At 41.7% G+C, this 72,089-nt stretch overlaps 1 protein-coding gene across 1 annotated transcript; it reads left to right on the forward strand.

The window, feature by feature from the left end:
• Positions 1-14,370: 14,370 nt before the first annotated feature.
• LOC145395511 (uncharacterized) lies at positions 14,371-52,702 on the forward strand. The gene is made up of 4 exons (XM_080269121.1): positions 14,371-14,482; positions 28,505-28,572; positions 43,575-43,701; positions 52,554-52,702. Exons 1-4 carry the CDS (start codon positions 14,371-14,373, stop codon positions 52,700-52,702), a joined length of 456 nt encoding a protein of 151 aa, XP_080125247.1.
• The last annotated feature ends 19,387 nt before the right edge of the window (positions 52,703-72,089 follow it).

Here is a 72,089-nt window from a genome sequence, read left to right on the forward strand (position 1 = left end):
TCGCATCATTCTTCTCAAAAACCATAACTCAACTGCTTGTAATCTCTCTCATTTTCTTCTTTACTGTCCACGTTTCACAGCCGTATAATAGCGTTGACCAGACAAAACATTTCAACACTCTTCTGATTTTTTTCTACATTGTTTGGCTCCATGGTTATACTAGGGTAGACAAGTGGTAAGGGCCCCACTCCTCTTCCACTGGTTTTATATCAGAGTTTTCCTTCTCCTAGCCTTTGTCTATAAGGACTTATCCTGCAAGACAGCAGGAGGCAGTTGGTCCACGACAGCTTATACACTAGGAGGGTGTGCATCACCCCCCAGGTTTATTTGCTGCCTAAGATATCAATTGTAGTGGATATGGGAATATTGACATCATTTAAAATTGTGTGGGAGTTGTTTTTTTTTTATATGTCCGACTCCGGCCATAGGCTTTACAGCGTGCACCCAAGGCCCAGTAGTCCCCCTTCATACTATACACCTCTTCATGTCACCACTGCCCCAGAGGGGATTTGAACCTGGGTCCGGTATGACTGCAAGCCACCTCTCTACCGACTGAGCTACCGCCACTCCCTATTGAGGGATTCTTTCTGTTGAAGAAATTAACATATTTAGTTTACTGAGCATTAAATGAGATCAGATTTGTTTGTCCCCACTGATTAATCTTAGAAAGGTCCTGGTTCAGAGAAATTTCTGTGTTTGTTTGGGAATTCATATCAGACTGTGTAAAGGAGGTACTAAATGTGAAAGAACTATGAAGTGTCGAGACATCAGCATAAGAGTGTATTGGCTTGTGAGTGACAGAGAGGAGGTCATTTAAATGAATGAGAAAGAGGGGTGGGGCCAAAACTGATCCCTGAAGTATGCCAGCATTTATGGAATGAAACTGGGAATCAATTCCATCTACAGTACCATGAACCGTAATTTTCTGTTATGAAGGTAAGAAGAAATTAGGGGAACCAGTGATACAAGGCCATAGTGTGACATCTTAAACAATATGGCCTGGTGCCATACTCTGTCACATGCTTTTGAAAAATCAAGAGCTATTGTGTGTGTTTCACCGTGTTGGTCTATTGCTAATCTGATGGGAAAGAAGACAAAGAATGTCTACAGTTGCAAGTTCTTGTCGAAATCCATACTGCCGATCATTGATTAATTTGTTGATTTCCAGGTACTTGACTATGTGCTAGTTTATCAGTGTCTCAAAAGGATGGACATTTGCTTCTTTCCAAGAGGCTGGAAAACTTGAGCTTCAGATGCATAAACGGAAAAAGTTGGCCAATATAGGAGCCAACACTGAGGAGCAATATTCAAGTACTATTGAAGGAATTTCATCTGCACCAGTAGCTTTGTCTACTGAGATATTTTGTAACGCAGCTTGAACATATCTTGTGTGAATCTTGAAAGGGGTTATTTGAGAAGAATTGAGTACAGGAATATTGTGATTTTCTGTATTTAGGTTTGAGTTTGTTAAATATATATATATATATTGTTACGAAACAGAGAGAGATAATGAACACTTTAAGTGAGAATACTAAAAATCACTACTGTCCCGTAAATTTCCAGGTTCAAAACAAAAGAGTTAGGTAAAATTACAAGTTAAAGTTTAATGCTCAAACTAACAACTAAACATTCAGGACTCATAAGGATAATGTAATGGCAAAAAACAGGTTAAATATATGGTTAACTGCAATAGCCTCTATTAACACGAAATTAGCAAGAGTAAATTTATCTAAGTCAGCCCTGATAAAATGAGAAAACCGGATAATGCTCAGTTAATGCAAGATATATTATTACAGATACAAAATATTATTACTACTGGCTGACAGTAAAACTTTACATTAATCACAAAAACCTCACCAGGCCCACGAATTAACACCTTATGCTATACAGTACAAGAAAAAATGTAATAACACTTATACTCAAATTACACAGCTGCTAGATGGTTGGAGACTTCCTGAGCACTCACAAAAATAATAGCAACTGTATAGGGGAGGACAGAGATGTGAACAAAATGAGGAGTAGATCTAAGTGGCAATTAATGCAAAGACTGAGCTCATTATATAGGAGCCGGCAGAGCTTGATACAACTTGTAAGAAGGACGCGCAAATGAAGCCATAGGGGACAAAGAGTTGACACTCCTGCTCTGAACAACAGAAAGAACGACTTACTCTACTATAAGGGGAGAAGGGGGGAGTGAGGTAGAACACGCTCGTGATCAAACATGCAGCATATTGTACGTTAGAATTATACAAAGGATGATGAAATCATAGGCTTTGTAACACCTCCCCACAAAGAAAAACAAATTTACAAAGGAAATTTCTTATTACTCTAAAACAATCTGTCTAAAGTCTAGATAAGCAATCTGCAATAACATTTTCTTTCCCCTTGATAAGTTGTACGTCTAATGAATACTCCTGAAGAAGTAGACTCCCTTGTCAATCTCTGATTTTTATCTTTAAACTTACTAAGGAATTTCAGTGGGTTATGATCGGTATAAATGACTATAGGGTCAAAACCAGAACACAAATAAAATGAAAAATGCTGTAAACCCAAAATCAAGGCCAAAAGCTCTTTCTCAATAGTTGAGTAGTTCTTTTGAGGTGGAGTGAACTTCTTACTGTAATAAGATACAGGGTGTTCAATACCCTTTTCATCCTCTTGCAGCAAAACAGCCCCAGCTCCTGTATCACTTGCGTCAACAGCCGTCTTAAAAGGCTTAGCAAAATTTGGAGTAGCGAGCACTGGCTGACTTAATAGGATACCTTTAAGTTTGCTGAAAGAGGATTCACAGTCATCGGTCCAGACAAATTTAACTCCCTTTTTCAGTAGGTCTGTAAGTGGTGATACAAGAATTGAAAAGTTAAGAACAAATCTCCTGTAATAACCTACTATTCCCAAAAATCTTTGTAGCTCTTTCCTACTTTTAGGTCTGGGAAGATCACTTATAACCTGAACCTTAGCTCCTGGTGGTGCATCATGTCCATCACCAATTACGTACCCAAGGTACTGAACTTTAGCTTGACCAAACTCACACTTTGATAAATTAGCTACAAGATTAGCCTGAACCAAACGCTCAAGAAATTTACTGACATGGCATAGGTGATCTTTCCAGTTGTCACTGAAGATTATTACATCATCAATATAAACAACACACACTGCCAAACCCTCTGTTACAATATTCATGACCTTCTGAAATGTGGCTGGTGCATTCTTCATACCATATGGCATTACAGAACATGCAAAGGTCTTTCCTAGTGTTACAAAACATGAGATCTCCCTAGCACGTTCAGTCATAGGTACTTCCCAGTATCCTTTTAACAAATCAAACTTACTTATGTACCTAGCCTTTCCGATCTTGTCTATGCAATCTTCCACGGAAGGGAGAGGGTAAGTGTCTGTTTTGGTTATCTGATTAACACGTCTGTAGTCGATGCAAAGCCGCTGTGACCCACCTGGCTTAGGGACTAGAGTGACAGGAGAACTCCACTCGCTCTGACAGGGCTCAATCATCTTGTGGTCCAACAGGTAGCCAAGCTCCTTCTGGATGAGAGGAACTTTCACTGGGTTCACACGGTAAGGAGGCAGTTTAATTGGCTTTGCGTCTCCAACATCGACATCATGCATCAACACAGTGGTTCTTCCTGGAGTGGCACGGAACACTTGCGGGTACTCCTGCAGTAATGCCGAAAACTCCTGCCTTTCCTCGGGAGGTAGATGAGAAAGCTTAGTCTGGAGATCATTCATGATATCAGGATTCTTCCCCAAACTATCACTCAGGCTCATGCTCCATGGAAGAACTTCACTTGCAGACTCGGGTGGAACAGCTACAGTGCAGACTGGGTTATTTTCGTCCCGCCTGTGATATAACTTTAGCATGTTGATGTGACAAAGTTGCTTGTTCTTTCTACGATCTGGTGTGGCGATGACATAGTTGACATCACTGAGTTTCTTCTCCACGAAGTAAGGACCACTAAACTTGGCTTGAAGAGGTTGCCCATGCACTGGTAGCAGAATCAAAACCTGATCTCCTGGCTGAAAGTGGCGTAACCTGGACTTCTTATCATACCAAGTCTTCATCTTCTCCTGAGCAGTTCCTAAATTCTCTCTCGCCAGCTGTAAAGCAGTGGACAGCCGTTCTTTGAACTTCATCACATACTCCAGCAGGTTGACGTCATCTTCCTCCAACAGCCAGCATTCCTTGAGTAGCTTAAGGGGTCCTCTTACTTCATGGCCAAACAGTAATTCAAAGGGTGAGAAGCCCAGTGATTCATTTGGAGATTCTCTTGCGGCAAATACAACGAATGGAAGACCTTTATCCCAGTCTTTCTGATGTTCCAAACAGTATTTCTTGAGCATCGATTTGAGTGTTTGATGATATCTCTCCAACGCTCCTTGGGTCTGGGAATGGTAAGCTGAAGACGTGATCTGGGTGATGTCCAGCTCTTTCAGAGACTGCTTGAAAACATTTGACATGAAATTACTTCCCCGGTCTGACTGTACCTCCTTGGGCAGACCAAACTTTGTGAAGAGCCCTAGCATTTCCTTAACCACGTTCTTTGCTGAGATATTTCTAAGTGGAATGGCTTCAGGATAACGAGTAGCCATATCAATCAGGGTCAACACATAAGAAAATCCTGAAGAAGTCTTAGGAAGAGGGCCCACAATATCCACCAACACACAGGTGAATGGCACCTCAAAAGGAGGAATGGGAACTAGAGATGCAACCTTTTCAGTCTGATTACACTTCCTCACAACTTGACAGGTGTGACAAGACTTACAATACCAGGAAACATCTCTGAAGATACCTGGCCAGTAGAAGTGTTTCAAAATGCGTGCCACAGTCTTCCTCTCTCCAAGGTGTCCTGCCAAACTGGAATCATGAGCCACTCTAATGATATCCTGCCTACAAACACGAGGGGTGACAACTTGATGCAGAACCTCCCATTCACAGTCGGCTGATGCTGTTGGGGGTCTCCACTTCCTCATAAGTACTCCTGACTTTATATAATAACAAGTAGAAGCACCAGTTGACTCTTCCTCACTGCAAGCAGAGTTAGCAAGACCTTTCAACTCAGGGTCAGCAACCTGCAACTCAACCAACTCTTGACGAGACAAATTATCAACACTACGGGGTACTGCCTCATCTGGTGAGTGGTCCAGATTAGCAAGAAAAGTGTCAGCTAGGATAACATCATCATCATCATTATCCTCTAAGTCACCAGTAACTTTAGACTTAGCCCTAGTGACAGCACATGCAGAGAACACATCAGGGATATCACAATCCCGGGTCACAGCCACTGGCTCACTAGACAACTAAGGAGCTGGACACACTTGACTTCCACCTATATCATTTCCAAGTAAGAAAGTTACACCTGACAATGGGAGTGTCTCAACCAACCCAACCATAACGGAACCATTAACAAAACCAGACTCTAAATTCACTCTGCACAGAGGGACAGAGAAGTAATTATTCCCTACACCTTGTAAGATTACAGTTTCATCAGAGGAATTAACATTAGAGCCTAGAACCCTGGTCATCATAAGGGATTGGTAAGCACCTGTATCACGATATATTTGAACTGATTTCCTGTCATTACTGTCCAGAGGACTGACAAAACCATTAGACAGGAAATTAGCACATGAACTCTTGAGAGTGTCACCCACGTTACTGCTCAAAAGAGGAGCTTCATCATGAGAATTTAATTTACCCCTCAAAGCAGGTTCAGTTAACTCGGTTAAAGAATTCTTGGAACTCTCAAGGGTGGACACTAGACCAATTGACTGAATATTTAAAGACTCCTTTTTCTTCACATCACGCTGTCTCCTGAAACATTTCTCCGTAGTATGACCAGGCTTACTACAATAAGCACATTTACTTTTCTGAAATCTAGAGGTGGAGCTGGTATTTACTTCCTGAGAAACATCATCTTTATTCTCTTTCCTGTTACCTGTACTCTGAGTAGAGGCAACGTACTTACTCTCAGCTTTCCTTTTTTCTTTAGAATATCTCTTGTGAGTGAGAACATATTCATCAGCTAAAACTGCAGCATCAGACAAATTATCTATTCTTTTCTCATCAAGATATAGGCTTACATCTTTATTAATACACCTTTTGAAGTCCTCCAGCAAAATCATCTGCTTAAATATATCAAAATCAGAATTTACATTCTTAGAATTTAACCACTGCTCTAACAGATCTTTGATTTTTGAATACTCAACATGGGATTGCTTATCTTGCTTATAAGTTGTCCTAAATTTTACTCTATAGGCTTCAGGAACAAGCTCATAGGCCTTATGAATCAAGCTTTTAACTACATCATAATTATCAGATTGATCCTGAGGCAAAGATGCATAAGTTACTTGAGCTTTACCGGTGAGAACACTCTGTAGGAGTACTGGCCAATACTTTTTGGGCCAATTAAAACCTGTAGCTACCCTCTCAAACAACTGAAAATACTTTGTTAAATCAGATTCATTAAAAGGAGGGACAAGTTTAACATTTTTTGCAACATCAAAATCATCAGAGCTAGATGATCCAGTTCCACCTTGTTTCATGCGATACTCATGGTCTGCCTGAATCCTAGCAAGTTCAACTTGTGCCTCAGCCTCCTTAACACGAGCCTCCAGCAGGGCTAGCTGTAACTTATGTAATTCAATCTGCGTTTGCTCATCTGAAGGAGTTACATTGAACAAGCTTTCATTAATCATGTCAACAATTTGATCTTTAGAATGATGAGAGCGAATTGCAATTCCCAATTGTTGAGCAACAAGCTTAAGTTCATTCTTTGTTCTGTTTTCTACATCACACACTGTTTGCACATTTGACAAAAAATCTTTGGCTTCATCAAGAGTACTAATCATGAATAAATCACAGTCACAAAATATCAAGCAATACCCTTATGATAATATCCTGAATATCCTGGCGAGGTCGCCAAATTTATATTACGAAACAGAGAGAGATAATGAACACTTTAAGTGAGAATACTAAAAATCACTACTGTCCCGCAAATTTCCATGTTCAAAACAAAAGAGTTAGGTAAAATTAGAAGTTAAAGTTTAATGCTCAAACTAACAACTAAACATTCAGGACTCATAAGGATAATGTAATGGCAAAAAACAGGTTAAATATATGGTTAACTGCAATAGCCTCTATTAACACGAAAATAGCAAGAGTAAATTTATCTAAGTCAGCTCTGATAAAATGAGAAAATCGGATAATGCTCAGTTAATGCAAGATATATTATTACAGATACAAATATTATTACTACTGGCTGACAGTAAAACTTTACATTAATCACAAAAACCTCACCAGGCCCACGAATTAACACCTTATGCTATACAGTACAAGGAAAAATGTAATAACAGTTATACTCAAATTACACAGCTGCTAGATGGTTGGAGACTTCCTGAGCACTCACAAAAATAATAACAACTGTACAGGGGAGGACAGAGATGTGAACAAAATGAGGAGTAGATCTAAGTGGCAATTAATGCAGAGACTGAGCTCATTATATAGGGGCCGGCAGAGCTTGATACAACTTGTAAGAAGGACGCGCAAATGAAGCCATAGGGGACAAAGAGTTGACACTCCTGCTCTGAACAACAGAAAGAACGACTTACTCTAATATAAGGGGAGAAGGGGGGAGTGAGGTAGAACACTCTCGTGATCAAACATGCAGCATACTGTACATTAGAATTATACAAAGGATGACGAAATCATAGGCTATGAAACAAAATATATATATATATATATATATATATATATATATATATATATATATATATATATATATATATATATATATATAAACTACATTGTTGGCTTTTCCACGTGGGTCACTTGCTAGATTTCCATTGGGGGACTGTAACGGTAGAATGAAAGAGATGGTAGTGAAGTTAGATTTGAATGAATTAAGGGTAGACCAGAATATTTCGTTATCATTTGGGTTGTTTAGTGGTTCGTTAGCTTGTATATGGAGGAAGTTTGATTTAAAAAGATTGATAATAGTTTTGGCATGGTTTCTGATATTTCTATAATAGTTAAAGGCTTCTTTAATTTTGGTCCTTGTATATGTGTTATAGGCTACTGTTTTATGTTCTGTTACTCTAGAACAATTGTGGTCAAACCATTGAGGTGAATTACATCTTTTTCTATAACAATGATGAGGAATGTCTTTATATAATCAGTAAACACACACACACACACACACACACACTCATATATATATATATATATATATATATATATATATATATATATATATTTATATATATATATATATATATATATATATATATATATATATATATATATATATATATGTATGTATGTATGTATAAACATTAACGTGGTTTGCTGAAACGTGATATTGCCCTATCATGGCATGATTTTAGAAACGGAATTAAACATTCTAACATGGGCACTGTTAGTGTAACGTGGTAATGTGAACCAGGCTAGCTGTGACGCAGTGTGCATTGCACAGCCTCACAATACTTGACGTCATTTCCCGCCAATCATGCTTAGCCTCTCTTATTCTCCCAGCCACCCAACCAATCAGGACCCCCTTATCTCCCTCCTGCCTCCTGCGTTCCCCTCTCATCCCACTCTTACCCACACCATCCTCCTCAGCTTGCCTCATGTTGCAGGACGCACTGCCGCAGTAGCTCCTCATTGCATTCTTCCCTGCTCAGTATGGCCACCAGTGCAACTCTTGGACCTAGTGGCGTGCATCCAAAAAGAAGGAGGATTCACCTTAGCCTCAAAGAGAAGATGGAGGTTATCAGGCGGATAGACACCGGGGAGCTGAAGGCAGCAGTTGCACACTTCTACAAACTGAACGAGTCCAGTATCCGCACGATCTACACCAAAAAGGCTGACATCCTTGCTTGCATGAAGAATTTTGGTTCTGGTGAAGCAGATGCTAGATCCATCATCACTTCAATGGCCATGATCATTATGGAGTGGCTACTAGAAGAATAGATTTGATGGCAGGAAAGAAACCATACTGGAGAATGGGCAAATGCTAATGAAATGCAAGTGGAGAAGTACCCTGATGTCCAAAGGATATCATTGACCAGAGGGGATTACACAGCAAAACAAGTTTCTAACATGGACGAAAGCAGCCTTCAGTGGAAGAAAATACCAACATCAACCTATGTCTCTTAGACAGCAGCGCAAGCAAATGAACAGAAGGCCGACAAGAGCAGAGTAATGGTTTTGTTTGTTGCAATGCTACAAGAAGTTGCAAAATGAGGCCACAAGTCGTCCACCAAGCCTCACGATTACGTGCCTTTTGCCACTTACGGAACATGGACGACTCAGGGGTTTATGAAGGCAGTCAAGTGGGCATGGATGACAAGTCACATCACCACTAATTGGATAGACAACAGCTTCGTACCTGATGCAAGACGCCATTGTAGGCAAGAAAGCCTACATTTTAAGGTCATCCTGCTGATGGACAGTGCCCCTGCACATCCACACTTCCTCATCACCACACACAAGATCGTTAGGGTGGAGTTTCTGCCACCTAACACCACATCACTTCTCAAGCCCTCGGACCAGGAAGTGATCGCCAATGTGAAGTTTTCAATCAACGGTGAGTGTTCAGGCAATTGATTACTGCTACAGACACCCAAGAAGTACTCCAGCAGCTGCTCCAGGAGGAGGAGGAAGAGAAGGAAGGGAGTGATGCTGAGGCAACCACCACCACCGCTGCCACCGCCACGAACGCCGCCACCACAACTGCTGCTGTCACCACCACACAGGATGAAGTCATCTCCGAGGAGATTGTGAATGTGAGCTAGTTTTGGAAGCTGTACAACATTCGACATGCTGTGAACAACCTCCTGGCAGCCTGGAGAGAAGTGAACACAGCCACAATAAACCACAATTGGTGCCATGTAGCTCCACAACTCTGCATCATGAAAAGTGAAAGTGTTCAGGTAGCTGCTGATTCGGCCTCAGCAACAGTGTCTGTCGCACGCTCTGTGCCCGGCTGTAGTGAGGTGATTGTGGAGGAGGTGATGGAGATTGCCAGGGGCACCAGTGACACTTCAGATGAGAGGGTTATGCAGGAAGTAGAGCAACAAGACAGGAACGAAGAGGAGAGGAAACAGCTAGAGGAAGAGAGGGAGGCCAGACCAGCAGGTGACCCAACAGTGAAGTTTTATGTCAAATCCTGAGTCGAGCTGAGTCTCTCAAGGAGTTCATCTTTGACAGCGACCCTTCCCTTACAAGAGGTAACGACGTGATTAAGCAGATTGTTGACGCAGTCAGCGTCTACAGTCATATGCACATTGACCGAGTAAATCGCCTTAAACAGTCACTGATCACTCGTTACTTCGCCAGATAAGCTGCTGCTGGTCTACAGCAAGAGGATATTCAGCGACAGGAGGATGAAGCTATGGAGGACCTAGAAAGTGACGTTTGGAGTGTTGCTAATGAAACTGACTTTAATAGATTTTAGTGTATGTTCTCCCCCTCTACCTAATCTCCGGTAACGTGTGTCTGGTCTTCTCACATAAGGTACAGAACAATAAATAAATAAATCCTGTATTGACCAAATGTATTTTTCATGAAAATATTAATGCTTTTAGGAGGTTTAAATTGGGGAATATAGAAACATTTTGCACACAAGAACGGAGAAAATGGACTTTGGGCAGGGGTGAGGAAGGCACCAGGGGTTTTCAAGAGTCCATCTAACGCGATATTTGCCTAACGCGAGGTTGGAGCATAAGCAATACAACCATTACGTGAGGACAGACTGTGTTTGTGTGTATATATATATATATATATATATATATATATATTTTTGCAGACGCCATAACCCAGCAAGGGGTGGCCATTTGACTTTGAGTTATTTGTTTTACTGGGAGGGGCACTACCCCTCCACCAACCCACTTGTTGACACGTAGGGAGCAGGTATGGTTTGGTTATATGGTTACCATCCACCGCTGTAATTGGTCTCTTGGGTTACAGGAAACCATTTGGCTTGTCACTCAATGTAAAGCCACCTGTAAAGAAAAGAAAAGCAATAAGACGTGACAGGAAAGATGGGAGAAATAGGAAGAGAGTAGGGCAGGCACAGAAAATGAATGATAAATGCTAAGGATGAGTAGGCAGCACTACATCTGGATGATGGTATAAATATTTATATATATATATATATATATATATATATATATATATATATATATATATATATATATATATACAGTATCTCTCTCTCTCTATATATATATATATATATATATATATATATATACAGTATCTCTCTCTCTCTCTCTCTTTATATATATATATATATATATATATATATATATATATATACACAGTATCTCTCTCTCTCTCTCTCTTTATATATATATATATATATATATATATATACTGACTGCACCCAGCACAAGAAAATCTTCCAGTCAGCATGGTAAACATCGCCAATATCTCCATGGCACCAAACAGTATATGCAGTAAATTATTTACTGAAGGAGACAATTAAAAAGAAAGTATTGCAATTTAACTTATTATATTTGGTCATTAGTGGGACTTGATCGTCCCACAAATGGCTCCAAGTACGGCTGTTATACGGCTTGCCATATTGTGTACATTAATTAATAAGGTGGCTGGAAAGCTGATGATACGGAGAGCTGGAACTCCCGTTTCATCAGCCCACGGGACTGGCATCTGACCATCGCCATTGGCTAAACTTTTTAAGCGTTTCAGTTACAAAGACAGTAGGTAAGCATACTCTTCTATACTATATGCTCCAACTGTCAACAACAAACTGCATGCACATTACACACTACACTTCCTTTTCTAAATTAAAAACGAAGTGGCATATCAACACCCAGCCTCGGAGTCCCCAGATGGGGGATGGGCCATAAAAGCCCCCACTATCCGCCTCTCACCCAGTGACAGTCAAGAGAGAGATTTCGAACCACTGTCTGACTCCCTTCTTAATAATTTCTACAACATTCGCGGCCTTTCCTCTACTTTTCTCTCTATTGAACATCACCTCTCTCCCTCTAAACCTTTCTCTTTCTCATTAATACTCAGCTGTCTAAGGCAACTGATAGCAAACCCTTCTCTGCATTGTCCAATTTCTATATAGTAACTCAAAAGCCAAATGTGGTTGTTGTGTATCTGTACACAACAACAATATATCTTGCTCTCGTGTTCCAAAATTTTAATCTTCTGAATTTTCTACTCTCCGGCTTTGACTTACTATCATTCTCTGCCTAAATATTAAGTGCTGTTTACTTAGCCCCTAAGTCTCCTAAGAAAAATTCTTTGACTACCTTACTTCTAAGTTGGAACACATTGTATCAATTTTTCTCAACTCTAAAATCTCCATTCTAGGTGATTTCAATGTTCCCCACTATGTTTGGCTCTCCTCTTCTTTCACTGATCCACCTAGTGAACAAGCCTATTTTTTTTTTTTTATCTTTAATGACCTAGAGTAGATTGTAAAGCACCCTACCTGTGTCTCTGACTGCCTTGGAGAGAGTTCCAACATACTTGTTTTTTTCTTACAATGAATCCTTCTTTTGGGTCTGTTAATCTCTTCTCTTCGTTGGCTCCTCCAATCACAACCGTATCACTTTAATCTATCTTACCATTCAAATAAGGCATCTTGACCCTTCCAAGAATTTGTGGTTTTGGAGCTGTTGATTGAGAGGCCCTCAGGCAGTGCTTCTTTGATTTTCCCTGCAATGATCATTGCTTTCACGGCCAAGAGCCATCCGAGTTCGTCTTGTCCATTATGGAGGTTTTTCTCCTGGGCATGGAAGCATACAGTCCTTTCTATTATCCAGTGACTAATGCAAAATTACCTTGCTTTAATCACAATTGTTATAATGCAGTTTCCAACAAGAGAAGGCCCTACAAAAGGTATCAGAATCATCCTACCCATGAAACTCATCTTTTTTATGTTTCTGCCCAGAGTCATGCTTTGTGTGTCCTTTGCTCTCTGAAAAAAAAACATATATATACAGTAGTTATAATAAATGCTCCAATCTCTCCAACTCATTTTCTTCCTGCTGCTTCTGGCACCCTGCCAAAAACCATTCTAACAACTTTACTTCATCACCCTTCCCTCCTAGATCCTGCTCTGATGAGTCTGTAGCTGTTTCTTCTACTGATAATGATGATCACTTAGTTCAGACTTTCTCATAAATTCCACGTTAGACGATTCGGGTGTTATTCCACGATCACTTCCTCCCTTTGACATCCTCATGGCTGACATTTAAATTTCTTCAATTGATGAACATTATGCCATAACTGGCCTCAGTACTAACAAGGTAAATTGACCTGACTGGGTCCCTCCTTTTGTCCTAAAGAAATGTGCTTCTGTGCTTACAGTCTGCTTAGGTACAGACTCGTTTGTCTTTGTCCGTCAACTTGTACCTTTCCTTTTTGCTGGAAGTTTGCTCTCATGAGGTCAGTCCCAAAGAAGGATGACCATTTCCACCCTTCTAACTGTCTGTCAAATGCTTTAATATTTTGTATATCTAATGTTTTTTAATCTATTCTAAACAAACAAACAAAAATTAAAGCACCTTTCGTATCACAACCTTCCTGATCGTCAGTATGGGTTTTGCCAGTGTCGTTACACTAGCAATCATCTCACCTACCGCTCAGACTCGTGGTCATCCTCCTTTCGGAACTTTGGCGAAAGCTTTGACATTGCAGTTGACGTCTGCAAGACTTTCAACTGAATCAGGTATAAATATTTAATTTGCAACCTGCCCTCTTGTGGTTTCAATCCTTCTATCCGTGCCTTTATCTCTAGTTTCCTTTCTGGTCGTTCTATAGCTGCTGTTGAAGACGGCCACTGTTCTCCTAGGGCCAACAATGGTGGTGTTTCCCACGGCTTTGTCCTATCACCAACCTTCTAAGCTGTACATCTAACTCTGTTCATTCATCCGCTTATCACTCCACCTTTAACCTTTCCATCCCCTTCCCGCAGCGCCCACATCAGCATTTATTTCATCAGAGTTGATGGCTGACTTGGCGCATATCTCTGACTGAGGCAAAAGTACTCTTCGTGCTTTGAGCACATTAAACACCCCAAAACAAACCTAACCTGACTAATCGAACCTAGCCACCCTAATCTGACATAACTAACCTGACCTAAACAAACCTAACATAACATAACCTGACCAACCTAACGTAACGTAACTTAACCGAAACAAACATAACCTGACCTAACCACACTAACCTCACCTAACCCAACCACACTGACTTAACCTAACCTAACTAACCTAATTTAACCTTACTCTACTACAGATTGAGAAGTTGCTGTTTAATTGTCCATCATGAAGGCACTGCTGACTCCAGTGATGATGATGATGATGATGATGATGGTAGTGATGATGATGATGATGGCAGCCTCTGAACAAACGGGCGAGACAGGAATCTCGGGCTGTCGTGTTGATAGTCCATTTAAGTTTAATCTCAGGGACCTGTATGACTGGGAGTTAGGTGAGTAGGATTTGTCCGTTTGTTGGTTTTAATGCTGTGATGAGATTAAGCAGCGTAAATGCAGCCGGTGTTGATGTGATACGTGCTCATATTCTTGTCAGGTAACAAAGCTCCTTAACACCTCTTATTTTGCAATTCATTTTTGGTTATTGTTGGTTAATATCCTTTTATAGTGTTAAGAAGCAAGATTTGCCAGTTAGGTAGGTGAGATGTTTCTCGACGTTTCCCGTACCATAGCTCGGGTACAAATCAGAGTTGCAAGTTTGCCTGCTGTTTGTCTGCATAGTTGTGTCATAAGTTGTGCATTATTTTTTTTGCTCTCTTTATTATGCTTTATTTATGTGATTCCTTGTTAAACTGTGTATTTTATTTTAAGTTTGTATGCTAAATAATTTAGTGTTGTGTAATGTAAGAAACTCTGCCATGTTTTGGATATCTCCGGGTTGGCAACTGTTGTTCACGTAGACTGTAGAAAACTTCAGAATATAGGAAGTTTATATAAGGATGGGGAAGAGACTAGAGCAAGTTCAGTCGGTTTTCAGCTCAGTTTGAGTGTCGGTGCAGTGTCAGTGTAATTTGTATATTTTTGGTACTTGTGAAAACAGTGAAGTGTTGTTGGCAAATAATGAAGAGTCATTGAAATTTGTATATCACTGGTACTTGTGAAAACAGTGAAGTGTTGTCAAGCATTAAGTGTAATTGCAGTTAGTAAAGATTGTATAGCTCCAGGGCTTGTGAGAATAGTGAAGTTGGAAAGCATTAAGAGTAATTATTTGGAAAATAAAGACAGTGAACTTTAGAAGCCAGTAGTTACTTACGATGCCTCAGCTGATCTTGTGTACTGTACACCTAAAGGCTGACCATAGGAAGAATAACTCACTGGGCAACGTCCTTCCTATACTGAGCTACTGCTGTTGGAGCCTGTGGCACTGTGGGGTGGGGACATAACACTGATGTTGGGAGTGTGGATTATTTAGGGCTGCAGTAAGTCTAGCTTTCAACATGGAAGCAGGTTTGCAGACAAGGTCTTGAGCTGGGCAGGAGGAGGAAATGGCCTTGGCAACAATTGTGAAGCTATTACAGGCCCAAAATGAAGAACAGAAAAAACTCAGGAATGAAATCAAATCACAATTACAGGCACAGAATGAAGGACAAAAAGAACTCCAAGAACAAATACAGGCCCAAAGTGAAGAATAGACAGAGCTCAGGAATGAATTAAAGAAAAACTGCAAGCACAGAGTTAACAACTAGAGGCACAAAGTGAAGAACAAAAAGAACTATATGAACAACTTCAAAAGGCATTACAGAAGCAACAAAGGGAATTACAACTGAGGATGCAAGGACAGCTAAATGCTTTCATGGGGGAAATGAAGAAAAAACAGGAACAGTTGAAGGATGAGGTATACGCTGCACCACAGCAGCAAATGTATAAGGTAAGTAATAATGTGACTGAGTGCAAACAGCATGTAGACGACCAGCTGAAGCCAGTTAGTGAGGAAACAGTGATGGAGTACAGACAGCATGTACATAAGTGACTTCTGCACGACGTTAGTGCTTCACTTAGCGATGTTTTTTTGTGTAATTATCGTTCCCACGCCTTGCCTCTCTAGCCATTAAGTTAAGCCATGCCCATTTCTTACCTTGTACTTGGTGTGGGAATATTAATCAGTGTTGAACTGTCACTGGAGGAAGAGGGCGTTAGCAGTGTGGAGAAGTAGGGTCCTGTCTCAGCAGCTACAGTCTCTAGCAGTTCTACAATGCCCGCATCTCCCCACCGAGTTGGCAATCGCCAGCAGTGGACGTCAGCAGTGTGAATTACAGTGCCTCGAGCAAGCAGCTGCCCAGCCTGTTTCACAGGAGTGACTCCATTTCTCTCCACTGACCAGTATTTTCATACCCTGTTTTCTAGGCTTAAGGTAATTGAGTTGTTGGGTGCGTGAGTGAGTGTATGCACTTTTCTGTGATTTTTAAAATTTATTTAAGTTCTCTTATAATGTAAATTTATTTACTGTAATCAATAAATTTACAGTTCTTCTTTTTGAGCTCGATTAAGTGTAATAATGTTGTTTGATTTCATCACATTGTGCAAACTTTAGTTTGCCACTCCTAGTTTGCACAACTTCTTAAATCAATTACAACTGGTTGTTAAGCCAGTTCTTTCATATTCTTTATTAAATCCGTTGTGCCAGCCAGGAGTTAGCACCAACAAGAGTCTGTTAATTATTGTTAGTATTAATTATCAATTGTGAGGGGAAAGGACACTGTCTCAGGGGCCAACAGTACCAACAATTCAGCATTCATGAGTGATTAGTCTCCGCTGTGCACTGTTGGGAAAGTTTCTGAAATTCTCGTCTTTAGAGAATCGGCGAAGTAAGCCTGGATAATGTAAAAACTTATTATGTGATTTCGTAAGTCGATTCCTTTGTGACAACCGATTATTTATTTGCTATTTATTCTTATTTCCACTTCCCTCTTGACATCTGCCAACCTCATTCCGGGATATTAACTCTTAACATTAAAGTTAATAATGAAACAATAACTCATTCATAGCTAGTTATTAGTTATCATTAAAGTTTATGGGCACTGTCTTACTGGTGGTTATTGGTTCTGATTTATTAATTTTATGTAACAGTTCTCCCAGCCAGTTGCAATTTTTCAATCCTCTTTCCTTACCAGTTTAACTAGATAAAGCTGGTTACCAACAGCCTGTGCCTATATTCTTTATATACGATTATTAGCATTCGACTGCGAAACAGCAGTCAGTACTTCAGTCTTTAGTTCACTCAGTTTGAGCTAGCATCATGTCTACTAGTTTATACCTACAGGAAGCCAAGGATATGGGGCGTACCAATCCCCAAGAAATTATAGACTATGTGCTCTCGCGTTACACTTATGAATAGCAACATGAGAATGATGCCTGTGAAAAGCATAAAATTCAACGTAAACACGAGCAAGAACAGCCCGAGAAAGGTGAGAGAGAACGTGAACACAGGTGTGCTGAGTGCGAGGGACGTGAGAAACACGAGCTTGAGGTGTTGAAGCTCAAGTGAGACTCCTTGGCTTTGGGCACATCTGGTGCAGCTGATCTGAACTCTATGAGTGCTCTCCCAGCACATGTTCTGGCAACCCCATGCCTCAAGCTTCCTTCATACAAGGAAAGCGAGCGAGTAGAGCCATTCATAGCTCGTTTCGAGGACCTGGTGCAGTTGTACCAGCTGGACGAGGCAGCTATGTGGCTCCAATTTCTTAGCTTGTTTGAGGGCTCTGACCTCGATACTCTCCACAGAATTCGTGGAGACAGTCTCACGTATGAGAGGATGAAGCCTGCACTCATCAAAGTGTATGGTCTCATGGTTGATGATGCCAGGAGTCAGTTCATGAGGGCACATATCCAAGAAAAGGACACTGCTGTCCATTTATTTCCTCGACCATCTCACTGCTTACTTAGATGAGTAAAGACAAGACTCCTCACACGAAAGGGAGGATAACTGACCTATGCTGCATATGCAGCTAGAAAAGTCATGGCCTGCTGACCTTATGGCTCAGCTAAAGATGTATCAAGTAAAGGATGTCAGCCAAATGGTGGAAAAGGCTGAAGCATTCTTCACTGTGTACGGGTATGAAACTCATAAGCAACAGTCCTGGAACAGGAAAGATACTGCCAATCCGGGAAGCCATCTCAAAATGAATCCGAACATCAAGGCCATTCTTAGAATAATGGCCACGGTCCAAACAAACCACAGAAGAAGGACCAAAGCAACAGTCCTGGAACAGGAAAGATACTGCCAATCCGGGAAGCCATCTCAAAGTGAATCCCAACATCAAGGCCATTCTTAGAATAATGGCCACGGTCCAAACAAACCACAGAAGAAGGACCAAAGGCAGAATATGCAGAAACCCAAATGGAAGAGGTACAAGCAGTACCCCAACCAGCAGCAGTATCCAAGCAGCAGCAGAACAATGACAAACCATGTAACCAACAGCCAGGAAAATCAGCTTTAGTGTTTTGTAGGCAGGAGGCAAATGCTGCATTAATACCCCAACAGCTATACAGTGATGCTGTCCCCACCAGCACAGGTCCTTCTCCACAGTTCACTAGTCCCCCTCAGATGGTGAGCCCTTCTCCACAGGTGGTCAGTGCTGCAACTCCTTATGTGGTGAGCACAACCTCTCAGGCATCTAGGTCTTAGAGTGCCACGGTTGCTGAATCGTTCATTCTGCAGTCTCATCAGTGACTGGCTGCTACCTCCTCAGACCCTTCCACCAGCAACAGTGCCTTGATTGTTCAACCAGGGTTTGTGGAAGGTGTTTCGGTAAATGTTCTGAGAGACAATGGTTCCTCACGTTGTTCCATCAGGCAGAGCTTAGTTCGGCCCGAGGAGTACACAGGTAGGCAGATCCAGGTTAGATTTATTGATGGATCAGTGAGATTGATCCCTGAGGCACGTATCCAAGGGTAGCATCTCCTTTTTACACTGGCTTGACAGTTGCGGTTGTCATGCAAGAACCTTTGACCTTATTATAGGCAACATACAGGCGTCAAAAATTGTTGTGCCATAGACGTTGCTACTCTGACTTTGGCTTTTGCAGTAACATTAGCCATGGCAAAAACTCCAAACTGTGTCACCCTGTTGACCATTGCAACACCGCAAGATCTGATTTGTAGTCAAGATATCCAAGAACAACAGTCTGACCTGACACAGGCCACAGTGTGTAGGTAGCTGGAGGGTAATGTGATTAAGTATTCATGGGGAGGTCAAGCCAGGTGCCTTCATAAGTGAGGACGGCAGTACTGAGAGTCACAAACACCCCAGGGTGAGATTCGATTGCAGTTTGTAGTTCCCACAAAGTATTATCAAGCAGTGTTCGAATTGGGTCATTGTTCAGTGATGGGAGGTCACATGGGCCAAAAGAAAACTTCTGACTGCATCCATGCTGACTTTTTCTGGCCAGGAATGGGACAGGAAATAAATAGGCTTGTGCATTCCTGTGATGTGTGTCAACATACCACTGACTGGGGATGTGTCTGTCGTGCACCACTGAAACCAATGCCTATAATTCCTGAGCAGTTTGAGAGAGTAGCAGTTGACATTGTTTGGCCAATCACTCCCAGGGCTAGTGATGGATCATAGCATATCCTTACTATCGTTGACTTCAGCACATGGTGGCCTGCAGCCATGGCCCTTAAGAATATACTGTAGAGGCTGTCACTGTTGCAGACTCACTGATTGAGGTGTTCTGCTGCGTAGTTATCCCCAAGGAGGTCTTAAGCGACCAGGGTTCGCAGTTCACCTCTGCAATGATGAATGAAGCATTCAGGTTGTTGTCTGTCCGAGGCTTGAGAATTATGCCCTACCATCCCATGTGTTATGGGCTGTGTGAGAGGTTCGATGGGACTCTCAGGAAGATGCTAAAGTGCATGGCTGCCGAACAGCCAAAAGAATGGCCACGGTTCATTGGTCCTCTTCTTTTTGCTTATCAAGAAGCCCCACAGCATTCCTTGAAGTTCTCACCTTTTGAACTGGTATATGGAAGGTCGGTCAGTGGGCCGCTTCAAGTCCTTCTTGAGTAATGGGACGATGAAGAACCCGACCCTGAAGTCAAGACCTCCTACATCTACATCCTTGATTTAGCTGATTGCCTCCAGTTGATGTGTGAGTTAGCTAAGGAAGAATTGATCAAGGCACACAAAGTTCAGAAAGCTTAATATGATAAGAAAGCAAAACTTCAGAAGTTCACTTCAGGTGATAATGTTTGGTGTAACTCCCCATTGCCCAGAACAAGTTGTTGGGACAGTGGAAGGGTCCATATGATGTAGTAGAGCGCATTTCAGACCTCAGCTACATAAATCGTATGGGGAATCTCCGTGAAAGGCTCCATATTAACATGTAGAAGGCCTATCATGAGTCAAACTCCAAGGAGAATGGCCTACAAGTAGTTGATGATAGCAACCAGCCCCCTGAAGAAACCAGGGCAGCTATGGTGATCCCAGCTGATGACTATGATGACGAGTCCTTAACCGTTCAGTCCCGTCAGGAGGAGACTGTTGGGGATGTCTTAAGACTGACTTAGCATTAGGAGACCAGAACGCCATAAGATCACTACTTAGCTGAGGTCTTCTCTGACCAACCTAGACTCGCAAAGGTTGAGTGTCACAAAATTGAGTTGATAAGCTTTACTCCCGTAACAGTTAAGCCATATCTGATTCCCATGCGACTGCTGGATGCAGTAGATAAGAAAATTGATGACATGGAGACTGCAGGTATTATTGAAAAGTCCTCATCTCCTTACTGTAGTTCAGTGGTAGTAGTCCGCAAGAAAGATGACAGAGTCAGGATTTGTGGCGACTATAGGAGGCTAAATGCAATCACCAAAGTGGATGCTCAGCCGATAGGTAACCATATTGCCATTTTCTCCAAGCTGGCAGGGTAACAATATTTCACAAAGCTCGATTTAACGAAGGGATTCTTCCAGATTCCCCCTCATCCTGACTGTCGTCAGTTCACTGCATTTGCTGCTCCTAAGGGGTTGTATCAGTATAAAGTTCTTCTATTTGGACTTACCAACTCCCCAGCGGTATTCAATGGAGCCATGAGACAAGTGCTTCATGGTAATGTAGGAACAGAAATATTTATTGACAATGGCATTGTTCATTCTGTCATATTGGAGGAGCACCTTAGACTCTTGGAAATTGTCTTCAGTAGACTCCAGAGTTTACACATGACTGTGAAGCCTAGCAAGTGTAAAGCTGCGCACAGAGAGGTGGTATTCCTTGGACATAATGTTGGCAACGATTGCAGCAGGTGTCAGGGTGATAAGATCAGGAAGGTTAGGGAAGCCCTGAGACCAGTGACCAAGAAACAGGTTAAGGCATTCCTCGGTTTAGCGGATTATTATAGAAGTTTTATCTCCAACTTTGCTCTCATTGCTCAGCCATTGTACGAGACACTTTGGAAACATGCTCCAAATACCACTGAATAGGGAAACGCACAAGAGAGACCTTTTGCCTCTCTCAAGGATATGCTGTGTAAAAAGTCTGTCTTGCGGCCACCTGATTCCAATAAGCTTATCATTCCGCACACTGATGCTTCACAAGATGGAGTAGGTGCCATGTTAATGCAAGAATCAGAAGGTGGAATTTTCCCAGTGGCATGCTGTATCACAGCTGAAAGCTAAACACGCCGAGAGGAATTACAGTACTGTTGAGAAGGAACTCTTGGCTGTGGCTGAAGGCGTTAAGAAATACTATTATTATTTATATGAAACACCATTCACTTTGGAAACCGATCATATACCACTCACTAGTCTCAGCACAACTAAGATGGCTAACGCAAGATTGACACGGTGAACATTGTATTTCATCATCATCATCATCATCATCATCATCATCATCCGGACCTCCTTTCCCACCTTAGGACAGGGTGAGGTGTAACAATGTCCAGACAGCCCAAATTTGCCCAGTCCAATGGGCCACGCTTCCATTCACTCATCATTCAAGCCCCCGAAATCCTGGCTCTATCATATTCGCCAAAAACATTAACCATGTTCTGTAGCTTCACATAAACGTATCCGAATGAGTCAATACGGACACTGCCACGTTAAAAAGGGATGCCAGATCCCTGATCATGCACTTCTCCTCACAACATTCATCTAGCCAGCTCGATCTCTTGTCAGTTCCCTAGCCTCACCGACTTCCAAACCTCTCTTCCTCACACACTCATCCACCATATTTCTCCAACTTCTCCTTTTCCTACCTCATCTCCTCCCTCCTTCAAATTCGCTCAGATATACTTTTTTCACCACTCTGTTGTTATCCATTCTCTCCACATGACAATACCATCGCAGTACACTCTCATCGATTCTGGTGTCCACCGACTTCCTCACTCCACATCTTTCACATCACATTATTTCGTGTCCTATCCACCCTCTGTACTCCACATTTATTCCTCAGCAGTCCCTTCTCCACTGCTCTTACTCTTGACTTTTCATTTTCAAGCCACACCATTGTCTCATATCCATACGTTAAAGGTGGCACTAACACTCCTTCATGTAAGTGCAGCTGCAACTCTCAAGCCTCTGTTTCTTATCAAATCCTTCATTGCACCAGCTACTTTTCTTCCTTGTGTCACTCTACATTCCACTTCTTTTGGACATTATCCTCTGTTTTCTATCACTGTACCCAGGTGTTTGAACTCTTTAACCAATTCCAGTCTCTCTCCACTTACTGTAACATCGGACTGGGAGCCACCTTCCCTCTCAATAACCATCACTTTCCTCTTTTCTACATTTACTCTCAAGACACGATGCTCACAGACCTCAGCAAAACTCTGCACTAGCCTACCAAGATTTGTCTTGTACTTGCAAGCAGTACTGCATCATCAGCATACAACAAATTTGAGATATTCCATCCATCACCATTCATTACCAACGCGATCCCTCTCTCCATTACTCGTGTTTTTACTTCTCTCATCACCCATGGATGTATATATTGAACAACCATGGGGACATCACACAACCCTGTCGCACACTCAAACCTATTGTGAACCATTCACTTAGATGCCTATTAACCCTTACACATGCTTCACTACCATCATAAAAACTCTTGACGGCACCTAGCAGCTTATCATCTACACCGCACATGCACAAAACTTTCCATAATCCTTCTTTGTCCACTTTGTTGTATGCTTTTTCCAGATCCATGAATGCCATAAACACTTTATGGTCCTTCTCACAAGCCTACTTTGCTATCTCTCACTGCAAATATTTGATCCACACATCCTTTGCCACTCCTAAGGCCATCCTGTTCATCACTCACAAGGGTTTCTGATATCTCTCTTACCTTATAATAATTCTTCGATATACCTTCCCTACCAAACCCAATAAACTTGTGCCACGATAATTCTTGCACTCACTTTGCACACCTTTATTTTTGTACAGGGGTACAGTCACAGCCTTTTTCCACTCTGCAGGCACAGATTCACTCCTCCATGCCTTCTTATGTATCTCCAACAAGCACTTCATTCCACTGTCTCCACTGCATTTAAGCATCTCTGCATACACCTCATCAACCCCAGGTGCTTTGTCATTTTTCAGCCACTTCACAGCACTCTTCACCTGTGCGAGTGTCTTGTCTCCTGGTACTACATTTCTTCTCTGCACACCCCCAAAACCAATCATGTTTACAGCCGCTCTTCTCTCTCTATTCCCATTCATCAGGCTTTCATAATATTCTTTCCATCTGGTCCTTACTTCATCCCCATAGGTTAATAATCTACCACCTACATCCTTCACACCATCACATTTCCTTCCACTTTCACCTCTACATTTCTGCACCTCTTTCCACAATAACTTCCTATTTTCAGAGTAGAATGCATTCATTTTTCTTCCTAGATCATCATTTACCTCCTTCTTTTTTCTTCACTAGTCTCTTTACGTGCTTCTTGTTCTAAGTATATTCACTTCTTATTTCAGCTGAACCCATGTCCTGTAACCACTTTAGCCACTTTTTCCTCTTTTCCTCCACCGCTCTCTTAACCTCCTCATCCCACCATGCCTTTCTTCTTGTGCCACACCACACACCGTTTAGCATTCCTAACTAAGCAATCCCTGTAATTATGCATTCCACAGGCTGTCCAGATCCATTTCATTCTAATTCACTGATTCTAACTTCTCTACTTTGGTCCTGTAATCGTCTGCCATTTCTTTGATCCTCAGCTTCTCAACTTTCAGTCTTTCTCCCTAACTGCTCCTCTCTCTCCTGATCCACCTTGCTCCTCTCAGCTTAATCTTGCATACCACAGTCATATGATCTGACAGACCTCCATATCGTCCTCTCACGGCCCTCGTATCAGCAACCATTCCCATCACTGACCTTCTATGAGCTCGTAATCAATCAGGCTTCTTTCAACATGATCCCTGTTCCTTCTATACCATGTATATTTACGTGCATCTTTGTGTCTGTCTGATATACGAGTTACAAATGCACATCGCCTCTCCTGACACATTTCCTTTAGTCGCTTCCCATTTTCATTTTCTCCTGGTACTCCATAACAACCCATTATGTTATCCTCAGGACCAGTGCCTACTCTTCCATTCATATCCCCCATTACGATCACTTTATAGATCCTGGGCATTTCTCCCACTACTTCACCCAGCACATCCCAAAACTTGTCTTTCTCTTTCTCACTCCTATCCTCACATGGTGCATATGCTACAATTTCTGCCACTTTCACCTTCCCAAACTTGAACTTGACATACATACATTTCAAGCTGACACATCTGTAGTCTCTCATTCCACTCTGCCACACATCATTCATCAACAAAGCAACTCGTTCCTTGCATCTTCCTCTCCCATTCACTCCCGAGCTTACATATTTCACACCCTCCCACTCCTTCACTTACAACCTTTCATCTGTTTCACACAGTGCCATCAATGCATATCTTGCACTCTTGAACACATTCACCACTTCCACCCTCTTGCTCTCCTCATTCACACCTCTCACATTCCGCATGGCCATGTGGATCTGCCCATTTGGTTGGGGCCCTGGGCAGGTATTGGGCCCTCTGAGGCTCTCTGAAACGACTGCCATGATTAAGTGATTTTGGATAGGGGAATCTGGGGGACACTTAACCCTGCCAGAAACCCCGGTTATATGGTTACCACCCAGCATGGTAAATGGTTTCCTGGGTAAGGACACCATTTGGCTTGTCACTCAGTGTGGAGATCATATGGCATCTCTACACTGAGTGAGTGGATGATGGGTGCCCCCGTCCACCATTATTTGCAGCAGTTTAACCTTGTTGTGAGATACATTAAGGGAAGTGATAATGTAGGCACAGACCTGATGTCTCACCTGCTGACAACTAACATGGGCAACTGTTGTACACTGGGTTTCATAAGACAGGCATCCTCAGCAATTTATGCGGTCCAAGGACTAGCTTGGTTCCCAGTTAATAGTATACCAGTAAGACCTGATGTCTCACTTGTGAGTCTCACATGACACATTATGTCCACAGCCTGTACATACATATGTACAGTAGGTTAAGGGAGAAGTTCGAGAGCCCGTCAGAGGCAATCCAAGGCTGTGTCTGAATTACCTTGTGGTGCATCTCGAGAATACATGCTATCCACACGAGTGTTCATACCCACACTGGGTGTTAAAATGTGACCTGCCCGAGTTTGCATAGGGATTCTCAACTTACTGATATTAGTCGTAAGTGTAGAATTATAAGGGTAAGTATGCTTTTGGGATGTTCAAGTGTGTAGGTAAAAATACCACTGGACAGTACTTAGACTAGGAGCATATGCACAGAGCCCCGAGTTAACGGTCACTACTTTTACTTTCAACCTGTGATGAGCTGTGGGTCGCTGAGGGCCCTGTTAGTTAATTGGCACCCACCGGGATCTTATTCACGTACCAGGGGTCGATGCTGCAGAGAGTGGATCAGCTGAAGCGAAGTATGGCCTTGGAGATGAGACAAGGAGCTGGTGCCTGATTGACTGTTGTCTTCCTCAAAAACACCAGGCAAGGCTTTGGACCTCACCCCTTATATCCACACTGTGTCTGTGCGTTAACCAGGGAACACCTTGTTCTCTGGTTAATAGAGATACAGGTTTAACCAGTAAACTACAGGCATCCTGAGTGATTTGTGTAATCCAAGGACTATGTTTCCTGATTAATAATCTACCCAGTAAGGAAATAAAGGCGACCTCGAATGTACGAAGCTTTGGCTGTCAGTTGAATTTTCAGCTGAAGCATACTTTTCATTGTGTATGCATTGACTACTAGGCAGAGGGTTATTGCAATTTAATACAAATTGTTTGTCACATTGACACTATTGATGATCCACCTTGATTGATTTCGCAGGTACAGTTAACGGGTGTAGCAGTTTTGCTGTGCAGATCAGCTGATCTTCTCTGCCGCCCCTTCTCTTCTGCCCTTGTCGCCTCCATTTACTATTAACTTGTATTATATCATTTGACACGAAGGTACAGTTACACTACAACTGTCAGACCTACACCATGTGTCACAGACACCATGTTACATAATAGTTAGTTTAACGTAAATGTAGCAAGCTTTCACTCGGTTTGACCTGAGTGCGGGATTTTTCACCGTCATCATGGAGTTTTCTCCCCCTACTATTGAATTTTTCTTTGAAAATTTTGATTTTGATGGGGCATAATGTTATGAATTTTCTAGATCGTATTATTATAATGGCAATTCATGACATTGAATTATTATTATTATTATTATTATTATTATTATTATTATTATGGGAATGCTTGAACAATATTGAAACCCCATAGAACTTTGCTCAGTTAGTTTGCATTTGTACTCAGATTTGAAACAGAGTTTTCAGAACATTCGTCACTGTATCATAAGTCTGTTCTTATGCACGACATTAGTGCTTCACTGAGCGATATTTTTTGTGTGTATAATTATCATTCCCAAGCCTTGCCTCTCTAGCCGTTAAGCCACGCCCATTTCTCATGCCCCTGTACCCGGCGTGGGAAAATTAGTGTTGAACTGTCACGGGAGGAAGAGGTAGCGAGCAATGCGGAGAAGCAGGGCCCTGTCTCAGCGGCTACAGTCTCTAGCAGTTCTACGATTCCCGCATCTCCCCACCGAGTTGGTGATCGGCAGCAGTGGACGTTAGCAGTGCAAATTCCAGTGCTTCAAGCAAGCAGCTGACAAGTCTGTTTCACAGCAACTACCGTACTCCATTTTTCTCCACTGACCAGTATTTTCATTCCTTGTTTTTCTAGACTTAAGGTTATTGAGTAGTTGGGTGCGTGAGTGAGTGTATGTACTTTGCTTTGTTTTTTTTAACTTAAGTTCCCTTGTACAATAAATTTATATGCTGTAATCAATAAATTTACAGTTCTTCTTTTTAAGCTCGATTAAGTATAACAGTCTTGTTTGATCTCACCACTTTGTGCTACCTTTAGTTTGCCACTCCTAGTTTGCACAAACTTCTTAAATCAATCACGACTGGTAGTTAAGCCAGTTCTTTCATATTAATTGTTAAATCCGTTGTGCCAGCCAGGAGTTAGCACCAGAAACAGTCTGTTCATTATTGTTAGTATTAATTATCGATTGTGTGGGGAAAGGACACTTTCTCAGGGGCCAACAGTACCAGCAGTTCAGCATTCGTGAGTGATTACTCTCCGCTGTGTACTGTTGAGAAAGTTTATGAAATCCTCATCTTTAGAGAATTGGTGAAGTAACCCAGCATAAAGTAAAAATTTATTACTTGATTTCATAAGTCGATTCCTTTGTGGGAACCAACTATTTATTTTCCATTTCATTTTGTTTCCACTTCCCCCTTGACACTTACAAGGAAGAATAATTAGAGGAAAGGTGGGGAAGACATCAGAATGTCTGGTTAGTGATGAACAGTGTGTTTTCAATCCGCGATTAAGAAAGCTCACTAATACCTCTTCCTTAGTGATTTATTTCCTTACTAAGCCTTACTGGTGCTTTTTATGTTGTATTTTCTGTTAAACACCGTCATGTATGGCAAAAATAACACAAAAAGGATTATTATTGTTGTGTATGCAAAAATAAGCTGGTAAAGAAAAGGTGCTGGGGAGCTTCCCTAACTGACAGTAATACAGGCTCAAGTGTGGTAGGGGATGTGTGGATCAAATATTTACAGTGAAAAAGTGGAGAATGCAAGTGTAACGGAATGTACGGTATTTTTGGCATTTATGATCAGGATAAGGTGTATGACAAGGTGAATAGGGAAGGATTATGGAACGCTTTGCGTATGTACGGTGTCGACGGAGAGCTGCTGAAAGTTTCTCTCTGTTTTTTTTTTTCTTTTAATGATGTTAGTGTAGCGTGGATTTCTAATGGAGTACTTAAATATCAACAATAGAGGGTGTTTAATGTCTCTCTCTCTCTCTCTCTCTCTCTCTCTCTCAAGAGAGAGAGAGATGGTCATGCTGGTATGTAGCAATATTTACTGTCACATCATTCATGTGTCACAGTCTCACAATAACTTTCTTCCTCTCCCCAGCGCTAACTCAGTGCAGTAAACCAAGGACGTTGGAGTTTTGTCAGTCTCGACTCGACAATTGCAGCCAGGTAACATATTTAACAAGATTTATTTGGGCTTTATGTTAATTATTACACCTGTTCAGTGCCTGGCATCTTGGAATTATGCATAAACTTTCCCACGTTGTTATGTGACGTATTTCATACATTTACCTTCACTCAAACAGCAATCTCTCTCTCTCTCTCTCTCTAAATTTGCTATCATTCAGCCTGTATCTGAGAAGGGTAACGCTGTTGTATGTTAAATGTTTTTATTCGCTCTTTTTTAATGTTTCTTTTTGTATTTAACCCCTCCGTGACCGTAGGTCCTGAATTTTACGCGTGCCCCTGGCCGACCCTGGGACCATTTTCTGAAGTCTCAAAAATTGATTTTTTTTCTTGCCATATTGAAGAGGAAGTTCAGACGCACCTAACTGCAAATTCTGTCTTCCTAGACTCACTCTGTGGCTTGCAATGGTGCGCGGAATTTCCAGAAATATCGGCAATGGATATCCGCTGCAGCGGTGTATTGCTGCGTGGCAACATCGCACGTGTTGTTCTCATTTTTTTTAACCCTCCAAAACAGTGTGACTGGTGCTGAAATATTGTGCATATATTAGATATGATGATATCGAATGATTTCAGTACATACGTTAGGATTGGCTCGAAAAAAAATGATTATGAATATTTAAAAAAAATATATATATAAAATGTTTATGGTAGTTTCGAGTTATTTTGCATGTTCCCCTTGTGAGTACAGTTGGAAGAGGGAGTGAATGGGTTGAGTATTCAGCCCTAAATGAGAAAATTGTTGGTCCCCTGAGGGTAGGCTCTCCCAGGGGGGTTGAAAGTTGAGGGTCCAGTGGATTAACACCTATTGCAATCACTTACGATTAGAGGTAGGAGAGTGGAGGCGCTTGTAGCCACTCCCACACCATCTGCATGGGTAAAATAGAATCATAATGCAGGTTCAAAACAGTGAACAAGTCAAATTCTTAGGAATAGAGAGACAAAGCAGAAATAAATACATATACAGAGGGGAAAAAATGCATTTTTCCGTAATAACATGTTCATGTTTCTTTATCATATTCTGTGTATCTCTTGGCACATGCCTCCATCCCATACGGGGTGGCCACAAACAAATTGTCTCCACGTCACCCTGTCCCCAGCCATTTCACTGCCCTGCTCCCAATTCACACACCCCTCTCTCATATACCTCTCCACTCCATCCCTCCTCCTCATCCTTGGCCTTCCCCTCCCTCTCTCCCCTTCCACCTCACTTACATACACTCTCCACGTCAGTCTCTCACTCTCCATCCTCTCCACATGGCCAAACCACCTCAGTGTGTTTCTCCTAACGCTTCCTATCACATCCACATCCACACCACAATGCTCCTTCACATCCTCATTTGTCACTCTCTCTCCATGTGACTCCACAGGCTCCTCTCAAATAACTTATTTCCACTGCTCTCACTCTTGACTTGTGTCCCTCCAACAATGTCCAAGCTTCACTTCCATACGTTAGAGTTGGTATCACAATACTGTCATGTAATAACTTTTTCACTTCCATGCACATTTCCCTGTTTCTAATCATTGCCTTCAAGGAACCAGCAATCTTTCTTCCTTTTTGTACCCTTTCAAGCACTTCACCCCCCAAATTTCCTTAATTACTCATCACACTCCCCAAGTACTTAAACGTACTCACATTTTCCATTTCCTCACCATCCAGCCTCACTGTACATTCACTGATTTCACCTCTCTCAAAGACGATCACCTTACTCTTCCCTACATTCACCTTTAGATTCCGTTTCTACACACTCTTCCAAACTCATCCACCAAACCTTGCAGCTCCCCTTCGTCTGCACTTAACAACACAGTATCATCTGCAAACAATAGTACAGGGAGTTTCCAAACACTGCCCTATCTTACTAGGGCCACTCCAACATCCACTGGCCTACCTTGTATCTCTTGTATAACCCCATCCATATACAGATTGAACAACCATGGAGACATGACACATCCCTGTTTCAATCCAACCTTCAAATAGAATAGCTCACTCAGTTCACTATCTACACGCACTGCAGTCTTAGCACCCTCATAACTCTTCACAGCATTCAACAACTTCCCGTCTACTCCATATATTCTTAACACTTTTCACAATCCTTGTCTATCCATCCTGTCATATGCTTTCTCCAAATCCATGAAGGCCGCCTACAACTTCTTTCCCTTCTCTAGAAACTTTTCCACTAAATATCTAAGAATGAATATCTGATCTACACAACCTCTTCCCTTCCTAAAGCCTCCCTGTTTCTCCAACTAATTTTCCTGTTATTTCCCTAACACTGTCAATAAGTATCCTACTGTATACTTTTCCTATTACACTAAGAAGACAAATGACCCTGTGATTACCACACACCTTTTTCCCCTTTCCCTTTGTAGAAAGGAATAATCATACCTGACTTCCAATCCTCCGGGACTCTACCTTCCTCCCAGGCCAATCTGGACAGCTTTCACATCCATTCTACTGCTATCATATTGCTTTGTTATTTTCGCAATATATATTGCTGTCTGTGTGTCGTGAGTGGGAAAGTATGATATTATCTGGCTGGGTAAGGAAAAAGGGTAAAGCTTTATGTCTGCCTACAATTCACACGGTCAGAATATGATAAAGTCGGAGTATTGCACAGTAACTGTGTGCAATATCATACTCACGTCCTATGCACAATTACTCTATATTTCAACGTGATCCTGCAATGATAGCGAGTAGTTCAAATTTGTAAACAGGAAAAAAATACGTGTATAACAATACAGGAATATACATTGTTGCTGGGAAGGCTGGCAGGGTAGGGTGGAAGGGACGAGTTGTTTGTTGGGGCAACCTTCACACAGTCAAAATACGATGAAATCGGCATATCATACGGTTGCCTTGTGAGACAGCATTTTCTGTACCCTATGCCTGTTCACTTACATTATAAACAGAACCTGCAAAAAGACTGTAATAAGCATATAAGGAAATACATGGGGGCTGGCACCTGGGAAATAAATACAGAGCAGAATAATTACTCACCTCAAGTGCATGATGCGATGACAGAATCAGTGCAGGCGAACTTTTTCCCATCCCTGCCCTCCCCTAGCAGGCCAAAAGTCAATAGAGATAAGTCATTGTCTGGGAAAGTCTTTGTACAAAAATCACTTAAAAAACATAATCTACTTTACACACTACCACTATCTTACACTTCTATGTCTTACTTCGTAACACTGCACTAAGTAATATACAGTATATACACTGCACTCGTCCACACAGTCAGTACTTTGCAATGGAATGATACTCGGGGAAGCAGGGGGGGCAATGAGGCACATGGCACAAGTAGCACTACCAGGTGGTCAACTTGCGCTGTCGTGGCCGCCTTTCCATGGTGGCGCAGATGTGGCAGCGTATCTGTGCACTCCTGCTGTCTCTAGTCAGACTCTAGCCTTCAGGTGGTGGCAGTAACTTTTCCAGGTAGTGCTGTGCAGCCCAGTCTTTCCCAGCAAGCCTGGCAGGTGCATCTTGCACAGCGCTTGTATGCCCTCATGGCACTGACGGCTGCAGACCGTATTCCTGTAAGAATTCATACACTAAGCAGTGTATGAACTTATACAACGTGATCGTCTTTCCAGATTTCTTGCAATAGTATTGATGCGCATTCAGCACATACATGTCCACCAGGTGGAAAAAGAGTTTCTTATACCACTTGACAGAACGACAAATGTGCTCCACTCTACCAATCTGCATGTCACTTTTATCAACCAAGTGCAAGTTTTGATTGTAGTCCATGAATGCATTTGGCTTACGAATACACTCGCCTGTTGCACGGTCTCGTTTCCCGGTGTCGACGAGAGCACCTGATGCGCAGTTGATAGCATGTGCACATCACACTTGTCTCGCCAACGTAGGGCAAGGAGATCCTTGATACACTGCAACACAACTGTGTCTCTTTCCTGCACGTCACAAAACTTTGGCATGCCACATCTGTTATTCCATATGGTGCCACATGAACAAATCCCACGTGAAAGCAAATGCATTGCCAATTCAGGAGAGGTGTACCAATTATCTGTGTAGAGGATGTGCCCTCTGCCTACATAATTCTCCATCATTTGCTTCACTACTCTACCAGAAATCCCAAGATGATCATTATGTGGAATATTGGTCATTGCACCTGTGTAAATAATCACGTCAAGGACAACACCAGTATCACAATCACACAGTAAAAAGATCTTTACACCAAAACGATGCCATATTTTTGGGATGTACTGCCTGAACGAGATACGGCCATGGAACAACATCAGCAACTCGTCAATTGCGAGCTTTTGGAAAGCCCCCCAAAAGTGTTGGAATTTGCCTTTGAGTTTTTCCAAAACCGTCCTGATCTTATGTAAATTATCTGTTGGGCCTAAGGTTGTGTTATCACTGAAATGAAGGAACCTGAGGATGTTCTGGTACGTGTTCCGTGCCATGTACTTTCTGAATACATCAACCCGTGTCAACACTTCAGTGGTCCAGTGGTTGACAGGTGCATGTTTTTTTCACTTAGGGCATTAACATTGTCAGTGTCATAAACACATACGTGGTGGGCTCCATCATGTCCAGCGTCGTGTTCTATAGGCCTCCTCATGTGCAAGGTCAGCTATCGTCTGTGGAAAGAATTGGTTCGTCTCGTCATAAATGTGTGTCTTGAGGTGCAGGTCGAAGAATGAAAAAAAAATAGCTCATTATCGAGCTCATCGCTGTCAGTCCAGTCGTGTCCCTGACTCCAGAGTTTGTCTCGTCAAATTTAACTGTCCTGGGTCGAAAAGCCGTAATCTCTTTCCACCTGTAGGTGGCATGTGAAGGGGAGAGTTGCAAAGTTCTCTGCTGCCTCCCACGCTGTGAGGCAGTCTTGCACACTATCCGTGCTTGCCGCTGCACAAACTTGACTTCCGGTTCCGAGGAGGTCTCTAGGGCATGATGTGGTGGTGAGGGGGCGTGGGAGGTGCTGGGCAGTGGTGACGGGGCTCGGGAGGTGCTGGGCGGTGGTGAGGGGGCACGGGAGGTGCTGGGCAGTGGTGTGGGGGCACAAGAAGTGATGCAAAGTGGTGATGGGGCACAAGAGGTGCTTGGCAGTGATGAGGTGGCATGAGAGGCAGTGCACGGTGATGCAGTGGCGCCCGTGATGGTGGTGGGTGGTGAGGTGGCCAGGGAGGTGGTGGTGGGTGGAGGAGTAGCAGGGGCTGTGGTGGGTGGTGGTGAAGTGGCCCATGAAGTTATAAGAAATGGTGAGGTGGTGTGAGAGGTGGTGTGGGGTGGTGAGGTGGTGCGTGTGGTGGCAGGATGTGGTAGCAAGGTGGTGTGAGCTGAGTGCACCTGCATTCCAGCCTTCCCTTTCTCCCCTTCCTCTCCCTCAGTGAAGAGCCGCTTCACCACCATCCATGTGGTGGAGCTGTACGACAAGGTGGTGGTGGCTTCTCCTCACTCTCCAAGGAGATGTTGCTGTCGTCGTCCTTGGTAGTAGGAGAGTGATACCACTCATCACCACTCTCGTCACCACTCCCCACCACACTCTTCATCTCCAGGTCAGACCCAATTTGGTCTTCATCGCTCTCCATCCAACGAGGAAACAGCTCCGCCCTGATCTTGGGCTGGTGAGTAGCCTACGGGGCCGGAGAGAGGGGGAACTTGGACGTCCACTCATCACGAAGTGCGCGGTGTACTGATGTTAGGGGTGTATGGGAGTGTAGGGCAGGTCAATCTCAAGACATTCAGGACGTTCATTCACTTCCCAAAAATTTTTGGCGTTTTTTTTATAGGCTGTGCTCAAACGACGCCTGCGGCCATTTATCAGCTAAGCGTCATTCGACACCGGTGGCCACGGAGGGGTTAATGTTTAATGCCTTGACTGCTTTTTAGGTTTTACTTTAGTCTTATCATTGTGTCTATTTCTTTTTATTTTTGGTCATAATCATTGAAATCCGGCAGCATTTAACCGTACCTGCTGCACGGCCAGGAAAATTTCTTCCATCCATCCATCAGTAAAACCTGTTGTTATCACCAAAACAGTCTCATCTTTTTTGTTTCTAAAGCCTTTGAATCTATCTTAAATATAATGATTCTGAAGAATCTTTCCATTCGTAAACTTTTCTCTGATCATCGATATGGATTCAGTCAGGGATGCCCAACTGGAGATTTTTAATGAATGGATTTATTTATTTATTTATTTATGTTCATTTGTTTCTGACTCTTGTTCATACTCTTTTTGGAATTTCTGTGTGGCATTTACTATTGCACTAGACATTTACAAGTACATACATAACATCTTTGTACTGAAGGGGTTCAGTTGTACATAAGGCTGACTGCATATACTTTTATCTTCACTACAGTTATATGACGCTGCACAGTGAAAGTCGAGTGAATAATGTGGAAAGAAAATCAAAGCCATGACAATTATTAGTAAATGTTGTGACTGAGACTTCGTAAAATATATTAAGTATAGATGAATATCGTCACACCCTCTCACTGAACATACCGTACAGTAGTTGTAGTAGTAGTAGTTGTAGTGGTAGTAGTAGATGCAACCCGAGGCTCATTGGAACGTGAAGCCAGGGACTGCAGGCTGAAGTTACCCTTGTCCTGCATGCCACCATCCACCTTTTAGGGGATAGTGCGTGAGTTAAGTGAGGCTTGTATAGCCAGCCAGTGGATCCACCTAGTCATATCGGTGCCACCACTTGAAGGGGCCCCTTTCCAGCACCGGACGTACAGTAAACTGAAAAAAAAATATGATAACATTGTGGTTTCGCTCTTTGGTAAGTCAGGTTACATTTACTTTGCCTCAGTCAGGTCAGGCTCGTTAGGTAGAATCTGAGTGGGTTAAATCATTATGCTTTGGTGATTAGTGGATTTATTCTACCTCCATGAATCTCCTTTCTGACTTTGTTATAAAATTTCCACGTCAGTTTTCTATACCATGTGATATTTTTTCTCAAGTATTCCTGTCAGTTTTGGCTGGACAGTTTCGTGGGCGGAGGAGAGCCTTCTTCTTTGCTATCCCTGTTTTATTCTAGTAGTTTAGTCACACTCTTGTAGGAGCTGCCTAACATGAGCCAACTGGCCTACTGCAGTTATCTTCTTTTGATCATATTTTCTCATATATAAAGCAAGAAGAAATATTCCGGCCAGACCCACCCTGCAAGACCTGTTGTAAGAGTAAACTAGTGGGGGTTATTTTTAAACTTTTTTTTTTTTACCATGTGACCTTCAGTAGTATCGTAATAAGATTACTCCAGTCTGATTATGAAAAGCAGAGGGGATAGAAAATATCTTGTCTGTTCTGTCGCTGGTATGCTTATGCGGTTAGGAAGCTTTCCAACATGTCTTTCTTACTTTATTTATCGCCATTTTAGTCTAGGGGGAGTAGGCTGTATTAGGATGCGTCCAGACTGCGAACGGGCAGATGGTGCAAACCCGCGTGGGTTGAAGACAGGAAAATTTGACAGAGAGCTTTTGTCGTTTGAACCCATGTGGGCAGGATGGATGAAGAACAGCATAATATTGAGGTTTCACTAACACCATCTATATGGGAGATACACCATAAAATGCAGTGACACAGCATTAATTTCACAGAAGAGAATGAGGACTTTCTGACCACTACTTGGTGGTGGCCAGAATTAGGATTCAAGTAAGATGGAGGAATAGAAGAAGGGAAACACGAGAGGAAGGAGTAGTTGCAAGGAGAGTGGAAAGGTTACAAGAGGATGAGAAAAAGGTAGAGTATAAGAGAGAAGTGGAGGAACGATTGGGCAAATATGAATTGGAGCAGATGGGAGATGTGCAATGTGTGTGTAGGATATTTACAGAAGAAATATGTGTAGCATGTGATGTGGTGTGTGGAAGGAAGAGAAGACGGAGGGGGGTGCAAGGAACAGCGTGGTGGACTGAAGAGGTGAGACAGGCTGTGGCACAAAAGAAGAAAGTATACAATGAATGGATGAGAAATAGGGGCGTGGAAGAAGTTGAGAGGCAGAAGAGAGAGTTATATGTAGAAAGAAAGAAAGAGGTGAAAAGATTAGCAAGAGAGAGTAAGAAGAGAGTGGATGAGGAATTTGGAAGGAATTTGAGTGTAAAGTGGAGGGACTGTAAGAAAATGTTCTGGAAAGAGGTGAAAAGAGTAAGACAGGGTGGAAGTGAAGTTAGCAGGGTAGTGAAAGATAAAAATGGTAGATTACTAGTGGAGAAGGGAGAAAAAGTGAGCAGATGGAGGGAAACTATCTATCTATCTATTTATAGCCCGACGCCCTAATCCCACAAAGGGTGGCCACAGACAAAACGCCTCCAAGTCTCTCTGTCACCCACCATTTGACTACCCTCCCCCCAACTCACCCCCCCGTCCCTCATATACCTCTCAACTCCATCGCTCCACCTCATCCTCGGTCTACCTCTCCCTCTCCCTCCCTCCACCTCACCTACATACACCCTCTTAGTCAGTCTTGATAGAGAGAACACTTTAAGGAATTGTTGAACATAGAGGATGGAAGTAATGCGAGTATAAGTGGCTGGGGAATGGCTGGGAGAAGGAGGGAGGTGAGAAGACAGGAAGAAATCAGTAGGATAGAAGTTGTGGAAGCAATGAAGAAAGTTAAATCGGGGAAAGCCCCAGGAATTGATGGAGTGTGTGGTGAAATGCTGAAGCATGGGGGAGAGATAGTAGTAGAATGGATATGGAAAATGTGCAGATTGGCCTGGGAGGAAGGTAGAGTCCCGGAGGATTGGAAGTCAGGTATAATTATTCCCTTGTACAAAGGAAAAGGGGAAAAAGAAGTGTGGTAATCATAGGGGCATTTGTCTTCTTAGTATAATGGGAAAAGTATATGGTAGGATACTTATTGACAGAGTTAGAGAAAGAACAGAGAAATTAGTTGGAGAAGAACAGGGAGGCTTTAGGAAGGGAAGAGGTTGTGTAGATCAGATATTCATTCTTAGATCTTTAGTGGAAAAGTTTCTAGAGAAGGGAAAGAAGTTGTATGCGGCTTTAATGGATTTGGAGAAAGCATATGACAGGGAGGATAGACAAGGATTGTGGAAAGTGTTAAGAATATATGGAGTAGATGGGAAGTTGATGAATGCTGTGAAGAGTATGTACGATGGTGCGAAGGCTGCAGTGCGTGTGGATGGTGAACTAAGTGAATTTTTCTCTTTGGAAGTTGGGTTGAAACAGGGATGTGTCATGTCCCCATGGTTGTTCAATCTGTACATGGATGGGGTAATAAAAGAGGTACAAGGTAGGGTAGTGGATGTTGGAGTGGCCCTGGTGAGAGAGGATAGTGTTTGGAAACTCCCTGTACTGTTGTTTGCAGATGATACTGTGTTGTTGAGTGAAGACGAAGGGGAGCAGCAAGGCTTGGTGGATAAGTTTGGAAGAGTGTGTAAGAAACGGAATCTGAAGGTGAATGTAGGGAAGAGTAAAGTGATGGTCTTTGAGAGAGGTGAAGTCAGTGAAATGTACAGCGAGGTTGGATGGTGAGGAATTGGAAAATGTGAGTACGTTTAAGTACTTGGGTAGTGTGATGAGTAAGGATGGAGGTTTGGAGGGTGAAGTGCTTGAAAGGGTACAGCAGGGAAGAAAGGTTGCTGGTTCCTTGAAAGCAGTGATAAGAAACAGGGAAGTGAGCATGGAAGTGAAAAAGTTACTACATGACAGTATTGTGATACCAACTCTAATGTATGGAAGTGAAGCTTGGACGTTGTTGGAAGGACACAAGTCAAGAGTGAAAGCAGTGGAAATGAGTTATTTAAGAGGAGCCTGTGGAGTCACATGGAGAGACAGGCTGACGAATGAGGATATAAAGGAGCGTTGTGGTGTGGATGTGGTTGTGATAGGAAGCGTTATGAGGAACACACTGAGGTGTTTTGGCCATGTGGAGAGGATGGAGGGTGAAAGACTGACAAAGAGAGTGTATGTGAGTGAGGTGGAGGGGGGAAAAGGGAGGGGGAGGCATAGGATGAAATGGAAGGATGGGGTGGAGAGGTATATGAGAGAGGGGGGTGTGAGTTGGGAGCAGGGCAGTGAAATGGCGGGGAACAGGGCTATTATAAAAGACTTTGTAGTAACTTGTAGAGGAGTTTTGTTGTTTAGTTGTCACTCTCGATTTCTTGTAGTAGGAATTAAAGATGAATACAGTGAGTTGATCTTAATTTATTATCTTCAGAGAAATCTAAGTTGAGCAGGGTATGTTTTACAGAGACAGTATAATAAGTAAGTCTAGTTGAGCCCCTCTTTCTTCTTCACTCTCTCCACTATCTGTCGGTTCTAATGCTAGCCTCCTTCTGCCTGTCTGCTTCCTAAATTCTGGTGAAACAGGGGTCGTGTCATGTGTGTTACACTGTGGTTGGAAAGTTCCAGAAACCTGTGTGTGAGTATGTGTGTATGTCACTAGACTTTGTTCGCCTGCTATCTCGCTGACACACTACCTACATCATCCCCTGACTTTGCTACTTCCTGTGTAATGGTCAACATTTCCTCAGTTAACTTGCAAGATCATTTCCCTTTCCCAGGCTTGCATGGAGCTGTCTATCTATCTATTTATCTATCTATCTATTATGATTTGTAATTATAATATGGAGTCCTAACATGTGCTCGGCCACGCGCTGAAGGTCCTCCGACAGCAATCATCATTGACATATGCTAATCTATTAGTACATAATATTGATTATAATACTGTACACATACAATATTCATAGTAAATTGCAATGATCTAGTAATATTACATTTTAAACAAGTTGTATACATATTTGAATAAATGCAATGGTTGTTGTATGACATTTTGTAAGATGTGTATGTATAACAGACATACGCATATAATTGTGCGATGGTAATACTGCTAGGTTATTACATTACATATTAAGTTATTCTTTTAGTAATGGCTAATATTTCACCTAACTTGTAAGATGATTCTGGTAATACAGAATTGTGGTATAATTGTATGACTTATAATATTGTAGTAACATTGTGGTAATACATAATTGCAACATTGTGAATTCTCTGATAATTATATTGTAATTGTTACATTGTAGTAACATTGTAGTAATACATAATTGTAACATTTTATGAATTGTTACATAATATTGTGGTAATGCATAATTTTGTTGGCCTTATAATTGTAGTTATATTTTGTTAATGCAACTGTTACATCAGTCTCTTGGCCTTATAACTGTAGTTAAAGTTACATAAAAGTTACATCTTGTTAATGCAACTGTTACATAATTGTTACATATTGTTTGTAGTTACATAATTGTAGTTAAAGTTACATAAAAGTTACATCTAGTTAATGCAACTGTTACATAATTGTTACATATTGTTTGTAGTTACATAATTGTAGTTAAAGTTACATGAAAGTTACATCTTGTTAATGCAACTGTTACATAATTGTTACATATTGTTTGTAGTTACATAATTGTAGCAAGTGTAACATAATGCAATCGTTTGTCGTTACATAATTGTTACATATCGTTTGTAGTTACATAATTGTAGTTCAAGTTACATAAAAGTTACATCTTGTTAATGCAACTGTTACATAATTGGTACATATTGTTTGTAGTTACATAATTGTAGCAAGTGTAATATAATGCAATCGTTTGTCGTTACATAATTGTTACATATTGTTTGTAGTTACATAATTGTAATAATTGCAGTTCTGACATTGAATCCGGTCATGCTGCGGTCGATGATATGATGTGCCATGCCACTAGCTTGTGGAGACAACAATTTGCTTTTTTGTTTGTAGTTTATGTGGTATTTTGGCATTTGTAGTAACACTTACACTTATTTTCATTTGTTTGTTATGTGATCTTACTCCATTTCTTTTTCTTTCTTTCTTTTTTTTTTATGTATTGATTTTCTATAGTTTGTTTTTCTTCGTTTGTCTACGCTTTTTCTGTGTTGTTTATGGTTGCATAATTGCTGGCTAATTTCCTTGGGATCCTTTTTTAAGGTTTAGTTTATATTGCACAGATATTACTGAAAATGATATTATATTGTCCCATATTTTGTTATTATATATAAAAAATATATATACACTATATACAGTATTAACTATATACACTGACTTGTTCTTCACTTGTACTTATCGTGGGCAATATATGTGTCAGCACCGTGTGGAAATCATTGTCTTCACGATTGTGTTGAAGATGTTCATTCTTGCTAACGTCATTTGTGTTGGCCATTGTTTTGTTTTTTTCTGGTTTTCCTTGTAAACTGATTTATCTGTTTCCACTAGGTAGCTTTAATTAATAAATGTTTAATACAGTTCTTTTAATCGCTCACTGAGTAACTGTGATAGTATATTTTCTTTATCACTTTGTAGATGTAATAATGTATAGCTGTATGTATGCAACACGTATTTTATGTAGGTATAAATGGTAACACTCGTTGGTAGTAAATAAATGCTATAATAAATGAATGAATATATTACAGTGTAGAATATTTATTGTTGGTGCAAGTATTTAATGATTGAATTATGAAGATAATTGAAGTAGGTATATGTATTTAACTTGTAACAATACAGCACGTTTTATATGTTTGTGCACAAGTTTTTTGTCTATCTCTGTGTATTGTATAAATGAAGTAACTATGTAAACCACTCATTTTTACCGTGGTGGAAATGGTGTGAGTGGTGTTGCACGTGGTGATAGCGTTGTTCTTCATGGGTTGATTGACGTGTTGTGGAGTGTCAGACACACGGCTTGTCGACGTATGATGACGTCGACTTCCCACACTGGTAGCTGTGGTGAGTAAATGAGTAGCGATGAGTAACTTGAGTGAAGATGAGTAAGATGAGTTGTGAATATGGACTTGGTATTTGCTTCGTCGTCTTGACCTCTTCACTCCTGCGTCAGCGGTGGAGGTTGGGTGGATGTAGCAGAGAGAGGAGGGTGAGGTCTGGTGGTTGTGAGTTGTGAGTCGTATCTCACTCTTCGTTTGTTTGTTTTGTTTTTTCTTGATGTATTCTCGGTCTTTTTTTCTTGTGATCTACTCGTTGTGGGACGAAGACTGGCACTACTTGTAGGGCCGTGTAGAAGATCATACAGATGCATCATAGAGTTGTTACTTGTAGTTGATTGTAGATGGTTGTAGTTCGTTGGTTCGTCGTAGAAATTGCAAGATTGTTTGTATCAATATATTGTTAAACTACTTGCAAGGCGTCCTGTGACCTCTTCACTTCTACATCAGCGTGATGATCGTGGAGACGGAGGGGGGGTTGGAGAGAATACTGTCAGGAGCTGGTTGTGAGCTGTTGGTTGTGAGAGGTATTTTTTTGTTTTCAATCTTGATATTTTGTAGGAATTCACTGTTGATTCGTAGACGAGGTTCGTATACGTTTGCTGCCAACCAAATGTCACAAAAGACTTTGTATAAACTTGTAGAGAAGTTTTGTAGATTAGTTATATATATATATTAGACTCGTGGACGAGCGGTTGTTATACTTGACTAGTTTGTAAGTAGATAATCTTGGTTCCCATTTGTCATGCAATGACAGGAGAGGTAAAGAATAGTATGGGACTATTTTTATTTGTCTTGGAAATATTAACAAAGTCTCACATACGAGTGAAGTTAAGTAGAGTCCCGAGAGCTACCTCCCTGTCTCGCTTTCTCTCTCTCTCTCTCTCTCTCTCTCTCTCTCTCTCTCTCTCTCTCTCTCTCTCTCTCTTCCATGTTGCTAAGCTCGTTCTCCCTACTACCTGTCGATTCTATGGCCTGTCTCCTTCTGAGCTCTCTATCTCCTAAATTCTGGTGAAACAGGGGTCGTGTCACGTGTGTTACACTGTGGTTGGAAAGTTCTAGAAACCTGTGTGTGAGTATGTGTGTATGCCACTAGGCTTTGTTCGCCTGCTATCTCGCTGACACACTACCTACATCATCCCCTGCCTTTGCTACTTCCTGTGTAATGGTCAACATTTCCTCAGTTAACTTGCAAGATCATTTCCCTTTCCCAGGCTTGCATGGAGCTGTCTATCTATCTATTTATCTATCTATCTAATATGATTTGTAATTATAATATGGAGTCCTAACAGGGCGACTTGGAGGCGATTTGTGTGTGTTCACCCCAAACGGGATTGAGGCGTCTGACAACAGATAGATAGAGATAGATAGAATGAGGACTGGAGGGGAAAAAATGTATGTCCATTCAGTTCGTTTTGATATATATACATAATTATACTCATGCGGTGGTACTCTTTTTATTGAAGAATATAAATTACAACACAAATCAGAATTTACTCTAAAGTTACTGTGAGTGTGAAGATATTAGGCAGAAAATTGCATCAATTAATTAAAATGACTGCTATAAAGCTCTACTCATGGGTATTTAAACAATAGTTGTGTGGTTTTGCCAAGGTACTGAACGTTCATATGAACAGAAGTACTCTGCAAATGCCTCTTACACTTTTGTCCATTACTGTATAACTTTTATCTGTTGAGTTGGAAAACCACATATTACCAGGATATTCTTTTACATCACATACGGGACTAGCTGTTGCACCCTGTTCCCTCTTCAGTAATCATGTTGTACTTTAGGATGCATGCAGATTTGGTGATCGGTACTACTGCACCTTGTCAAAAAAATGTCTAGGTTTTATTCATTATTCTCAATTTTCTTGTAATTCCAAGAACAAACTCATATTCATCTAACTTTCTCGATAGGTGGTATTTAAACACCTTTTTGCTGGTTTCCACCCAGTCTAGGGTAAGATGTGTCTTTCAGGAGGCAGTTTGTTCTCCAACATACTGTTTTCCAGCAGCTGTGACTTTCTTAGGAAAGCCACCTTTTTTCATCTTTTAGCGCCAGGGATCGTGCCGCCTGCAGTTGTTGAGGGAGACTTGATGACATTGCCATATTGACACCCACCTACTTACCTCTAGTGTGGACATTCAAATGCTCCAGCCCCCATCCTCCCCTTTCTCCTTTTTCCCCGCCTGCCCACTCGCTGTCAGGACGCACACTTATGCCCAAATAATTAAGATTCTTTATAACTATTCCCATAGATTCTGAGTACACTCCACGGTGATATGGACGACCAGACCTTCAAAGCCGTGCCTGGTTATATTGAAGAATGTTATGAGCTCTTCAACACCTATTTTAATACGGAAAACTACCCCTCAACACTGGCTGGTAAGTTAGTTCTCTCTCTCTCTCTCTCTCTCTCTCTCTCTCTCTCTCGTTTGACCACCTAACGTGGAGTTTTTTCTCGTTTTTTCAACTTATGTCCAGTACTTGAGTGGTAGAGGAAGATAATAGTATGACCACATCCTTCTCTTTCTCTTTCTCTCTCTTTCTCTTTCTCTCTCAGCAGGAATAAAAATAGTAAATTGCTTGAGCACGTGACGAGCAAGAGAGTGCCGTTTTATCACAATTTCCCTTTGATATGAAATTATATGCGGAATCGCCCGTAAATAATTGCTAGAGCTGATGCCAAAAAACAGTGTTACGATGGAAAATGTTTAAAATTTGATTTCATAATTGTGTTCACCGATTAGAGCCGAACATTCCATTGGAAAACTCGAGATCCCAAGGGGTTCCTATACGTTAATGGGTGAGTTTTAGTCTACAACAACATTTATTGCATGAATGTATATCATGCAGAAAGAATTTTAACTCTACTTCACTTAGAGGTAAAGTTATTAGCTTCTTCTTAGCGTGACGATCGGGTCTGGCCGGGTGGGGCTGGACCGCTCATTTCCAAGCTTAACTGAGAGTAAACATTGCTCTCTTGTTTCTCTGGCTCACTCGTTTCGTTCGATAGGTCGTAAAAACAAAATCCATCATTGAGGAAAAAGGGTTGATTAAACCTTTCAGATTCTGATGACGTTTTTGCATCATTTTTAATCCATCCTCAGAGATTCTGATGACGAGTTTATGCGCCATTTTTAAGATACTTTTGTAAACTATTCGCCATAAATCGTGTTTACGTGTCATAACAAAGTGAATTGGGCATGATGTCGCAGAATGCTGGCTCTGTGTGCGGTGGGCAGTAGTTTTGTAGTTTTGCATGATTTAAACCAGGTTTATATGTCTTTACTATGTTTCTTTTTTTGGCTCAACATTTTTCTACGGCAAGGTATAAAGTTTTTGGTTTTCCCCTAATTTCAACTCATTTTGAATTTTTATATTCTTTGTTTTCCGTTTTTCAACTTGCTGCTATAAAATACAACTATTCAGCTTCAAGATAACACCACAACCAGCATCCTATCATAAAAAGTATATTTACACTGACTGATCAATAAAAAAGATTGCGAAGTGAATATGCGGCCGAGACCCATAAGAAATTATGCATCTTTTTCCTTTTGCGTTACCGCTTAATAAAGTGCAGAAATAACCACAATCTATGCATCATTGGGAAGGTAATATATTGTAGTTTTGCAAAGTTTACACCAGATTTAAATATCTTTTTTTTTTTTTTGGCCGAATATTTTTCAACGACAAGGTATACAATTTTTTTTTTTTTTTGCCTAACATAATCTAGTCATTTTGACTTTCTATTTTCTTTGTTCTCCTTCTTTGAACATACAGCAGTAAACTACAACTATTCAGCTTTACAAAGAAACCAAAGTCAACATTCTATCAAGATATGTGTATTTATACAGAGCGATTAAAAAAAAAAGTATTGGGCTGCAAAGATGTGGTTAGCATCATAGGGACTGACTCTAGCACAGACATAATCTGCCTCATATGGTTAATACTTACGATCGCCACCTTCTGCACAAACTCTCATTTAGGATTGTCCAAACATCGCACATCCATTTTTAGGCTGCTCTAGGGACGATTCAGTTAGCGTTACCATGCAGTGTTTATCCAGTGCAGTTTTCTACTTCCCATTATGCCTTTTGTGATTTATATTACCGTTTCTTATTTTACATTTATGATTTGTATCGTAGTTACCAATTTCACAGAGAAACCAAAGTCTCTGTTTCCCACACCAGGAAATAGAGCCGTCCCCACAGCACACGAGGATTATGATACACATCTCGATCATTTTGTATATCCCCAGGACAAAAGAAAAAATATATAATTCATTGTTTATTATTATTATTATAATTATTATTATTATTATTATTATTGCTATTACTGTTAATAATAATAATAATAATAATAATAATATTATTATTATTATTATTATTATTATTATTAATATTCCTGCTACTGTTGTAAGTACTACTACTACTACTACTATGGCCACTGCTACAACTGCTATTACGACCACTACTACTACTACTTTTTTTTCAAGATCACCTCCATCTATTTGGGAATTATATTGTGAAGATCAATGCCAAACTTCATGATACAGTTCACCATTTGGAATTGCAATGTGAAGGTTAACACTAACCCAAGCACGCCAACGGCTGTGGTTACCAACCATCGACTACTACTGTACTTTTATTACTTTACTTTAAATTCATTAACATTACTGTGTTAATACAGATATCAGGCTATTGGAGTCGTTGATCTATGCGACTCTTGACCACAGTAACTTTGTAATTCACACCCGTAAGAGAGACAGGCTGCCCCCCCTTAGGCATAGCAGTGCAGACCTCACGAGAGACAATGACAGTTCACATCACATCCAGGCCATAACAGAACCCCGGGATTGACGCTTCTTCTCACAAAGAACTTCTGCCAGTCTCATGTAGAATCTCACCGTCTCTGGACCCATTCCTTCTGATGCCGTGAACACAAGGGGAATGCATCCACCTTTGTCCACATATTGGATCATTTCTTGATAGTTTTTTTTTCTTGTTCATTCCTTTTGTGAGCAACCACGAGAGACAGTTCACGATTACATGCCTCCATTGGATCAAATATCTTAATGTTGAAGAACACTCTCTGCTCACATATCCAGAAACTTCGAGCACTGACATCCACTCTTGCATCATTTGATGTATTTGCTGTTCTGTGGGTAAAGTGCTTGCTGTACAGGGGTAGCAAAGCTGTCTCTACAGTGACATCATGGCATATTTCATGCAGCATTTTGACAGTGAAGTCGTGTACTTCATCGTGTCAAATGCAAACAAAAAGTCCCATCTTACAAACCATTGTATGGATTGCATCAAAATCAGTGCCACAGGAACAGTGTTGAGGCAGGTTCTCTATTGGCTACCCATATCTCAAGGCTATGGCATCAATAAATTCTTGTTTGTTGAAGTGGAAGCCTTTTGCCCCGAGAGGCAGGATTGTCAGCCAGTTCGATATCTCAACCTCCTGTGCCATTTCAACTCTTCTGCACTAATCTGGTGTTAGATGTTCGGGTATGTGCTGCAGTTGTTCCTTTTGTCTTGCTTCTCACACTTTGCTTATCTGTGTCTTTATATCTTTCTGCCTTTGGTGGTCGATCTTACTCGTCTCAACCTGGGTGCAGATCTTCTGTGACATAGAATCAGTGAGCCTAAGTTTTTTTTTTTTTTTTTTTTTTTGTCCGACTCTGGACATAGGATTCACAGCCTGCTATCAAGGCCCAGCAGTCCTCCTACATACCATACACCTCTACATATCACCAATTCGGCCCTAACACCCACCGTCCATATTGAATACATGCTAGGGCTGTCTCATACAGGACTGGTGTATTGATATTAGCGGGGGTACTTTTACGACATGTCGGCGGGTCTTCTGGTAGATCAGTAAAGCCTGATTTAAGGAAATTTAATCCCTAAACCGTTCCCTGCCCCAGCCGGGATTCGAACCTGGGTCCGTTAGGACTGCAGGCCACCTCTCTAAAGTGAATTTCTATGCTCGTAGCTTCCCATGGCTGCTACTACATTTCTTATTACTGATCACCTGTTAAAATACGTGGAGATCTTTATATCTGACAATATTTTCATTATTTTTATAATAATAATCAGTGGTGGGCAGTGCAAACGAAAAGGACCTTGCGCAAGCTCAGTGTGCAATACACAGTTCACTACCTTGTGCAAGCACGAGTGTGCAATCTGACTAATAATTAGCTTGCGCAGTGTCGCAAAGCACTAGCACAAACCATCTGCATACATCTGTGGAAATTACTGTAAAATATTTAGATTTTTAAATAAATTAGCACACTTACTTTATTATTATTATTATTATTTTCTATTGTTTGTAATTTGCGCAAGTGCGCAATCTGATAATTAGCTTGCGCAATGTTGCAAAGCGCTAGTGCAAACCATTTGTGTATATTTGTGGGAATTACTGTAAAATATTGAGATATTTAAATAAATTAGCATACTTACTTTCATTTATTATTATTATATCTATCTGTCTATTGCCAGATGCCTTAATCCCGTAAGGGGTGGCCACTGGCCACAAACAACAAATTGCCTCCATGTCACCCTGTCCCCTACCATTTCACTGCCCTGCTCCCAGCTCACACACCCCTTTCTCATATATCTCTCCATTCGATCCCTCGAGCTCATCCTTGGCCTCCCCCTCACATCCCCCCCCCCTCTTCACCTCACTCACATACACTCTCATTATTCTCTCACTCTCCATTCTGTCCATATGGCCAAACAACCTCAGTGTGTTTCTCCTAACACTTCCTATCACATGCACATCAACACCACAATGATCCTTCACTTCCTCATTTGTCAGTCTGTCTCTCCATGTAACTGCACATGCTCCTCTCCAATAACTCATTTATTTCTACAGCCCTCACTCTTGACTTCTGTCCCTCCAACAAGGTGTGCAATCCACAGAACAGGTGCACAAGGCAGGTGCACAAGTGCAAATTTAATTGTACAAGCACAATTACATTTGCACTTCTGCACCTGCCTTTTCATGTACAAAAGTGCAATATTGCACAAGGTCTCGTGAGGTACGTAATGCACAAACGATATTCACTGGAGCGCAAAGGTGTGCAATTGCGCATTGCCCAAGTCATTGTGCACCTGCCCAGCACTGATAATAATAATAATAATAATTATTATTATTATTATTAGTAGTAGTAGTATTCCACCACTTTTCTCCTCGATTTTCATCATACTTTTGAGGATGTACTGCACCAAGACACTATTTTATTGAACCAGTTTCAATGACCTTGACCTACTTTTCAAAGTCACAGGTCCAGAAATATATATAAATAAAAATTTTCAACTTCAGTTTACTCGAAAACTTCTCTAGACATATTAACATAGAAGGAAGTCCCATAATAAAATTATTTTCCAAATTTTTGTATGGAAAAAATTTTGTAAGTCGATCATGCGTAACATTACGATATTTCGTACACCCCACTTTTCGACACTTTTCAGTTGCTCTTCCATACAGGAGAAACCAAAGCAAAAGTGAAGCACTTCTTGTTCCTATCAGTTTTGTCTTGTCCACGATCAGATCTATATACTTTTTTATGGCAGTTTGACGAACAGGTTCTTTGTATTACAAATTCTCTACCTATTACCATAGGTGAAGTTCTTTGTTTCCAGTGTTATTATTATTATTATTATTACTACTGCTACTACTACTACTACTACTCTTACTACTCTTACTACTGCTACTACTTCTACTACTAGTACTAATACTGCTATTAAAAACAAGAACAACAAAAACATATTCTGTGGAGTTCTTATTGATATTGTCGATATTATTATTATTTTTTGGAAGATCTACATGGCTGGCATTCCAAGACCATTGAAGAGAGAAACTTGAAATTTTCAGGAATGATGTGTCTTGTTTGCATGTGTCTTTTGGCACAAAATTGTTTTCCTTGCACTAGTGCAGTGCAAACGCCTTTTACGTTTTTGTTCAAATTTTGCCCTCGTTGAGCAACAAAAACTACTGAATCTATTGCTCTGCATGTGTTCCAGTATGTAGTCGTCAACATATACTAGTGCATCTCGGTACTGATACTGAGATTCAGCAAATACTCTTTGAGATATTGAGGAAAATCAAAATGGCCACCCCATGCCTGGAAGTGTTAACCCCTTCCTACACGATGACGCATTAGGCGTCATTAGTGTGTGGCTGCAAAATTACACATTGATGCATTTGGCATCATTAAAGCAAAAAAACCTTTGCCAGAAAATAAGTTTTCAGCCGATTGGCATCATTTTTTGAGGCGTCATAGTTTCCCTGCTGCTCATCAAAAGTAATGAGTTAGCAACTGTGGGTCCTGAGACACGTGGCAGCACAGACAGGTTGGTTAGTACCACACCGGCCCTCAAGGGAGAATGTAGCATGCAGTTGTGTCCCTTTAACCCGCGCCGTCCCGGTGACATGAATTAACGCGGCAACACTGCAAGGTCCCTAATTTGCACAATTTTCAATTTTCGCGAGTGATTTCGTGAGTGATTTTTTGGCACGTATACACGGGACACCTTCCTCTATTCCTCTACAAGATGCCAAGCAGGAACAATGCCTTACACCGCATAACCTCTCCCCCCCCCTGCACGCCATTGTCTCGGCAATTCACCTGTTACCAGTGACCTGGCCAATAAAGACATTCAGGGCCAGAGTGATTCCCCAATCGATGACAATGTGAAGGACAAAATTTACATAGCATTAGAGGAAGAAACAGTCAGAAATGATGGTCAGGTAATGTGGGAAAAAAAAGGTCATGAATGGTGATGAGTTAGTGAGTGAAACAATGCTTATAATGCCTATATTACTGTTTGAAAACCAATATACTCTTGTACTACATATAAATTCGTACCAAGTAAATAAATAAATACTGTTTATGAGTGGATAAAATAGTTACCCTCCCATAGAACTCGTTTTCTTTGGTGCCAGCCTGTTAGAAAACCCAGTCAGGTAAGGAAGTACTCGTACCTAAATCGGGTATTTTTAACCTCAGGTGAGCGATTTCTTTATGAATTTTCGATGTTTCTCACCAAAAGCGGATGTTTGAACCAAAAAAAAAAGGTCCAAAAACGTCGGGATGGGGCGGATTAAATCCTCTTCTATTACCCCCGTCCCAGGTGCGCGTCATATTTCACTATACCAATAGTGCTTGTGTCTACTTTTTGGGCACTATTGTGAGTAGATCTGGTGTTTGCAACAGGAATTTAGTTTTTTGTGATCATTCCTGGCCGTTATCAGCCGTTGGCCCAACAAAGATTGTGTTAATTTTTTTTGCCGTGGCCCAACAACTACACTGCCTCTAACCTGCACCAAATGTGAGTATTCAACCATTGAACAATAGTGACAGTGAATTAGGTGAATATAGTGAGCAATAGCTAGTGAGCAAGGACATGGTGAAATGTGCAGCAGCTTTAGGGGGAGGCTGGGAACCGCCTTACGACATGGCGTTGTCATGAATGTAATAATTTGCAAGGTGTTGCAGAAATCATTGTTTTATGCTGATATATGGTGGATAGTGCTATTGAGCAATAAATAGGAGTATAATGCAATGAGTGTACGTGATAAAATGTTGGCTAGGGCATGAGTCACATACGCCTTACAGCCATGGCATGCCATTGTCGGGAGAGGATAAAATAGAGGATTATGGGGATTTTCATTTTATTATATTGTTATATTTATTCCGTATGCTTCTTGTGTGAAATAAAGCATGAGTGTTATAGTGATATGTTTATCGTATGCTTGTATGGAAGAATGTAAACACTGCACCACGTACTCGTCAGAAAATATCATGTGATACCTTAGGTATTCCAAATGTGACCTACAGAGCATATTCATGTACTGGTGTGATAAAATATACTGTAGTTTCTCATAAGATGATAGATTTGGTTATGTCTCATGTGAAATAAAAGCCTAAACAGTGCAGCGTGTTCTCGTAAGGAAAATTTCGTCTGTTACTCCTTGGCATACAGGTAAGGGCCACCTACGTGACTTATGGAAGACGCACATATACTTGTAGTGGTGAAATGTACTGTGTTTATTATAAATTGATAAATTTGGTTATGTGTAATGTGAAAAGAAAATGAAAGTGTGCACCACGTGCTCGTAAGAAAATCATCATTTTGTACACTCAAGTGAGCACAAAGGTGGCGAAATCCAATGTGATAAATGGAACACATGCATGTAAATTTTTCTCATAAGGTGATAAATTTGGTTATGTCTCATGTGAAATAAAGGCATAAACAGTGCAGCATGTTCTCATAAGGAAAACATCATCTGCTAAATTAGCACAAAGGTAAGGCCACCTATGTGGCTTACAGAAGATGTGCATGTACTTGTAATGGTGAAATACACTGTGTTTCTTATAATTTGATGGATTTGGTTATGTGTAATGTGAAAAGAAAGTGAAAGAGTGAACAACTTGCTTGTAAGAAAGACAGCATCTCATACACCTGAGTTAGCACAAAGGTAGCGAAACCAAGTGTGACTTAAGGAACACGTGCATGTACTTCTAGTGGCGAAGTATACTGTATTTCTCATGAAATGATGGATTTGGTTATGTCTCATGTGAACAAAACACATAAACAGTGCAGCGTGTTCTTGTAAGGACTTAGCACAAAGGTAGTGCTACCTGTCTTGCACACGAGAATTTGTTATGAGCAGGCATGCACTGTTTACGTGTTGTTTACACATGAGACATAACCAGATCAATCACTTTTTATGAGAAATACACCACTACAAGTATATGCACGTGTTCCGTAAGTCATGTTCGGTTTCGCTGCCTTAGTGCTAACTCAGATGTATGAAATGTTGTCTTTCTTATGAGCAAGTTGTTCACTCTTTCATTTTCTTTTCACATTACACATAACCAAATCTATCAATTTATAAGAAACACAGTACATTTCACCACTACAAGTACATGCATGTCTTCCGTAGGTCACGTACATGGCCCATACCTGTGCACTAAGTCAGGTGTAGCAGACAATGTTTCTCAAGAACATACATGTATATCATGAACTGTTGCATTGTGCCAGTGTTGAGCAAAGTTCTTGGCTGGCTGTGAATACATCTTGACTGCTTTATTTCAGCTCACAACTCTAGCACAGCAGTTCATTCTCCAGTTGGTTTGCAACGACATCGGTCTGTTGCAAAGATGCAATGCGGGTTGGCACCAGAGTAGTGGAGAAAACTCCTCGACGAGATTGGGTCAGAGAGTGACAACGAGAGTGACCGTTCTGGGGTGGAGGAGGTTGAGCTGATGCCATCTGATCAGCAAGTGGAGATGCCCCGCACCTTCCACTACGGGAGACAACACCACCATCAGCGGCTGTCCTCACCGGAGAGCACTACCCACCTCTAGGACCTTCCGGTCCCACCTCTGTCTTCTTCGACTGTCCATCTCCAGGCCCCTCTGCCCCCTTGGGCGAGCCAGTGTCACTGGAAGCAGGGCCATCGATTGTCATCATGGCCCCTCCACCCGCTGTGCAGGATGCTATGGTGACATTTTTGCCAGCCAGGCCGGGGAGAATGGTGTCCCCAGAGCCCTATGTCGCATCCTTGTCCTCATCTGAGCCGTTCCATCCAAGATGAGGGCACCGTGGTCCACTGCCTGGACACAGGGGACGTCCAAGGGGTTGGAGGGCAGGCCGAAGGGTGTCGGCCTGCTGACCCACTGCCACTGCTGCCACCGCCGCTGAAGAGATCTCAGGTGGAGCAGTGGCCCATTCAGACCGAACCACAGGCCGTTCACTGGCTCCCCAGAGATCAAGATGGATGTCCCAACAACGCTGCAGTTCTTCCAGCTCTTCTTCACTCGGGATTTACTGTCATAGCTCACTGTGGAAACCAACCGGTAGGCCATATTTCTGGGGACTCAGCTGGTTGCCTGGTTCACCTGTCATGAAGAGGAGATGGCCAAGAACCTACTGTTCAAGGGGGCCATGCACATGCTGACCATCAGGGTCTACTTGAGGAGCACCGAGCTGCATGACTACCCAAGGTTTAGGTGGGCAATGAGTGGAAGGCGCTTCAGTGTGATCCTGAAGCACTTCCACACCTTTAACTCGTTCGCCATATCCTGGAACAACCAAGATCAGCTCATCCGCATTCACATGGTCATGGAGCACCTCCTTCAGTTGTTCCCATCAACGTACCAACCTGAGGAATGGCTAAGCCTCGATGAGGACTCTCTGGAGTCTACAATCCCCAGAAGCCCACCAAGTATTCCATCAAGATGTACACTCACGAGCACTCATTTCTGTTCAGGGGTGCCCCCTTCCTACCCCTGTATACTGAGGGAAGAGGGGAGGGGGGGACGAAACGAGGTCCATCCGCCTCTTCCCCAGCTCCCAACCCTCCCCCATACCCCTCCCAACGTAACCCCCACCCTTCATTCTTAACTATCTGTTACATGTCAAGCTCAGTTCATAGTTAATACAGTCACATTACTGATACACAAACATAAAATGCAAGGGTATGTAAAAGTATCAACACACTGCAGTAAGAAATAAATGAATTTAAAGTTGACAGTAAAACAAAATCATTAACAATGGCCAATAGGCCATATATATATATATATATATATATATATATATATATATATATATATATATATATATATCTTACATAAATACACATACACCCACCCAAACACAAGAAACAAACAAAAAGCCGCAGACAGACAGACTGACAGACAGGGAGCAGACAGACGGAAACACACACACAAACACACACACACAAACACACACACACACACACACGCTTGCGCGATTCCATGCACACACACACGTAGAGAAACACACACACACACACACGCACCCATGCACATGAACTCTCTCTGTCTCTGTATGTGTGTGTGTGTGTGTGTGTGTGTGTGTGTGTGCGCTCTCTGTCTGTCTGTCTGTCTGTCTCATTGTCTATCTGTGCATTTTTTGTTTGTGTGTGTGTGTGTGTGTGTGTGTGTGTGTTTTCAAAGTAGTGCACTCAACGCACGTGGCCTGGGATAGCTGTTGTTAATGTTTTTGTTTTACTGTCAACTTTAAATGCATTAATTTCTTGCTGCAATGTATTAAGTTTTACATACTTTTACATACCCTTGTGTTTTATGTTTGTGTATCAGTAGTGTGACTATTAACTATGAATTGAGCTTAACATGTAACTGATAGTTAAGACTGAAGGGTGGAGGTTGCTTTGGGAGGGGTTTGGGGGAGGGCTGGGAGCTGGGGAAGAGGCGGATAGACCTCGTTTCGTCCCCCCCTCCCCTCTTCCCTCAGTATACAGAGGTAGGAAGGGGGCACCCCTGCGCAGAAATTAGTGCTCGTGGGTGTACATGGTGACTGAGTCGTCCTCAGGCTACATCTGGAACCTCGAGGTGTACACGGGGGTGCAGCGGAACCTCGAGAACACTGTGTGGGGCCTCGTGGAACCATTGAAGGATCAGGGCTATATGTTGTCAATGGACAACTACTACAATTCTGTAGCCCTGTGTGAACGACTCTTCACCACAGGCATATACGTGTGTGGGACCCTACGGCTGCCTAGAGGAGCACAACACCAGGTGCAGGCCATCACCAGGGCTAAGAGCCTGCCCGAGGGGGGCATGGCATACAGGCACAAGGACAATGTGCTTGTCTTGCTGTGGAGGGACAAGCGCATTGTCAACATGGTGTCCACCTGCCACAGTACCAACACCATTCCCAAGAGGGTGCAAGGGAAGGTGTGGGGTAATGACAGGTGGACAACCTATGTGGAGAAGGTTGTTAGCAAGCTCGCCGTTGTGGAGGACTACAACAGGTTCATGGATGAGGTGGATCATTTTGATCATATAGTCAAGTACTACCCAATCCAACGGCGAACCGTCAAGTGGACGAAGATCACCTTCTACTTGGTTCACATGGCACTGTTCATTGTGTTCGCCTTGTACAAAAAGTACAGATGCAGGACAGTAACTCTCCTTGAATTTGTGGAGCAGATCACCTATCATCTACGATCTTCTGCATTTCCATGAAGAGGACTGGCCCGCGTCTGGACACGTTACCCACCATGCCCCAGACCTACCTACCCAACGGCCAGCACCGACAAGACCTGGCACCCAGCAGGCGCAGGCACCAGCACAAGGATCAGCCCAGCCTCCACCAGCATCACCACTGCCTGCAGGAGGACCATCACAGGCCCCATCACCAACACCAGCACCACCTGCAGCAGGCCCATCACGGGTGCCAGCACCACCACCACCTCCAGCTGCTGAGCCGTCATGAGAACCAGTGGCTGGGCCTGAGCTGCCCCTCCTGCACGACAGGACCATGGAGCACGAGGGCATCCAAGCAAGCATCGCCAGGCGATAGAAGACGACGTGAGGTTGGATCTCACTCTGGGCCACTGCCGGTCGAGGATTCCCAACAGGAAGAGGCTCAGGTGTACCTTGTGCTTCAGGTTGGAGGTGAGGAAGGACACAAGAAACATGTGTCCTGTATGTGATGTGCTGCTTTACGTGGGTGATTGTTTCAGCCAGTACCATGCCAAGCAATACCTTCACTAGTGGAGCACACACACACACACACAAACACCCACACACACAGTACAAAACTCATCACCTCCAAACCCATCTAGTCCTGCAGGAAGAGCATCGCCACTGGAGAAGTAAGTGATTTACTATTTTTATTTATCTATTTACCTATCTTTATGTCATTATATTATTCTTTACCTCAACACAAATGACATGGAAATAAGTACAGCATCAGTTTCAGTTGCTAGCAACAGGTTTAGTGTTCATGTGTGGTTTCTGAGAGGGCTAAAAACAAAACAGAAGTAATTTTATAACAGTTGTTGGTATCAAACCAAAAAAAGCCTAGCTAGCATGTATAAAAATGTTTGTGTGCTATGGGAAAATAACCCAGGTGAGCGTAGCGATGGCGTTTCAGAGCACGGGTGGGTGCACCATAGTTTTTTGCATTTTTCTTGAAAACTATGAGGCGTAGAATCACCGTTTGGTCTCAAATGAAAGTCAATTAAATTCTGCATCGGATGATGAAATAAAAACAACACTGCCAAGAAAGGTTTTTTGCTAGAGCTCCCCGAATAAAAAATATGTTGTCTGTCGGAAATGGGTTTTATTTTTTTGCTTAATACTCGAGCACCATACCTCGTATCAAAACAGGACCAACGTCTTTCAAAAGTTAATAAAATTCTCTTTCGATTGATGAATAACATGTAGGGATTGATTAGTAAGCATTCGAGTTATGATGTTGGGAAGTGAGATGAATGTTCCTGAATGTTTATTCACACTGCCCTAATGTATGTATAGTGTGTTTGTGTGTGTGTGTGTGTGTGTGTGTGTGTGTGTGTGTGTGTGTGTGTTTGCTTATCATGTAGAAGAAACATCGATGAATAGGCATATGTGGGTTTTGTGGCAAAATAAATATGTTTGGGTGGTGAATATAAGCCGAGAATACACTGTTTTGGAGTGTGCAGTGGGCAGTGGGGAGTAGAGAAAAGACAATGTGTTGTGGAACAGAAAACTTATAAAACTTATCTGTGCGCAAAAAGGTTAACAAACAATCATATAAATAAAACATTAACGAGGAAATGAGCATAAAAATTAATGTATAACTTACAAAACAACTATGCTCACAAACAGCAGGCAAACTGGCAACTCTGACTCGTACCAAAACCTATGGTATGGGAAACGTCGAGAAACATTTTGGCTACCTAATGGACAAATCTGGCTTCTTAACATTATCATTATTATTATTATTATTATTGTTGCTGTTGTTGTTATTTAACCCCTTAACCACGGGGCATCACTTTCATGACGCCTGGGAGCAAGGGATCATACTGCGGGGCATCACTTTTGTGATTCTGTGTTATTTTGAATTCGCCTGGGCTTTCAAGTGGTGGCTTCTATCATCTATCAGTACTGCCAATGTCCAACACTAGTCACCACTCCTGATCTCATCTGTACTCCCACCCATTGTTGACAATATGGCCATTTCTTCCCGTTCTTGACTCCCCTCCCTACCTCCCCTCCATTACCCTCTCCTCTCGCCTGCCCGGCCATGCTACACTAAGTAAATCTTCCCTGGAATTTTCCAATGATTTCATCCATTGAAATAAGCCCTATGCCCCATTCTTATACCAAATAATATATACAAAAAAGAAATAAGATAAGTGAGAGTGCCATACACGTGGAATTGGCGAATTATCACCTGATAACACCTCACGTGCACTCATTCACTAATTTTCGTTGTTTATTTCCCCTTGAAATATGCCGTATAATCTATTCTCGTAATAAAAATATATATAAGAAAGGAAGGGGGAAGCCTAAGTGATATTTACATTCACCTGGAACTACCTAATTATTGCAGGCCACCACACTGTATTTTACGCTAAGGAAATCTTCCCTGGAATTTTCCACTGATTTCATCCATTGAAATAAGCCCTATGCCCTATTCTTATACCAAAAAATATATAAGAAAAAGAAATAAGTAAGTGGTAGTGCCATACACCTGGAATTGGCTAATTATCACCTGACAACACCTCATGTGCACTCGTTCGCAAATTTTTGCTATTTATTTCTCCTAGAAATATGCCGTATAATCTATTCTCGTAATAAAAATGTATATAAGGAGGGAAGGAAGAAGCCTAAGTGATATTTACATTCACCTGGCCCTGCCTAATTTATTATGTATTGTCTAGATTTCTTGCCAATCATTTCATAGCTATGTATTAGCAGCTGTCACAAGGCTGACGTTGGCAGTATTGCACTCCCCCTAGGCAGGCCACCAGTATCAGTTTACTGTCGTCTTTCAAGGTGAAAGTATGTCGGATTCACGCCTGTCAAATTCCGTAGCTTTTTAGCCCCATGCAAAGGGCCCTGTGACCTCTACCCCCTACTAAACCTCATGTGGAAAGAGGTAAAGGCAACTACGATCTTTCTGGTGAGTAAAACAGTGCAATTGGAAATGTAAATAATGTGTAAACAGCAAGTGAAAGCAATGAATGTAAATATAAGTGAACAGTTGAAACGATCTTTCTGGTGAATAAAACAGTGCTAGTGGAAATGTAAATAATGTGTAAACAGCAAGTGAAAGCAATGAATGTAAATATAAGTGAACAGTGGAAAATAGTTTTATAAGTTACTGCAAGTGACAGTGCCTAACAGTGTAAATAAATAGAAATGTAAATAATGTAAATAAAATAGAGAATGTAAATAGAAATGTAAATGAGTAGTATTATAAGAATACGAGTATATATACTAGGAGTAATGAAAGTGAAAGTTTCACTCTAGCATGTATGAATACTATGAGTTATGAAAGTGAAGGTGAAAGTGACATTCACTCTCAACACTAGAATACAGGACGGGAAAGTGAATGCTACGTATTTTACTGAAAGAGAAATTGAATGCCTACAGTGACAATAAACTACTATTACTGAAGGAAACTTATGGATAAAGTCTGTAGATATATATTAGTGTTATATAGTAATAGAAATATAAAGTGTGAGGGGTTTTATGAACAGTAAAATATGACAGGACACCAGCGGTGAACGATCACAAGTGGGAAGGTCATACACCCTCGTAATTTTCATTGCTTTCACAGTGTTTTTGTTTTTTTGGAGTATGGATTCCAAACTATTTGAGAATCATAGAATAGTGTTTCTAGTGATAATATCAGGCTGTGGTAATCATATTACGGGTTGTCGGGAAGTGTAAAGTGGAGACATCGTTACCCAACTTCAGAGGTCTCCACAAGTCCTACGGTACTCGACGAAGGCTCAACAAACATCCCAGGAGAAAGCTGAAGGTTTGTGCCATAAGCATATGAAATTTTAATATTCTAGGACTAATAACTGATTTTTGGCAAATATTTTTAGAGAGTCTGTCGGAGTGCGAATATGCCCACGGGAGCTGCAAGTCAAAGCAAAACAAGCCCTTGGTTTAGGGGTTAATGTTTTTATTAGTGTTCTGTCACTTTTCATCTCTGATTATCATCATACTTGTTCAATAGGTAGCCTACAGTATATTGACTCCATTACACTAACCCAGATTCAGTGACACTGACTTCCCTTCCAAGGTATGTGGTCCAAAAATGTACAATAATAAAAAAAGAATCAACCTCAGTTTAACCCTTTAACCGCGGGTATTGTTTTGGCCTGACTGTCCTCTCCCACGGGGGTTTCGGCCAAATGTAAACAAACCTTTAAACCTTAATAACTCTGCACAGAATAAAGCTAGAGAAAAAAATAAGGTACCATTAGAAAGTACTAACCTTCAGCTTTCCATTGATGTAGGTTTTATGACTTTGTTGACTTTCACAGGACGGGCAGTGCCGTTAGAAGTGAGGGGTGTAAAATCACTATTTTTCGCTCACACACCATTACCTTCGCTCATACACCATTACCAAATGCCAACCTCATTCTGATAATAATACTATAAACATATTTGAACACTGCACATACGATAAACACCCACTCTGTGTTCACTGAGGCAGGTAAAAGGCACTGTAATTACCCGCACTTCACTGCCACATCAGCGGTGTTGTAATCACTATTTTTCGCTCCCACACCATTACCAAATGCCAACCTCATTCTGATAATAATACTATAAACATATATGAACACTGCACATATGATAAACACCCACTCTGTGTTCACTGAGGCAGGTAAAAGGCACTGTAATTGCCCGCACTTCACTGCCATATCAGCTGTGTTGTAATCACTATTTCTCGCTCACACACCATTACCAAATGCCAACCTCATTCTGATAATAATACTATAAACATATATGAACACTGCACATACGATAAACACCCACTCTGTGTTCACTAAGGCAGGTAAAAGGCACTGTAATTGCCTGCACTTCACTATCACATCAGCAGTGTTGTCACTCACACAGCTGGACAGATACTGATGCGTGTTTGGTCCGGGGTGGGGTGGGGGGCCTAGGGGGTGGGAGGTAAAGCCCCAGGGGGGGGAAGAGGGAGGTGGGGGTCGGCTGGAGTGAAAGAACTTAATAGCTACTCTCCCTTGAAACAATTGGCGCACGGAAAAAACGCGGGGTATTCAAAATATTCACAAACATTCGAGAATGACACCCGCGGTTTGGTCCAGTTTTTGCAACGTCATTCTGGAATGACACCCGCGGTTAAAGGGTTAAAACAATTATATTTGCATGAACATGAAAGGATTTCCCGTGATAGAATTATTTTCCAAACGGTTGTGTGGGAAAAATTTGAAGGTCATTCATGAATAACACGACGATAATTTGGACACCCTGCCTTGTAAAATTTTTCAATTGCCCTTCCAAACACGAAAAAAGCAAAAAACAAAACATAAATGAGACACTCCTTGGCACAAGAAGTTTTGTTTTGTTCTGGACGAGATATGTATACTTTTTGGTGGTAGTTTGACCATCGTTGTTACAAAAATAAATAAATAAATAAATTCAGCAATATACTTATAGATGATCAGTAACTGTCTCTGGCAGTCAAAGTCTTCTAGTCGATCTAAAACTACGATTTTTCAACCTCATTTTCCTTCAGAACTGTTATAGATACATGAATATGGAAGGACATCCCGTGATATAACTTTTTTTGCAAACTTTTTGTGGAGAAAATCTGAATTTTATTCATGTGCTGCATAAAGATGTTTTAGATAACCCAAATCTCAGTTGCTTTTCCACAGAGAGAGAAAAAAATAAATCAATCAATAAGGAAGTTCTTGGGTCTATAAATTCTGTCTGATCCTGGACCAGGTTTCTATTCTTTTTGGTGGCAGTTTGACCAACTGTTTTTCAGTTGTTCCAAAAAAGTATTCTCACAGGTGGAGATAAACAACAGTTTCTCACAGTTAGAGTCTTATTATTATTATTATAATTATTATTATTATGTGGTAGGTGGGGGCGCTCACCATCCACTCCCTCCATGCAGTGCTGCTCTCGGCTGTCTGCCCTTTCCTCTCTTCCATCCTTCTTTCTTCCATCCTCTTCTGTCTTTCTTTCCTTAATTCTTTCCTTGTCTTTCTGCCTATGGGCGACTTTACACTCCCTGTCCTGTCTTTCTTTCCTTCATTCTTTCCTTTTCCTTCTGCCTGTGGGTGACTCTACACTGAGTGACAAGCCAAATGGTTTCCTGTACACCAGGAAACCATTTACTATGCTGGGTGGTAACCATATAGCCAAATTTTGGCACCTGATGGTTTAGTGGGTAATTATTGAGCTCCAGGCGGATTGAGTCGGTGAAGGTTTATATCCAAGGGATGGTTGGGGTTGATTGCTCATGTAATGCCACTCAGGGATGAGTGAGGCTGGTCATTCTCATCTTAAATGTTGAGACCAACTGCCTAGCCTCGGGCTCCTACACTTTTCATGGGGCAATGTAGGATTGGATGATGGATGGATGGATTATTATTATTATTATTATTATTATTATTATTATTATTTCTATTATTATTATTGCCCTGTCTCATTGTTCTAAGGGCAATAATAATAATAATAATTAGAAAACCTCCCTTTCTTTGGTGGAAGCAGCCTATTATAGACAGATAGATTATTATTATTATTATTATTATTATTATTATTATTATTCCGTTACTTTTCATCTCTGGTTTACTTAACCCGCCCCGTCCCGTCGACGTATGGGCACGTTGCAACGATTTGCATTTGCCAGTCCTGGCGACGTACCGGTACGTCGTGCAATTGCAAGGTTCCTAATTTCCACAATTTTGAATTTCCGCGCGTGATTTTTCGTATGTATACACGGGACACCTTCCTCTATTCCTCAACAAGATGCCAAGCAGGGACAATGCCTTACACCACATAACCTCCCCCCTACCCCCCTCACGCCATTGTCTCGGCAATTCACCTGTTACCAGTGACCTGGCTAGTGAAGATATTCAGGGCCAGAGTGATTCCCCAATCAATGACAATGTAGAGGACAATGTTTACATAGCATTAGAAGAAGAAACAGCCAGAAATAATGATCAGGTAATGTGGGAAAAAAAGGTCAGGTATGGTGATTAGTTTGTGAGTGAAACAATGCTTATAATGCCTTTATTACTGCTTGAAAACCAATATACTCTCATACTACATATACATTCGTACCAAGTAAATAAATAAATACCTTTTATGAGTGGATAAAATAGTTACCCTCCCATAGAACTCGTTTTCTTTGGTGCCAGCATGTTAGAAAACCCAGTCAGGTAAGGAGGAACTCCTACCTGGATTGGGTATTTTAAACCTCAGGTGAGCGATGTCTCTATGAATTTTCGATGTTTCTCACCAAAAGCGAAGGTTTTAGCCAAAAAAAAAAAAATTATAAAATACCTCGGGACTGGGGGATGTACAGAGGTGCGGAAAACCTTGGGACGTGACGGGTTAATGTTTAACCCTTGATTAGGCCTACATATGTGCAAAAATTGTCACACTGAGTCATATAGTGGGTGTGAGAAACTCATTTTTCAGAAAATAAAACTCCAAACTTAAAATCAAAATATAATAAAACTAAAATTAAACATAGAAAACACAAGCCTTGTACTTCCATTTCCACATAAAACAATTGACTTGAAAAGAAAACTTATGGATGAAGAGGTAACTTAGAAAAAAAAACACCAACAATGGGGAAAATGTGCAATGCAACTTTTAAACAATCTGAGATAGGCTTATCACTGCAGCTGCGGACTTCTCCATTTGCACTCATACTCCTGGATCATGGACGTTGCAGTTTATGGCAACAAAAGTTTTAGTGACTCACACTGGGCTGTGGTGGAGGTCGATAAAACAGAACATTGTTTTAGAGTCAAAAAATGACGTACAAAAAATAGCGATTTTTCATGCAATCATTTATCCCTGAAATTGAACACTACATGGTATTTGGACCTCCCTGGGGCTAATCCCATTTGTCGAGAACCCGCACCCTCCCCCTATTTTTGGGGGGGGGGGGCAGTAACTAATGTAAAACATACGTTCACCTGTAAATGGAGATTACTTGAGGTGTATAGTGTTATTATACTACTGATACCTCCTGATTGCTAAAAAAGTTGATTTTTTAGCTCAAAATTGTTGTTATTTATCACTTCTCTTATATTTTTGGCCACGAGGGAATTAATTACTAACAGTATTATGACACGTGACTTGACTGGGGTGGACGTGCACCTTTGTTTAGGCTTGTGGGGATGCTCGTCACTGTCAGTGGGATTTTCCTCACTAGAAGAGGGTGAGTAGTTTTTATTATTGTAACTATGAGCGATCCCTACATATTCAACACTGTCACTTTTTTCATCATCATTAGCCTCCTGTTTGTAATCACTTTCACCACCACCAGCTACATCAGAAAGGCTTGTGGTATTCATTGTACAATCTAGTTCTTCGTCACTCACAAAATGGTGGGACATTTTTACGATTTGTGCACTAAATTGTCCCTGTTATAACAAGTATCCACTTCCTACAAGGAAAAACACTTTACTTAATAAACTATTAATACTTATGGTGGGTATGACATACCCGTTCTCAAAGATGTATTGCAGTGCATACGTCGGGTGTGAGACGTCCGGACCTGTCAATTTGGAAATTTCCTATGGAGAGAGTGGACCGACAGTACATTTCCCTGCTAGAGCAAATCGTGGAATGAGGGTATATGGGACACGCAGCAGCCTGGGGACAATGACCCACGCGTAGGTCACATAAATACAAGATAGCGTCGGATGTGACACACTCACATAATTATGCACTCTAGGGTTAATGAATGTGCAGCACCATTACCCTATTACGCTAACCAATTAACAGTGACCTTGACCTATTTCAAGGTCAAAGACAGAAATGTCCAGAAGTCATGAATTTTTAACCTCAGTTACCTCCAAAACTATTATAGATACATGAACATAGATGGAAATCCCGTGATAAAATTATTGTCCAAAGCTTTGTATGGAAAACTTCTGAAGGTCATTCATGGATGACATTACGATATTTCGGCCACTTCCTTTTTTTGTACGTTTTTCAATTGCTCTCCCGTACAGGAATATCCAAGACATAAATGAGGCACTTCAGGGCCCTAGAAAATTTTTCTGGTTCTGAACCAGGTCTGTCCACCTTTTTGTGGCAGTTTGGCCAACTAATTTCGAGTAACTACAAAAAAAACAAAAAAAACATAAGATCTGCAGTATTATCCTTGGTGAAGATTAGTAACTGTTTCTGACAGTTACAGCCTTCAAGTTATGATTATTACTTTTTTTTTGTGGTAGGTCGGAGGCACTTACCATCGACTCACTCGATGTAGTGCTGCTTCCTTCTTTACATCCTTCTTCTTCTGTCTTTCTTTCCTTCATTCGTCCCTCTTCCTTATGTCTACGGGTGACTCTACACTGAATGACAGGCCAGATGGTTTCCTATACACCAGGAAACCATTTACTATGTTGGGTGGTAACCAAACAACCAAACTATGGCACCCGGTGGTTTAGTAGGCAATTAAGGCACTCGAATCAGACTGAACCGGTGAAGGTTTATATCCAAGGGATGGTTGGGGTTTATTGCTCACGTAATGACACTCAAGGATGAGTGAGGCTGGTCATTCTCATCTTAAATGTCAGGACCAACTTGCCTAGCCCCAGCCTCCTACGCTTCTCATAAGGCAACACAGTGTACCCCCTCCACAATATGTCTACCCCCGATGTATATATGTCCCCCCCCCAATGCATACATGCCCTCACGAAATTTGCTGACTTAGCACACTTTCCCAGGACCTGAAGCCTGGGAAGACGGCATTATTGCATCAGTTCTTAGCAGGCAGCCAAGACGGGCAGACTATTTTACTGTGAGCTTGTAATAAACTCCTTATCTAGCTGTTTGTGCACGGAGTTTCTATCACCAAAGTATTGCAAGTTACATTTGGTAGCAGCGGTGTTTTGAACCATCAGATTCTGACCGCCTCCACCGATTTTTAGTGACATCACAAGATACACGATGTCTCGCATCTCCCAGCCTCACACCTCCTCAGTGCCCCTAGTGGTGTAATCCCTGGCTGTGCTTTCCGAGAGTACAATTTTTCTCACCAGTGCTCCCCTCTCAACCCCACCCACACGCCTTGTTCCTGACCGCAAGTGTCACCGTCGCCGACCTACCTACCTGTAGCACCTGTTCCCAGCACCTGTTCCCAGCACCTGTTCCGAACTCATCATAACTCCTGCCCCACGGTGCCACTTATCACTGTCTGCCCACTGCCTGCCCACCACCATTCTCTGCATTTGCAACTCAACAGCTCTACACCTGCCTTGAACCAACATCTGTCCTCGCCACCCACCACCGGCTCCGCCACCGCCACATCTGGTCTGCATTACGTGCGCCTCCTAAGACTGCCACTCCCTGCTGGTGACTTATCCCGGCGTCTCTTCTCTCCGCCCAGCTGTCTCTCCACCGCCGCCCCGGCCCTCCCCGCCCCGCCCCGCCCCGCCTCACCCCGCCCCGCCCCGCCCCGCCCCGCCCCAGTCCAGCTACGCCCAGCCACCCCTGCACGTCATATATATATATATATAAAGTGTGAGGGGTTTTATGAACAATAAAATATGACAGGACACCAGCGGTGAACGATCGCAAGTGGGAAGGTCATACACCCTCGTAATTTTCATTGCTTTCACAGTTTTTTTTTTTTTTTGGAGTATGGATTCCAAACTATTTGAGAATCATAGAATAGTGTTTCTAGTGATAATATCAGGCTGTGGTAATCATATTACGGGTTGTCGGGAAGTGTAAAGTGGAGACATCGTTACCCAACTTCAGAGGTCTCCACAAGTCCTACGGTACTCGACGAAGGCTCAACAAATATCCCAGGAGAAAGCTGAAGGTTTGTGCCATAAGCATATGATATTTTAATATTCTAGGACTAATGACTGATTTTAGGCAAATATTTTTAGAGAGTCTGTCGGAGTGCGAATATGCCCACGGGAGCTGCAAGTCAAAGCAAAACAAGCCCTTGGTTTAGGGGTTAATGTTTTTATTGGTGTTCTGTCACTTTTCATCTCTGATTATCATCATACTTGTTCAATAGGTACAGTATATTGACTCCATTACACTAACCCAGTTTCAGTGACACTGACTTCCCTTCCAAGGTATGTGGTCCAAAAATGTACAATAATAAAAAAAGAATCAACCTCAGTTTAAAACAATTATATTTGCATGAACATGGAAGGATTTCCCGTGATAGAATTATTTTCCAAACAGTTGTGTGGGAAAAATTTGAAGGTCATTCATGCATAACACGACGATAATTTGGACACCCTGCCTTGTAAAATTTTTCAATTGCCCTTCCAAACACGAAAAAAGCAAAAAACAAAACATAAATGAGACACTCCTTGGCACAAGAAGTTTTGTTTTGTTCTGGACGAGATATGTATACTTTTTGGTGGCAGTTTGACCATCGTTGTTACAAAAATAAATAAATAAATAAATAAATAAATTCAGCAATATACTTATAGGTGATCAGTAACTGTCTCTGGCAGTCAAAGTCTTCTAGTCGATCTAAAACTACGATTTTTCAACCTCATTTTCCTTCAGAACTGTTATAGATACATAAATATGGAAGGACATCCCGTGATATAACTTTTTTTGCAAACTTTTTGTGGAGAAAATCTGAATTTTATTCATGTGCTGCATAAAGATGTTTTGGATATCCCAAATCTCAGTTGCTCTTCCACAGAGGGAGAAAAAAAAAATCAATCAATAAGGAAGTTCTTGGGTCTATAAATTCTGTCTGATCCTGGACCAGGTTTCTATTCTTTTTGGTGGCAGTTTGACCAACTGTTTTTCAGTTGTTCCAAAAAAGTATTCTCACAGGTGGAGATAAACAACAGTTTCTCACAGTTAGAGTCTTATTATTATTATTATAATTATTATTATTATGTGGTAGGTGGGGGCGCTCACCATCCACTCCCTCCATGCAGTGCTGCTCTCGGCTGTCTGCCCTTTCCTCTCTTCCATCCTTCTTTCTTCCATCCTCTTCTGTCTTTCTTTCCTTAATTCTTTCCTTGTCTTTCTGCCTATGGGCGACTTTACACTCCCTGCCCTGTCTTTCTTTCCTTCATTCTTTCCTTTTCCTTCTGCCTGTGGGTGACTCTACACTGAGTGACAAGCCAAATGGTTTCCTGTACACCAGGAAACCATTTACTATGCTGGGTGGTAACCATATAGCCAAATTTTGGCACCTGATGGTTTAGTGGGTAATTATTGAGCTCCAGGCGGATTGAGTCGGTGAAGGTTTATATCCAAGGGATGGTTGGGGTTGATTGCTCATGTAATGCCACTCAGGGATGAGTGAGGCTGGTCATTCTCATCTTAAATGTTGAGACCAACTGCCTAGCCTCGGGCTCCTACACTTTTCATGGGGCAATGTAGGACTGGATGATGGATGGATGGATTATTATTATTATTATTATTATTATTATTATTATTATTTCTATTATTATTATTGCCCTGCCTCATTGTTGTAAGGGCAATAATAATAATAATAATTAGTAAACCTCCCTTTCTTTGGTGGAAGCAGCCTATTATAGACAGATAGATTATTATTATTATTATTATTATTATTCCGTTACTTTTCATCTCCGGTTTACTTAACCCGCCCCGTCCCGTCGACGTATGGGCACGTTGCAACGATTTGCATTTGCCAGTCCTGGCGACGTACCGGTACGTCGTGCAATTGCAAGGTTCCTAATTTCCACAATTTTGAATTTCCGCGCGTGATTTTTCGTATGTATACACGGGACACCTTCCTCTATTCCTCAACAAGATGCCAAGCAGGGACAATGCCTTACACCACATAACCTCCCCCCTACCCCCCTCACGCCATTGTCTCGGCAATTCACCTGTTACCAGTGACCTGGCTAGTGAAGATATTCAGGGCCAGAGTGATTCCCCAATCAATGACAATGTGGAGGACAATGTTTACATAGCATTAGAAGAAGAAACAGCCAGAAATAATGATCAGGTAATGTGGGAAAAAAAGGTCAGGTATGGTGATTAGTTTGTGAGTGAAACAATGCTTATAATGCCTTTATTACTGCTTGAAAACCAATATACTCTCATACTACATATACATTCGTACCAAGTAAATAAATAAATACCTTTTATGAGTGGATAAAATAGTTACCCTCCCATAGAACTCGTTTTCTTTGGTGCCAGCATGTTAGAAAACCCAGTCAGGTAAGGAGGAACTCCTACCTGGATTGGGTATTTTAAACCTCAGGTGAGCGATGTCTCTATGAATTTTCGATGTTTCTCACCAAAAGCGAAGGTTTTAGCCAAAAAAAAAAAAAAATTAGAAAATACCTCGGGACTGGGGGATGTCAGAGGTGCGGAAAACCTTGGGACGTGACGGGTTAATGTTTAACCCTTGATTAGGCCTACATATGTGCAAAAATTGTCACACTGAGTTATATAGTGGGTGTGAGAAACTCATTTTTCAGAAAATAAAACTCCAAACTTAAAATCAAAATATAAAACTAAAATTAAACATAGAAAACACAAGCCTTGTACTTCCATTTCCACATAAAACAATTGACTTGAAAAGAATACTTATGGATGAAGAGGTAACTTAGAAAAAAAACACCAACAATGGGGAAAATGTGCAATGCAACTTTTAAACAATCTGAGTTAGGCTTATCACTGCAGCTGCGGACTTCTCCATTTGCACTCATACTCCTGGATCATGGACGTTGCAGTTTATGGCAACAAAAGTTTTAGTGACTCACACTGGGCTGTGGTGGAGGTCGATAAAACAGAACATTGTTTTAGAGTCAAAAAAGGACGTACGAAAAATAGCGATTTTTCATGCAATCATTTATCCCTGAAATTGAACACTACATGGTATTTGGACCTCCCTGGGGCTAATCCCATTTGTCTAGAACCTGCACCCTCCCCCTATTTTTAGGGGGGGGGGGGCAGTAACTAATGTAAAACATACGTTCACCTGTAAATGGAGATTACTTGAGGTGTATAGTGTTATTATACTACTGATACCTCCTGATTGCTAAAAAAGTTGATTTTTTGGCTCAAAATTGTTGTTATTTATCACTTCTCTTATATTTTTGGCCACGAGGGAATTAATTACTAACAGTATTATGACACGTGACTTGACTGGGGTGGACGTGCACCTTTGTTTAGGCTTGTGGGGATGCTCGTCACTGTCAGTGGGATTTTCCTCACTAGAAGAGGGTGAGTAGTTTTTATTATTGTAACTATGAGCGATCCCTACATATTCAACACTGTCACTTTTTTCATCATCATTAGCCTCCTGTTTGTAATCACTTTCACCACCACCAGCTACATCAGAAAGGCTTGTGGTATTCATTGTACAATCTAGTTCTTCGTCACTCACAAAATGGTGGGACATTTTTACGATTTGTGCACTAAATTGTCCCTGTTATAACAAGTATCCACTTCCTACAAGGAAAAACACTTTACTTAATAAACTATTAATACTTATGGTGGGTATGACATACCCGTTCTCAAAGATGTATTGCAGTGCATACGTCGGGTGTGAGACGTCCGGACCTGTCAATTTGGAAATTTCCTATGGAGAGAGTGGACCGACAGTACATTTCCCTGCTAGAGCAAATCGTGGAATGAGGGTATATGGGACACGCAGCAGCCTGGGGACAATGACCCACGCGTAGGTCACATAAATACAAGATAGCGTCGGATGTGACACACTCACATAATTATGCACTCTAGGGTTAATGAATGTGCAGCACCATTACCCTATTACGCTAACCAATTAACAGTGACCTTGACCTATTTCAAGGTCAAAGACAGAAATGTCCAGAAGTCATGAATTTTTAACCTCAGTTACCTCCAAAACTATTATAGATACATGAACATAGATGGAAATCCCGTGATAAAATTATTGTCCAAAGCTTTGTATGGAAAACTTCTGAAGGTCATTCATGGATGACATTACGATATTTCGGCCACTTCCTTTTTTTGTACGTTTTTCAATTGCTCTCCCGTACAGGAATATCCAAGACATAAATGAGGCACTTCAGGGCCCTAGAAAATTTTTCTGGTTCTGAACCAGGTCTGTCCACCTTTTTGTGGCAGTTTGGCCAACTAATTTCGAGTAACTACAAAAAAAACAAAAAAAACATAAGATCTGCAGTATTATCCTTGGTGAAGATTAGTAACTGTTTCTGACAGTTACAGCCTTCAAGTTATGATTATTACTTTTTTTTTGTGGTAGGTCGGAGGCACTTACCATCGACTCACTCGATGTAGTGCTGCTTCCTTCTTTACATCCTTCTTCTTCTGTCTTTCTTTCCTTCATTCGTCCCTCTTCCTTATGTCTACGGGTGACTCTACACTGAATGACAGGCCAGATGGTTTCCTATACACCAGGAAACCATTTACTATGTTGGGTGGTAACCAAACAACCAAACTATGGCACCCGGTGGTTTAGTAGGCAATTAAGGCGCTCGAATCAGACTGAACCGGTGAAGGTTTATATCCAAGGGATGGTTGGGGTTTATTGCTCACGTAATGACACTCAAGGATGAGTGAGGCTGGTCATTCTCATCTTAAATGTCAGGACCAACTTGCCTAGCCCCAGCCTCCTACGCTTCTCATAAGGCAACACAGTGTACCCCCTCCACAATATGTCTACCCCCGATGTATATATGTCCCCCCCCCCAATGCATACATGCCCTCACGAAATTTGCTGACTTAGCACACTTTCCCAGGACCTGAAGCCTGGGAAGACGGCATTATTGCATCAGTTCTTAGCAGGCAGCCAAGACGGGCAGACTATTTTACTGTGAGCTTGTAATAAACTCCTTATCTAGCTGTTTGTGCACGGAGTTTCTATCACCAAAGTATTGCAAGTTACATTTGGTAGCAGCGGTGTTTTGAACCATCAGATTCTGACCGCCTCCACCGATTTTTAGTGACATCACAAGATACACGATGTCTCGCATCTCCCAGCCTCACACCTCCTCAGTGCCCCTAGTGGTGTAATCCCTGGCTGTGCTTTCCGAGAGTACAATTTTTCTCACCAGTGCTCCCCTCTCAACCCCACCCACACGCCTTGTTCCTGACCGCAAGTGTCACCGTCGCCGACCTACCTACCTGTAGCACCTGTTCCCAGCACCTGTTCCCAGCACCTGTTCCGAACTCATCATAACTCCTGCCCCACGGTGCCACTTATCACTGTCTGCCCACTGCCTGCCCACCACCATTCTCTGCATTTGCAACTCAACAGCTCTACACCTGCCTTGAACCAACATCTGTCCTCGCCACCCACCACCGGCTCCGCCACCGCCACATCTGGTCTACATTACGTGCGCCTCCTAAGACTGCCACTCCCTGCTGGTGACTTATCCCGGCGTCTCTTCTCTCCGCCCAGCTGTCTCTCCACCGCCGCCCCGGCCCTCCCCGCCCCGCCCCGCCCCGCCTCACCCCGCCCCGCCCCGCCCCGCCCCGCCCCAGTCCAGCTACGCCCAGCCACCCCTGCACGTCATATATATATATATATATATATATATATAAAGTGTGAGGGGTTTTATGAACAATAAAATATGACAGGACACCAGCGGTGAACAATCACAAGTGGGAAGGTCATACACCCTCGTAATTTTCATTGCTTTCACAGTGTTTTTGTTTTTTTTGGAGTATGGATTCCAAACTATTTGAGAATCATAGAATAGTGTTTCTAGTGATAATATCAGGCTGTGGTAATCATATTACGGGTTGTCGGGAAGTGTAAAGTGGAGACATCGTT

The sequence above is a fragment of the Coenobita brevimanus genome, chromosome 31 (genome assembly GCF_032717465.1).
Source record: "Coenobita brevimanus isolate Jiangsu-jjx chromosome 31, ASM3271746v2, whole genome shotgun sequence".
Classification (NCBI taxonomy): Eukaryota; Metazoa; Arthropoda; class Malacostraca; order Decapoda; family Coenobitidae; genus Coenobita; species Coenobita brevimanus.

Bases quoted from the DNA above. Each gene is read 5' to 3' on its own strand.
- LOC145395511 (XM_080269121.1), top strand. From the start codon at position 14,371: ATGATGATGATGATGGCAGCCTCTGAACAAACGGGCGAGACAGGAATC. The intron at 14,483-28,504 runs GTGAGTAGGATT...TCCTCTCCCCAG, and splicing joins CCTGTATGACTGGGAGTTAG to CGCTAACTCAGTGCAGTAAA. The intron at 43,702-52,553 runs GTAAGTTAGTTC...AGATTGGGTCAG, and splicing joins CTACCCCTCAACACTGGCTG to AGAGTGACAACGAGAGTGAC.